A 67,706-nucleotide genomic window follows, 5' to 3' on the forward strand; every position below is an offset into this window, starting at 1 on the left:
ATTTTCACTGTCTTCATCGGCTCGCGTTGTTGATGTCGCCCTCACAAATTTGTTGGTGGCACTGTCATCATTTTGAGTTTGCTCTGACATTTTTCAAACTTCCTCAACATCCTCCCGTTATGCGAGTGCACTCTTTCACTGCTCAAATTGCTTGTTTGCTTGGCTGAAGACCCCCACATCCCACTCACAAACACACACACACACACACACACACACGCACACTTCAGTACACAAATAAACACATGAAGTACACACTCTCTCCCCCACATTCTAGCTTCACAATCTTTCCAAACCTCTCTATCTTCATCCATCTATCTACCTCTCCATCTATCCATTTAGCTATCTGTTTTGTTCTTTCACACACACATACGGTTGACAGACACACACACTCCCACAACCTTTCAAATGGTCTAACCTCTAAAAACACTTTTTTCCTGCTAAGGGAAATATCTCTGAATAATTCATTGCTCCTCTCACCTTGAACAGTTCGCTTCTGAATAAAAGAGTGCTTTTAACAGCCTTGCACACACACACACACACACACACACACACACACACACACACACACAACTCAACACACATATCTAGATGAACGCTCACCCATGCATTCATCTCTGTCTCTCTGTCTCTCTCTCTCTTTCTTGCTCTTCCCCGTGTGCAGTTATACACACATTTTGCCTTGTACACACCTGCTGCCTAACAAACACATACACACATGCACGCAGCCCCTGCCTGACAGCATTGCAGGCAGGCTAACAGGGAGAGGAAGCAGATGAGTTGTTTTGGCAGCCTCAGAATAAGACAGATCTGGGAGGCTGAGGGCTTGTCACTATCAAACTGCCTCTGTTGAGACAAGACAGCCTGTCCACACGGCTCAGTCACAACAGCTTAATGCCCAGGACCTCCGCGCTCAGCCTGCCAGCACAAACGCTATGGAGAAACGGCTTATTTCGCCTGCAATGACAAACAGGATTGGGGGGGGGGGCAGCGTGGGGTGTGGTTGTAATGATGCCCAAAACGCTTTGGTGAAATCATCATCTTTGCGGCTGATTCTTATTCAAGTGTAGTTTTGTATTAACTGAACACTTTTTGGGTAATTGTCTCCCGCCCAGCCTGCCCGGATACAATCTCTTTCAATGATAGCAGAAGTACATATTTTGGTCTGCAAATTTCTTCACGCTGCGGTAATTGGATGGTGTGTAGAGTGTCTAAAACAATCTACCAATGCTTGATATTCGGAACATTTACGTATGTGCACTTCACAAATCATCTTCATATTGCACAATCAGTGGAATGGGTCAATTATTTAAATTAAATGTATTGGTGTGAATAGTGTGTGTGGACACATAGATGGCATAGCATGGATGGGTGGATGTATGGATTGATTGATTGGTGGGTGGATGATAGATAGATAGATAGATGGATAGATGGATGGATTGATTGATTGGTTGGTGGATGATAGATAGATAGATAGATAGATGGATGGATGGATGGTTGCATGAACAAATCTTTGTGTGGATGGACGCGTTATTGGTTGTGTATCAGACGTGTGTTTCTTTCAAGGGTGAGGAATGGATGGACGGACAGATGGGTGGATGGATGACAGGATGTTGGATAGGTGGATGTCTTATTGATGTGGTAGGTTTGAATGGTGTGTGTGAACGCAGGGATGGATCGATGGATAGATGAACAGGTTAGCTGTTTCCACGCATGCTATGATGGGTGGACGGACGGACAAATGGTTAAATGGATGGATGGATGTATGGATGTTGGATGAATGGATAGATTCATGGCTATGAGTGAGTGGATGGATAGACGGATGCATGGATAGATTAACAGGTTTGTTGCTTATTCTCTCTGTTCTCATTGTCCAACTTAAACTCCTTGGGTTTCTTAATCTCCTCCCCAGCATATCCTTCGTCCCAGCCTCTCAGGTGGACGATCACAGAGTCCGACTGGGCCTACCGCCGCTGGCCTCCATCGCAGCAGAAAGCCCCTCGTCCTCGCCTCTTCCCCCAACCCCTTCTCCAGAACCCATCTCCGCACCGGCCAGTTTTCTAGGTCCAGAACAAACTCTACACTCAGTCCAAGCTCCAGCTCCTGCTTCGCTCCTGGCAGACCACCCAGGTCCAGCCCAAGCCACAGTAAACGCATCTGCTTCATTCAAAGCTCCTGTCAAATGTCCAGCCACAACCAAAGTACCCATCATCACCCCGGCATCAGACACAAGGTAAAGAACCCTTAAAGAGTTGTAGTCCAGGACCCATAGTGAGAAATAAAGCAAGCTTATCAAACCATGCAGTTTCAGAAACATATTTATATTACTGTAAGTGGATCAGTGAACTGAACTATCTAATAAACTGTCATACTGGGAGAATTATCGAAATTTGCTCTTTGTTCCACAAAATAGTCAACTAGCGCTCCTGATAAACATTTGGACTGAATGCCAACCATCCAGCCAGCTGAAGTCGCTCTTCCAACATATTCCTGGCTCTCTAATTGACCATATCATGCGCAGCATTCCTTTGGCGACATGCTCAGTTTGAGCCAATACACAGTCTACTTCTCCTCGGCTCCATTCTTCCTGCTGTGGTAACGGAGAAGGCATCTTGGAATGTTGAATCTCTGGGTTATATTTAGCCACTCGCTTATGGATCTCGGTACTGACTGTCAACGAAAATGAATTGTTTCGCATCAGAATGTCCCTACTCGCTCTCTCTCTCCTTTCTCTCTTTTGCTCCCATCTCACTCTGCAGACTTCCCTTCACTCTTATCTTTCAATTTACTGAGGTTCTCTCTCTCTCCACCTGTCTCTTAAATTTCCAGGCCTCTAGTCTCTATTGCCTACATACATGTATCCCTCACTAGCCATGTCTTTCTTCTCTTTTACCTCTTGTTCCTTCTCTCCGGCTCCTCTGCCCCCCGCCGTTGTCCTATCCTCCTCTTCTCGCTGCTCTCTTTCAACCCTGGCAGGGCCATTTGTTGTGCTCTCGTCTGGAAGCCAGCCGGCTATAGGCTCCCGCTGTGTAGATAGCAACGCTATCACTCACCTCAATGGGCTTATTACAGCCCTCCACCGCTTAAACATATTCATGAAAAATGCTGCTCCCACTCCCTCTTCTACCTCTTCTCCTCTCTCCCTTTTTGCACATACAGGAAAACCTGCACACACGTATAGAGAAATTCACATTCAAACACACACTAACGCGCAGACACACAGACTCACACGCGCAGACAATAAAGCACAGTGCTGTGACCTCCCTGGCAGAAAATATGTATTTTCAGGGCAATTTGCCTCCACAGCTCTGTGTCTGCTTTGGAGGTCCACCGCTATAGGGTAAAGCTAAATTGCTCGTGTGTCACACATTGTTGGCTCGTGAGAGAAATTCAAGAGTGTCCAACAGCCATTTATCCACAGTACAGTGGCAATATAGTATGTCATCTCTCACTTCTATTTTGTAGGAGCCAAATAGCATCGTTGTTTATATGTAAAGAATGATAATAATTATCATTTTAAGACTTCCCATTTTTTTGTTATAGTTGTGATTTACTCATTTTGATTGGCAACTTGGCCACACACATGGGAAGTGTGTGTGGTGTGGTACAAATTAACAAGAGGAAGTGGAAAGTTTTGAGGAACAATGGAGTTCTAGCTTTAGTTTAGAGCAAAGCACAGTTTTTTAACCATCTCATAATTTAAAACTCTATTTGCATCATCTACAGCATACATTCTAAGAAGAACATTCTTTATTCTTCACACGGCACACACACCACAGCACATGCACTCATGCCACGACGACAACACACATGCTTTCAAATGGTGGTCATTCTATGAATCTAGTAGTATCTTATGTAGATCTATCATCTATTTTCTATCTTTCACACACACACAAAAACACATTTGAACATACACTTGACATTGTTAGTTTATTGCCCTGGCCAACAAAATTCTGGTAGGATATTTGAGTTCATGGTTCCTGGATCTAAAACAAAGGTGCATTAAATCAACTCTTCTATTGCTGCAGCAGTGGCTATACATTTGAAACAGAATAGCTACTGTTGGAGAATTCTCACTTTGTGATTAGTGAGGTTAATCTTCCCAATACAAGAAAAACAACTGAGAGTATTAAAGATATTTATTCTGCAGAATAAAGAGAAAGATACAGCCATGCTTCAATACAGTGATCCAATCAGTCTGCCCCTGCTTCTGACGAAGAGGGTTTTATACAGATGAAAAGGTTGTGTGCCATTGGTCAGGTGTCATTTACAAGATTATGGCCCCCAATCACATCCAACAGCAGGGTGTGTTACCCTCATACAGTGATTTAACAGTCAAACTCCGGTCAAAGATAAAATCTTACTGTGCCACAAAACAACCCACAAGGCTCTGTAAAGCCCCCCTGGGGTTATCCTTATCTTCAAGCAAGGTTGAGTGAAGATGGAATGTGATCTGGTCTTAAAAATACATTAGGCATTATTGGAAATAACAGTCTCTTCATATGAACTCTGAAAGACTTATTAAAAAAACCCCAAGGCAATATATCATAAAAGCTACGTAACATAAACAAAAGGCTGTGTGAAACATCATTCAAAGAATTTGTCATCTGCATTTTTTTCTCACACTCCGTCATTTTGTTCCTAATGGAACAATACCTCAAGGAAAATGTAATAATGCTAAAATTTCATATAATTGAGGCAAAGGGATCAGAAAAGCACATATACATTGAATACAATACAGTGATATCACAAGAATTGTATCTCATTGAAATCAACTGGGAAAACACACATCTAATAAAAACTCATAACCAAAAATATGAAAGACAACAATAAAAATATCCCAGAGAGAATCCTAGAATATCTCCACCTCAAATTGGCCAAAACTCTCTTCCAACATTTAACTAGAGACGAGTAAAAGACCATTAAGGGTTTATCTACGCTATATTATGACACACACACTTTGGAACAACTCAAGTTGCACTGAGGGAAATCCTGTGTGAAGCCATTCTACAATTCTAACTAGAAAACAAAAATCATGAATCAGATTATGAAATAAACAAACATGGAGAGGTTCCACAAATACATAATGCTACGCAGATTAAGCAATAGTTATCACTTAATAATGACAACAACAAAATGCATCGTGTGAACATCCTATAAGGAAGGATAAACATAATTAGAGAAACATCCTTACATCTCAACGTCTCAACATCTCAGTCATCATTATAAGGTGGTTCCAATCATCTAGTGGAGTCAAGTGAGAGTGGGTTGGGGGAGTTGCTGTTATTTAAGTCCCGCTGTGGAACTGTGGACAATGGGAATGGTAATGAGGAAGATGATTACAGAGATGTGACCAATCTTTTTCTCCTCTTTTTGATCCTCTTGGGATCGTGATCTCAGTTCACGTCCGACGGTTCTCCGTCATTGTCGTTTTTTCCGGTCCTCTGGAAGGTTGGCGACCTTGCAATGAGATGCATGTACCCATGTCTGTCGTTCTGCCACCTTAACTGCTGCTACGGTGGTGAGGAGAATCTGGAATGGTCCCAGGAATCTGGCAGAGTTCCAGCTTTTCCTCTGGGAGTCGCAACTCACCACCCAATCACCTGGTCGTGTGTTGGTCCTTCAAGTGGGAGTGGTAGGGTTGCTTTGACCGAGGCACATAGACTTAAATACTTGGGTGAGAGGCACACATTATGACAACATTGTTTGGTCCAAGTCCACAATTGTAAAAGTGTGGTACTTGGAATAATTCTGTGATTTCCAAACAGTTATGTTGAATAGCCGACTACAGTCTCAGTACCAAAATAAATGCATGCACCCTAGCGTAAACAACAGAATAATATTATCACAATGTCTAATATGTAGGAGATAATGTCCATAGAATATCGATTAGGCCATAAAATTATCTACAGTCCGTGAATCAGGGTATTTCATTGTTCCTCGAATACATTTCCACAATCCATTTATTAAGTAAAATCTAAAAGTGATAAATACTAACTGGACAATCTGATCACTGCTGGTTTACGTGATGTAATTCATATGTGTCTTTTTTTAGACAGAAGACAGTTCTAACCGCATTGGTCTCCTGGTCAGCACTGCATGCAGGGACAGTCCGATCACACCACGTGATTGTCCTAGCATTCCCGTCATCACTAATGGCACGAATGAAACTCAGTTGAGCTTACCTTCACTGAAAGAAAAAGAAAGAAAAACATGTCAATTATCACTGAACAATATTTTAACCATGACAAGGAATCAGTTAGATAAAGTCCATCATGAGGTGTTTGCAAGGACCACTTGGAATAAAATGCAGAAAACTGGCAGTAGAAACGCCTCTTGCTGCATTGTTCTGAGCACAATCATAATGTTTACTTAATTCTCTAACTATCTCTCCTTTTTGACAAATAGTACTTAACATTTGTCAAACAAGCAAAACAATGAAAATCTAGTGGGAGAGATACAACTCAAGACATACAGTACCAAGTGGCTCTGCCACTACAACTTTGGCTTGACACAACAATAGTTCAGTGCGGAACTCCTTTGCAAAGAGGAAAAAAACGTTAAGTGAAGACTCCTGTGTCCTCATCTGTGGAGGAGACAACCATCATTAGACAAGAGCAATATCAGGTACGGCGGTTTTGCTGGCTGAGTTGGCTCCAACATTTCCTAAAGAGATGGGGTCAAGTACATTAATGTAAACAACACAAATAGGAAGATCAGAATGGAGGGGTTTGTCATCATCACATTAAATCGATATTCTGTATGTCTCATTAACCAGCTACACCGCACAGTATCATATTTGCCCGTACATATTCATACAATCAAAATCAAACAAAAGACAGTTTACAACAGAAAGAAACACAAACACAACCAGTTGTACAAAGATAGACAAATACTGTTTTATACAAAAAACATATCACAGCAGACAAACCAAATGAAAACCCTCCTTTTAGCTGTGCTCGTGAGTTTTAATTCATCATAGTTTCACTTTTCAAGAGCTTCAGTAGCTAGATCTGGGCGGGGCAAAGTCATGGCTATTGCTGCCAAGCAGTCATGTGGAGCTCCATAAGAGGGAAGAAGAGAAGATGGAGTAGGACAGTGCACCACCTCAAAGTGACATGAGCGAGGTGAAAGTTGCACACCTTGATGATGGAGAGGTGTTGCTGGAGAGAAATTTGCCAATTTGCTCCATAGCAAGATAAAGGCTTCAGCATGTAATCAACCCAATAACCCCAGCACTAAGTTTCCGAACATTGTATGCAACAAGACGTAATTCGTCTAACATAAAACCCATCTCCCTCATCCACAGTTAAGGTAATCCAGCAAACCCAACATGGAGCAGGTGCAAAAGCTTATTTGAAAGCAGCAAAAATATTCTCCCGTCTAATGGCTGGCAAGCGTTGCCTCATTCCACAATCCGAAAACAACAATAACCACAACAGTCCAGAAAGGCCATGCCAGGTGCAACCCTGAGGAGAAAAAAAATAAATAATAATAAATGTCATGACTCAAATAGTGAACGTTCTTTGTGCCGGCTGAAGTCACAAGGAAAAAGGAAACTATGTGACCATCTTGTTCTAAGTATTCTAGGAAGTTCTGTGTATCCATGACACAAGCAGATCAACAAACCATCAACATTCAAATTAATTTGCTGCCATTAATAAACTCTAAATCAGCCAAAATTCATCTCTGTAGTGGGGCAGAAAAAAAACATTACCGGTCGCTCCACATAACTTCAACAAAAAGTTAAGCAACTAGAGAGGGTAAGGAAAAAGTGTGATTCACATACCAAAACATTTTAAAATTGAGCGTTCAATACTATATTCCTAATGTTGATATATTTTTTTACTTATACCCTTAAAGGTACAACTAATAACTGCAAACAATAAGCCTGAGATCTCAGCCGTCATCAAACTAATAGAAGCCTGACTGGCATTGATCAATAACATTTGATCAACTATCCATTATCTTATGGTCAATTTATGTTACCTAACTCCTAAAAATCACATGAATTATGTGTTAAGCTTTGAACTGCTAGTCTTACCCTTTGGCCAGGGAGTATTCAACTATAAGTCACATCATTCTGCAGTGTGATTAGAGAAAAACTGATAGGTTATTTGGCATTTCCAATCAAGTTAACACCTTTACTTAAAAAATATATATATCTATATATACTGTATATATATATATGACAATAACATAGCCAGCATTCAAATTGAGACCGACTAAAACCTATAAGGGCTATTATTAACGTATTTGAAAATCAATGAACAATCACTTTCTTCTATAATCTGTGCCTAATTCTGTTTCTACTTAATAATTGAATTTACTAACTATTCAAACCATTTCCTTAAGTTTGGAAAATTATTTCATTTTAATTTCGCCAATACTATTATGACAACATGGTTTTTCTGAGAGAACATTTAATGATCTGCGTACTATCAGGATAGACAGATAAATAAAACAACAGCTGTGAATACGCACAGAAGCAACCCCCACAGCTCTCAGTTGGAGCAGAAAAACATTCAGATTGCAGTCATTCAGTTTTATGTTTTTTCTGATGCAGTGACACCGAATGCAGGTCCAAAGGAGCATAGTTGGTTTGGCTCCTCAACTGTGCACAACACCATTTTCAATTGTGCAGGAGTAGAGTGTCTCTTAGCAGAATATCAGGCAAACAGGAATGTCCTTGGGCCTCGGTAAAGACCTTGGGTGCTTAATGTGTTTGTTGCAGACATTGTAAAAAGATGAAAGAAGAGGTCTAACACAGTAACAGGCAGTGCCATAAAGAAAATCACTCCAGGGTTCTCTGATAAGTGTCCCTTAGTGATAACGCAGTAAGCATTAACTCAGCTTCTGAACATTGCTTCAACAACTCGGTACATTTAGGAGAGTGTCACATTTAAATAAGAACTAATCAAAATTATTTTGAAGGTCTTTCCATTTATATGCTTGCATGCATTTCATCTCACAATAATTCCAATGAAGCCAATTAAATAATCACCTTTGCAAATCAGTTAAATATAAATAGCAATAATATGAACAATTTACAAGGCCCTTTGGATGCTGGACATGTTATCAACTGTAGAGCTATTCTCCCTGGTCAACCCTGTTATCAATCCATCAGGTCTTCCCAATCAGACGCAGTCACATCTACACTGATCGAACTACAGCCCAGTGAATTCCTATTAAAATGTTTAAAACTGCGGAAATTAAACACTGAATAGATTTACATTTACATTTAGCAGACGCTTTTATCCAAAGCGACTTACAATTATTCAAACACCAACGGACGCAGCCATCAGGAGCAATTAGGGGTTAAGTGTCTTGCTCAAGGACACTACAGCATGCTAGCAGGAGGAGCCTGGGATGGAACCAGCAACCTTTAGATTACTAGACCACCAGCTCTACCTCCTGAGCTACCATCCCCACGAATAGATGGGTTGGTTAATATCCATCATTCCACAATCGATTCACAGGATATTTTCAAATTGAAATTTTGGAAGCCCAAATTAAAAGCCATTTAAACGGCCAGCATGTTTCACATTTATTTTAGTGTTTCAATTTTTTAGTAAGCGAACATATACATTTCATTACCTCTCTAGTGTACAAAAGAGTTATTCCTCTTTGTTAAAGTACTTGCTAAGTTTTAGACTGTATATCAACAGCTACATCTTTCAGTGTGAAGTCAAAATCCCTTCTAGAGTAAAACAAATAAAAATAATGATATTGCTGTTCGATTATACTTAATTTCCAGCCTTATCAAAAAAAGTAACTGGTAAGGATTTGAACACACAAACACTGCTGTATATCACACCAAAACTGACAATTCACTCATGCAATATTACTATTTAATGTATAGTGTTCAATCTACAGTATACTGTTTACCTATTTATCATATCCTTTAATTTAGAATTACCAATTTACTAATGCTTCATGCCATTGTGCCAATCTGTTACTGCTGTAACACTGCAGACTACTGCACTGTGGTATAGATAAAGGGTTAACTTATCTCCACCAGCAGATCACTTTACCACAAAAACACAAAACAATGAACTCAGAATGAGAAAATAAATAACTCAAACTTTATAAACCAAAAACTAATGTTAAACATTTCTGCTCACATTTCTCGATTTCCGCGATGTCACAAAAATATATTTGAAAAGCTATTTTTTCCCAATTTATATTATATCAATTTACTTTCATCAATTTGGAATGCTTTGCGATAAAATCTATTAACAATGCACAAACTACAGTTCTGAAAATAAAAGCTTAAGGCCTTGCGGTATCCTTTCCAGTCATCTCACCAGATAATTACATTATAACGCTGCTGTTTCACCAAGGACTCATGTGTGAAGCTAGTTTGACATGTTACGCACCGTTGTACATATTGACACACACACACACTACGCTTATCTTGCGTTTATGCATTCGCTCGTTTCATCAAGATTTTTATCAGCCAGGTAGGTAAACATACCCCAAGACACTGATAAAATCGCTCTGAACTCTTCTCATCCATACGTGCTCCAGAGTGATCTATTGGCCAGGTGGTCACATGCCCCAGGCACCAGTCAGATCACCCAGGATTCATGTCAAGTGTATCACTGCAAATTAAGACACACAGTGGGCCTTTGAACTCCGTTCTCTCCCTAACTTTTCAAAACTTACTAAAACTAGTTAGCATAGCTGGACTATCAGTACCAAAAATAATCCAATTTTTTTTTAAATGACACATATATATACAGTATATACTGTGTGTGTATATATATATATATATATATATATATATACTGTATACTGTATACATATATATATATGTATTATTTATTTTATTAGTATTTTTTCTCCTCTTTAATCACATGAGAATGTTGTCTTTATTTCCAAACCTCCCAATACACCACACGACCGACAGGAGTGGATGCCAAACTGTGTGCCAATACACCACACGACCGACAGGTGGCTTTATTTATTATTACTATCAATTTTACTTTAGTTATGAATTTATTTTCTTTTATTCTGACAACACCAGAGTATCGCACATACCCTCAACACTTTACTACATAGGGAACAAGAGTACTATTCTGCTTTCCTGCCCTCAACACTTTGCGACAGAGGGATCAAGAGTAATGTATATACCTTTAGTTTAACAATTAGGTATTCAATAATATCAACTTTTTTATTGATTAACATAAAAAATAAATTAATAAAAATAAACAAACAAAAACCACAATCTCTCTTTCGGAGATTTCAGAGCTTAACAAAAGCTTCTTCAATCACCCGCCAGATCGTTACAATATCTAAGCTTACTCAAAGCTTTTTCCTACGATCATCCCTGATCGGTACAATATCTCAGTAAGTCCTCACCTCAAATTTTTCTGGATCTTGTTATCTACTGTCAGGTCCATACGACTCCTTTACGGAAATCTTACGGCCGGTCTCTGACTGCCGTTGTGCACACAACCTGGGCATATCCAGCAGAGCCAATCAGATAATCTCATCATCGTCACCAGATTGTTGGAGAATTCTCACTGCGTGAGAATAAAGAGAAAGATACTGCCATGCTTCAAATTAGTGATCTGATCAGTCTGCCCCTGCTTCTGACGAAGAGGGTTTAATACCGATGAAAAGGTTGTGTGCCATTGGTCAGGTGTCATTTACAAGATTATGGCCCCCAATCATATCTTACTGTACCTCACTGTGCCACAAGGTTCTGTCAAGCCCCCCTGGGGTCATCCTTATCTTAAAACAAGGTTGAGTGAAGATGGAACGTGATCTGGTCCTTACAATACATTAGGCATTATTGGAAAGAATAGTCTCTTCATATGAACTCTGAGAGACTCATTAAAAAACCCTGAGGCAATGTTTCATAAAAGCCACGTAACATACAAAAAAAGGCTATTGTCCTATATAGAACATGTGAAACATTTTTCAAAGAATTGATCATCTGCATTTTCTCTCACACCACTAAATTAAAAAACTGTTGCGTTGGATTTTCCCGTACTACTCCTGGGACTCAGGACGCAACTGGTCTTCCAGACAAGAGGTTAAATAATCAACATTGGATGTGGAATGAATCATGTGCTGAAGTGATCATTGTATGTTAAAATAAGGAATTGTTTGTTATTGGATGTCTCATGTAGGACTTGCTGTCGCTTGTTTAGTTGTTGGATGCCTTGCGGGGGATTTGCTGTTGTGTATGCCGTGAATCGCCGTGGTTTGAAATCGTGTGTTTGCTTGTTGTCTCTAGCACTATTGCATCAGTGCATCTGATCAGCGCTGCTGAATCAATTGTTGGTTATTGTTAATGGCGTGTTGCGGCTCATGTAGGCCACAGTGATATTTTAACGTTTATTGCCGTTGGGATGTCGGATTTGAAGGAACAGCCGGAGGGTGGCTCCGCACCTGTTGTGGAGCAGGCTGCTGAGACTGGTGAAGAGGAGATGACTCTTGAAATTGATTCACTCTCACAGAGAAAAACTGTGAGTGTTAAACAGAATGAGATTTAAGCTTTTCTGGATGAGGAATATTGAAAAACTGCCAACAACAGCTGAAATGTGAAATGATTGAGAATACACTGGAAGAATTTATGCAGTTTCAAAATTCTGTCTTAGTGTTCATGTCAGAAGAACAAGAGTGTGACAAAGTGGAGGGGGCAAGGGGTCCACTGTCCAAAGTACTACATCCTCAACCACCAGAAGATTAAAGGCAAAGGCTGAGGCAGAGTGAGCAGTTCTGTTGGTTCGTGCAGATATTATTGAAAAGAAGCATCAAATGGAAATAGAAGAAGCAAGCCTCAAAGCAAAAAAGCTAAAGCTTGTAAGTGGAAGCTGGCCAAACTGGATCCACTGCAAAATTAAAGGTTCTGGAAGAATATGATGGTTCATCTCAAACATCTCAAGCTGATGTAAGGAAGACTCCTCCTGTTGTCATAAATGCCTATATGGAGCAAAAGGATCGGCTACAGAAAAGACCACTGAGAACATTGGAAAAGTATAACCCCTCAACACTGTGGTCTCAGAAGAGTGAACACGAGGTCAATAGATGTAGGCCCAATCTACACCAGTAAGTTCGGAGTTGTCTGCACCTGGCTCCAAGTACAGACAACTATGAATGGGATGTGATACAGGGAGGCCAGAAGGCTTCTTTTGGAGAACTTTGGCCATGATATGAAAATCACTGCTGCCTACATCGATAAAGGCCTTGCATTCCTATGGACTTTTTCTGAGAGAATATTATAATGCACCACATAGTGGTCAGTACATTGAAGAGAGAAACACGCCTTCCAACCTGAGAACAATTATTCCTAAGCTCCCTTTCAAGCTCAGGGACAACTTCAGGTCTGTCGCTTGTGACATACAGGAAAGACCAACAGAGAGAAAGTTTCAAAGACCTGGTCCACTTTGTTGAAAATCTTTAGAGACATTCAAGATCCCCGCCCAGCCAACAAAGCTTCTGGATCAAAGACCTTTGATCCTACCACCAAAGGATGTACAGTAGTTTTGTCACTACTTCGTCTGAAAACACAGAGAAGGAGAATAATACTTACTACTCACCTGCCATCGATCAGCCGTCGGAAGATCCTGTGAAAAGCACAAGTACTTTAATGAATGACCTGATAACAGAATTGCTTTTCAAAGACCATGTGCATTCATTCAGGAGACCAAAGACTGAAGTTGTGAAGAACATTTAAACCAAGACCACATAAAGAAAAAGTTGAATTCCTCAAGTGTGCAGGTAGTGCTGTGACGGTACTGTATGAACATTTTCTTACTGTGGTGAAAAGCAACATATATCCGCAGTACTGCGATTATATGTTGCTTAAAAAAATGCACAGGGATAATATTTCAATGAGGAATTATAAATAAGGGGAAGGGGAAAATATATTTTTATATGTGTGAACAACACAGACACAGCTCTCCGTGCGCCCTGATTGCGGAGAGCTGTGCCCGTTCATATTCGCATTGAACAGCCAAATCCGATTTGACTGACGAAATTCTGATTCAGCTATAGAAATATTAATAATAATCAGACACACACAAAGAAAATTCTCAATTTGTCTGGACTGTCCCTCCCCCTCGCCCCTCACACACAGCTAGGAAAGCTGATGTGACGAGCAGAAGCAGACCCAGCGGAGCAACTGACAAGTTTTTACAAAAGCTCTTGAACATTGAATGGAAGACAGTCAATGATGATAACTAACCAATGATTCTTGTGTTTATATTTCAAATCCTCCTCTAACTTTCACTTGCAAAAAAATGTAATGCAAAAAAATATTTTTATATATATACATATACTGTCATATATATACTATATATATATATATATATAATTTTTGGTGATGACGGTAATGAGCTCAATACCGTACTGAGCTCGTACCATGGTATTGCGGTCATGCGGTTATTGTCACAGCCCTATCTAAAGGTGCATGTTTTGGATGTTAACATTGGGACACATTAGCAGATAATGCAAAAAAAGGTTCACAAGTGCCATCTGTCAAAAGAAACACCCCACTCTACCGCACATAAAGACCGAAGAGGATAGCCTCACAAAGAAGTAAAATCTGCTCTTGAGACTCCCAAAGAAAAATTGAATGGTGACAAGTGGTGTCAAGATGACACATTCCTGAAGCTGCCAGAATGTCTATGCTCACTCAAAGATTCCTGTCACGAAAGAAAGCATACCCACATAGAACAACATCAGGGAATGGCCATACTTCATTGAAGTTCAGCTGACTACTCTTGCTAAGGAGGTAGGACTGCTCATTGAACTGAATTGTCCAAAAGCTTTGGAACCATGGAAGGTTGTGAATAGTGAAGCGAACGGCATTTACAACTTGGTTGGGTAGTAAATGGACCACTCAAGAGCAGCCCCTGTGTGGATGAAAATGGATGGCCATATTTGAATGAAAACATAATCTCAATTGCCACATTGAATAACTGCTTGTTGAACAACACAATCAAGATTTTTCTGAACAGCGTCGCAGTGAGAAAAGTGAGTTATCTGTTTGAAGATAAAGTTTCTCGAGAAAGTTTCTGACTCTGCTACATTAAAGAACGGACACTACTACCTCCAACTCCCTTTCCAAAAGGATGATGTAAACAGATATGGTATATACCACACTATGGTGTGTATCACCCACAGAAGAACCTTTTGTGTGGTTTTGACTGTGCTGCCCGATACGGGGGCACAACTTTGAACAAAGAGCTTTGTCAAGGCCCAGACATAACCACTTCATCAAATACACGGTTGGAAGTTCTACTCAGATTTTGGCAGGAACCAATTGCCATGATGGCCGATATAGAGGGAATATTTTATCAGGCCCACCTGAAGATGTCGACATCCTTCATTTCCTTTGGTTGCCTGATGGTGATGTAAGCAAACCACTGGCAGATTACAGAATGACCATTCACCCGTTCGTTTCGGTCTCATCTCCTAGTTGTGCTAGCTTTTCCCTGAAGAAAACAGTGGAGTATAAGCTGGGTAAGTACAATATAAAGGGTCTCAATACCATCAGAGAAAACACCTACGTGGATAATTGTTTAACATCAGTTTCCACCGAGAGTGAAGCCATAGCCCTGGTCAAAGACCTCACAGGTGTCTGCTCAGAAGGAGGATTTAGATTGACCAAGTGTGTAAGCAACAGCCGTGCTTTCCTGTACTCACTGCCTGCAGAGGGATGAACAAAAGAGGTGAAGGCGTTAGATCTGAACAGGGAGAACCTACCTGTGGAAAAGGCCACAGGACTGGTAGTCCATTGGGATGTAGAGACTGACACACTCTCATTCAGAACAGCCAAAGACTCAGCGAATCACCAGAAGAGTTATTCTTTCTGTAGTCTGCTCTGTATACGACCCTCTAGGATTCCTTGCTCCTTTCATCTTGAGGAACATACTTCAAGAGCTGTGTAAATCCAACTGCAGCTGGGATGAAAAGATACCGAACATATTCACTATACAATGGAAACGATGGCTCACAGACCTGAGCCAACTTACTGGTTTCTCTGATAGATATATAAAGCCAAATGGATTTGGTAAGATCAAAATGCACAGATGCATAATTTCAGTGATGCCAGTGAGTTGGGGTATGGCGTAGTCTCCTACCTGTGCCAGATAAATCATGGGTGAAACTCACATCACATTCATCATAGGCAAAGCAAGAGTCTCCCTGCTCAAGTAAATTATCATCCCAAGATTAGTAGCAGCAGTCCTTGTAGTCAAAATGGATGTAATGCAGAGAACAGAACTTAAGATTGTGCTGGAAGAATCAGTCTTCTGGACTGACACACCAGACCAGCCACCATTTACATTTGTTGGTACAGACTAGACAGCACAAACCACGTCAGCTCACAGCGTGAGCTTAGAGAATCTGTTAAGGAGTTGAACCACAGCAAGATTGAGAACACCCTGCTTCTGGATGGGATAAAGTGGATCTTCAATCCTCCTACCAGTTCCCATCATGGAGGAGTGTTGGAACGCTTGATACGTCAGGTAAAGAACATACTTACCTCTGTCATGAAACAGAAAGCATTAAATGACAAAGGGTTACAGATGGCACTTTGTGAAGTGAAAGTGATTCTCAATGACCATTCAATAACAACAGTGTCAGATGATAATAATGACGTAGAACCCCCTTACACCAGACCATTTGCTTCAGCTGATGGAAAGCCAATCATGCCACCCAGACTCTTTCCCAAGGAGGAATTGTACTCCAGGAAAAAATGGAGGCAAATCCAATACCTATATCTTTTCTGTAAAAGTTGGATCAAAGAATACCTTCCCCAATTGCAGGAACGCCAGAAATGAAATATCTCAAGGAGAAATCTTGCTACTGATGATGTGCTCATAGTGGATGACACTGCTCCAGGCCTCTCCTGGTTGATGGCCAGAGTTATCAATCCATTACCAGATGCAAAGGGTCAAGTAAGAAGTGTTCTACTGAAGACAAAGACGAGCAAAATAGAACGCCCCATCAGTAAGCTATTTTTGGTACAAGAAGCCTTCGTATGAAAATTGATTGTTTAAAAAAAAGTTATAAAGAAGCTTTAAGTTTAGGCTCCTTTAAAGTACCTGTAAAGTGCCTAATAGATTGTGTTCTGGGTTTGACACACCACAGAACAATATGTTATTAACCACCCAGCCCAATTTGGGTGATTAAAAAAATCGCCAAGTATATAAAATTAGGTTTTAAAATCATGAAAAAAAAAAAAGGCAGTTCCCTTTGTTCTGAGACACTGGGGGCGTGTCCACTGAAGATGCTGAAACCATGCCCAGTCGCATTTATCATAATAAATGTTTACATTGGAGTAAACACTGTTCTGCTGAACCCAGTCCTGTGTGTCTAGTTGCTCACCTCAAGGTGCTGCGGTCTGGCTGCGGGACGGCCCTCTCGCCAGTGCTCCCTGCTGGCTCTTCCTCAGGCTAGGTCGGAGCTCCGTGGCCTGCTAGCATGCAGCTAATACTAACGTAACCCCGCACGGTCAACGGGACTGTTCGGGACAATATCCACTGTGCAACATTACAGGCACAACACTGCCGGGGGGCGGGGGGACCTAGAGGCACCCACAGCATCGACTTGGCATGAGTCACCGTCTCCCTGAAGACACGTTTTATCCCAAACTTTTAGCTTAGCTTAGTTAATTTCACGTCTGATGCTCCATTTCCGATGGAAATGTAGAAGCCAAATGCCTTTCTTTTTTTATTATTCTTTGAATATAAACATATTAAAATAATAACAATTCTAATTTGAAGACTTCCCATATTTTAGTTATAGTTGTGATTTACTAATTTTGTCTGGCAACTTGGCCACTGATTGGCAACTTCGCCACACCCATGGGAAGTGGGGGTTTGGTGCAAATAAACAAGGGGAAGGCGGAAGGTTTTGAGGAACAATGGAGTCCTAGCTTTAGTTTAGAGAAAAACAATTATCTTATATACATCTATCATCTATTTTCTCTCTTTCACACACACACACACACACACATTTGAACATGCACTTGACACTGTTTGTTTGATGCGCTGACCTACAATGTTATCCGTTATCATTTGAAGCCAATGATTATATTAGCAAAACAAACTCTTCTATCCACTCACAGATTTTCTAGAATCCACTTGATTTCAAGGCTGTGCTAGTTTGAGTGCTTCATGAAGGACAATAGCATAATATGAACACGTCAGTGTTGGACCTTGACCAGGTTCTGCTTTCTTTATTATTATGCTTGACATTGAATGTTCATTGAATGAAGATCTACATTTTACTATGCTATAGCATAAGGCTGGCTTTTAAGCTATTGGTTTGTAACGACTGCAGAAAACAAAATTCCTACCTAATGGGCCAATTCAACAGAAGTCTGAAATAAATGTAATGTGATATAAGGTCAATCATATGCTGCATTCCTCCCCATATCAGTTGGAAGATCCCAGACTCTCCTCCCGCCAAGGAGAGGAGAGGAGGCAGGGAAGATGGAGGGAGAGAGGATGAAAGGAAGAATGGTAGAGATGGGAAGGTACCGGAGGTGGAGGTTGAGCTGACCGTGGATGGAGGCAAAGAGGCGGGCGAGGGAGACGGAGAGGAACTCCACCCCCCAAGCGTCCCTCATTCCTGGGGTCAGCCGAGGAGGTCAGTGCCTGAGTGATGCTGCTTTTGGTAACAATGATGTGTTATTTATCATAGCCCGGGGACACTTCAATCCCTCCCGTACCCAAAATCACTTTGTAACACGTCTAAGATTGGACACAGCGCACACACACACACACACACACACACACACACGCACACACACACACACGCACACACACACACACACACACACACACACGCACACGCACACGCACGCACACGCACGCACACACACACACACAGGAGCGGTCAAAGCTCACGGCGGTGTCTTTTATTGAAGACACGCAGGTTTAAAGGACCTTACCAGTATGAGGCTAAGTAGTCTTGTACCAACAAACGTAGTTATTGCCCATTTACCTATGACCATTTTTCAGATGAAAGCTCACATTTTTACATTTATGTGAAAAGGTGGAAGCACCATCACAAACACAAAATACAGCAAAATTAAGTGATTTCACCAAGAATACATGAGTACGTGGAACCACGAGATAATTTTAAGGGATTTTAAGGGTTTCTCATCATATTGTTGGAAATGTTCAAAATCGGAATTTTCAAAATCCACAAATGTAAGCTGTCTTCAAGGTGTAAAATGTGTGTGCTGACTTGTAAACGGGCTTAAACTCAATTTGACACCAGTACGGTCGATTAAACAATCAAATTAAACAACTTATCAAGAAGTTATATTAACCACTATATTATTTATTGTTTATTATAGGGATCCCCAAGAACACCTTGACGACCAGCTTGCCTGACATTACGCAGAATAACATTGGAAAGAAACAATTACTAACAAAACAATAAGTAAACGAACGACAGTGAAACGGTGAAAAAATACCTAAATCAGCAAAGAGAGACAAAAGACCAGAGTTACCCCAAAATCGAAGGTAAACTTAAGGTACCATTTCGATGTCTTTCTTCCTATGGAGCCTATGGAATATTGACTTGTAAGCAATTCAAAAACATGGCAGCCTGTAGACAGTACATGGTCTCCACCAGAAATTTAATTTTGATCGAGGCACAGTGGTCTGCCCCCTACTGGCCGCTCTATTGAAATGAGAAATACGTTTCTTGCTGATTAGCACTGATTACCAGTTGCAGTTTGGACTTATTACACCTCCAGACAAACCCCCAGAAGCCACATCCGCCCCCCACCCCCTTCCCACCCACACTGCCACACTTTGTAGTCTTGCTCTGCCAAGGAAAAGCTTAGCAAGATCTTGGAGATGTCGAGCTATGTTCGCAGCAGGGGCTGGAACAGCAGGGTGCAGGCTTAATACCATGACACCCCCCCCCATCTCCCAGACTGCTTCTCCCATCTATATTTATCCTGTTAACAGAGGCAGCCAGCCTTAAACACCATCCATACTACCCAGCGCTGTATGGATGGAAGAATAAGAAAAACACTGGCAAGCATATAATATCCTATTGTTTTAAAGAGTAGTTTCACACCCTGGTTTGAGCCTCACTCCACCCACTGCACGATTTGGAAATACGCCAAGTGCACGAGGAGTGGGTCTCGGCGGTGGAAAAAGTACCCAGATGCCACGCTTTAGTAAAAGTAAAGTTACCTTAACCGATGACTTGGGTGAAAATTCCCATCACGCGTGAAAATACTGCTTGAGCAGATTATATATTACGTTCATGTTAAGCAAACCACATAGAACCTCATTTTTAAAACCGTGTAGTTGTCTTTGTGGTTGCCTATTATCCTGGTTATTACACGGCTTCTTGCTAAATAAAATAATACATCGAGGTTGGATATTGATTTGAAATTATTCTATAGCTAGCAGGCCTAGTTTGTTAATGAGTGTGTCTAGTAAGGAATAGGCTTCCACAAAGAAAATCAGCCCACAACAATGTAGCAAACTATTGGCCCAAAAAGAAAGTGCTTTGCCTTGACTAGCTTTTACATTACATTTAGCAGACGCTTTTGTCCAAACCGACTTGCAACTTATTCATACACCACCGGAGGCGGCCATGCAAGGCTCGTCTGGGCCAGTTAAGGGGTTAAGTGTCTTGCTCAAGAACATTTCAGCACGCGTCCGGGATAAAAACAGGCATTCTTCTGATTACAAGACGAGCCGCCCTACCTCCTGAGCCAAAAACTCCATCGGGCGATGTCTCTAGCTAGAAAGAAATAAGGAAGAAAGAACGAAAGAAAGAAGATGTATTCCTTTATTTGTTATTTGTTTGATGTCAAATACACTGTGTGTGTGTGTGTGTGTGTGTGTGTGTGTGTGTGTGTGTGTGTGTGTGTGTGTGTGTGTATGTGTATATATATATATATATATATGTATGTATTTACTGTATTATTCATCCCTCAAGGATGCCATTTATCTATTTCACCCCCGGGTTGGGGTGCGGGGTCAGCAGCCCCCATGGGCAGGTAGGGGTTAAGCGTTTTGCTCATGGATTCTTCATCAAGCCACACGGCCCCACAGGAATAAAAAGCCATCCCTTCATTTGGTCACAGGGGGGGCGGAAGGAGGACAGAAGGAACGAAAGGGGGTAGTTTGACTGACTCCACAGGACATCCCTCCTTGTGGGATTCAATTAGTGAGCCTCAAGCAAAGACGACGGCCTTGGGCTGCGGAGACAAACGGGTTGTGTGGGGTGTGTTTCAGCGTGCGTCTGACCCGGGCGCCAGGCCGCTCCCTGGGCATCAGCATCACGGGGGGGCGGGGCATGGGCAGCCGGCTGAGCAGCGGAGGGATGATGAGGGGGGTCTTCATCAAACACATCAGCCCCAACTGCCCGGCCGCCCACGACACAACCCTGAGGACCGGAGACCGGATCCTGGAGGTGTGTGTGCGCGTGCATGCCTATGTGCGTGTGTGTGTGTGTGTGTGTGTGTGTGTGTGTGTGTGTGTCTGTTTGTGATGAGAAACAGGGACGGAATGAAAAATAGTTGCAAATAAAGGAATTAGTGCGGTTGTTTGAATATATTTATTCAATATTGTATTGAATAGTCATTAAGGTATCGTATCGCCAAACGCATTTTGTAGTCAACATTAAGACAAATGAGAAGACGTCTCATATTGGAGGTCTAAAATATTAGATCTAATAAAAAAAAGAAATGTACCCTTGTTATTAAGATATATCACTCAATTCGATTGCCATATAATTGGAGGCAGAGAGTGAGAGAGAGAGATGATTATTGTGATAATAAATTCTCCCGTGTGTGTGTGTGTGTGTGTGTGTGTGTGTGTGTAGGTGCCTGTGTCCCTCAAAGCGCACAAGGGTACTTCAGTGTGTGTGTGAGGTACAGAAAGAGAGGATTCTGCCCTCGCCCTTTGAGAGTGCATGGCTGCTGTGCATGCGTTGTATGTCTGTATAAGTCCTAGTTCTAGTTGTAATATCTATAACTACCTTCTCTGTCTCATGTATCCTGTGTGTGCGTTGCCGCGGCAACCAGGTGTGCGGGGTGGACCTGCGAGACGCCAGCCACGAGCAGGCAGTGGAGGCCATCCGCACGGCAGGGGACAGCGTGGTCTTCCTGGTCCAGAGCGGACAGCCCCGACCCCAGGTACCAGCCCCTCTATCAGTGCAGCTCACATTTTGTTTAGCTACACTGAAAAGTTTGGAGCAATTCTTATAGTTTATAAAATATTAATACATCGACATAGAATCATATTGTGAGCCACCTCATCAATATTTAATGGGATTTAATGAATATTGAATGGAATAGTGAGATCCTGCCCAATATTCAACCCTGGTAAACACCTTTTTAAAGTATCATTTTATTCTGGTTATTCACATCATTCTGATGAATTTGCACATGTTTTTTGTATTCATTGCTTTTGGGCTTCCATGCAATAATACACAGAATGTGATGTTAAATCTCTTGTATTGATAATATGGGGACTACAACCAAACAACTTGAATTGAATAATATATACACACACGTAGACCGTGTAGAGTATGAAAGGAACCAAGGGGGGAGAGTCCACTGACATCCTACACCGCATTCAGGTCAGTCAGATAACTTCATTACACAGTTTTGATTTAGACTGCACATTGATCCAAGCCTGAAACATGCGGCCGTTAAGACATTAAGGCAGGATGCTCTGCGTATGCTCTCTGCGCCCCGAACAAGTAGATGGTTGATGGGAAACCTGTTCGGTATCACCTAACACGCGAGCCGCTTCTCGGACTCGCCCGCCCGACTCTCAATTATCCTCCTCCTCCCGTTTGTTTACCGACAGACTCCGACACCGCTCAGCTACGAGAGGCCGACTCCCACGTCGCAGGCCAACTCGCAGAGCTCCAAGGTACACACATTTCTGTAAATAAACCCTGTGATTGCTCGACAGTTCTAGCAGGAGACGACTTTCACCTTTTAATCACCGCCATATGTCATCACTGGGCAACATTACACCTCTATTCCTAGAAAGTCCAAGAAACTCTAAATGTTATGTTTTAAAGCTAAAAGGTCATCGACACTTGCTTTGTTGTTTTGAGTACATATTTATTAATAGACAAAGACAGGACACGTTATGATCTGCAATACACATAGGGGATCAACTTTTTTTCCTGAGCACTTTGAAAGGTCTTAAGGATTCATTTTTTGAATGTTGATATAACATTAACCATTCTAGACCTGTACTGTATCAGGTTTTTTTGTGTTTTTTTTGTTATTCCTTATGATCTCAGGAAGCCGAGGGTTTCGGTAATCTGTTCCTTAGCTTATCCCCAACCAATCCCTTCACCCCCACTCCCTTCAAGGTCAGTCCGCCATGCACGTGTATTTGATGCTGCATGGCTGTTCGTGTTTTTGCATGCTTTTGAAACTACTTCTGATTTAGCATTTTCTCGTCACGCCAACTTTTCAAAAGCTTGATTAACGCGTTTGCTTTGTAGATCGCACCCTGGTAGTTCAAAGTATTTTTTTCAACTACCTCGTTTGTTAAAAAGAAAAAAGTTTTCCTCTTTGATGGAAAACCAAAACTCTCCGAAAAGGGGCTGGCTGTCTCTTTTGAAGATATTGCGGCCAACAACTGTACAGTACAAGGGTTACAAAATAATGCATGATACCGGTCATCTTTCATGTTATTTTTAGCCGACATTAAAACTGCACTCTGTAATTAATGTGATTTGTCAGCTTTTCCCACCAACGCATCCAGCGCGGTGAACGAGCCTCAGGCGGTAGTCCGACTCATGCCCGAAGGACCCCTGAGGCGTCTCCAACTCTACCTGCTCAATAATGCAGAGGTGCTTCTCCCCAGGTACCCGAAGCAGCAGCCAATAGGAGGGATCAGAGGAGCCCCGCCGCCACGTCGCCACACGCAGTGGGAACGGAAGCCCAGGACGACGGGGGCAGGAGTAAGACGTCCCTACTCAGCCGCTACACACTCCGGAGGAGAGGAAAACCATTCCACACACACACGCACACACACACACACACACACACACACATACACACATACATAACTGCTCGGACGTAAACATGTCAGTGCCGAGCTGAGGATCGCTCTTAACAAGGTACAGCTAATTCCCTTGCCCCCTAGGTGTGCACACGCTAGGGTAATGCAGGTGCTTAAAAAGTCTTAAAATGTCTTAAATTCTGTTTTCGCCAATGTTAGCCCTTAAAAGTCATGAAATAGTCTTACATTTGAGACATTCTAAAAGGCTTAATGTGGCTTAATGTAGCTTTAGCAGGTTAAAAACACCTTTAACATCGAGCATAATCTTTGACAATAAGCATAATATTTTTTACCCAGTTGTAGGGAACTAGGAGTACTATGTAAGGGACAAATACAAAAGAAAGGATTGTCGCGACGTCGCCCAATATTTCCCACGATTTCTTTCCCTGATTGTCATGGGGAATGTGATGTCCCTGGCGAATAAGATGGAAGAGCTCGGAGCACTGACGAGGACACAGCGGGAATATCGGGAATGCAGTATTATGCGTTTCACCGAGACATGGCTGCAGGAACGTATTCCGGACGCTAACACCACCGTCCCCGGCTATCAGACGGTACGGGCTGACAGAGCAGTAAGAAGAAAGGAGGGGGGGGTCGCTGTGTTTGTGAACAACGGATGGTGTAATCCTGGACATGTTACTGTGAAGGAGCGTTTCCGTAGCCCGGACATCGAACTGTTAGCCCTGAGTTTTCGTGCATATTATCTGCCGAGGGAGTTCACATCCGAATGCATCATTATTGCTGTTTACATCTCACCATCAGCTGTTGGCGACACGGCATGTGACATCATGAACTTAGTCACTGCCAGACTACAAAAAAAAACTCGAATGCATTCATAGCGATTTCTGGAGACTTTAACCACACTTCTCTCTCTGCTACACTTACAACTTTGCAACAATTTGCCAACTGCCCCGCCAGAGAAAATAAAATGCTGGACTTACTTTATGCAAATTTCAAGGATGCATGCAGCTCCACTGCACCCCCAACCCTTATGCAGATCAGATCACAATCTGGTATTTCTGACCCCCACCTACACACCCATTGTTCAGCAGCAACCTGTGATCACAAGGATTGAGGAGTTGGTCACAGGAAGCAAATGAGACTCTTCAGGGGTATTTTGAGACCACAGACTGGGACGTAGTCTGTGAGTCCCATGGTGATGACATCAACTCCATGACTGAGTGTATAACAGAGTACATCAACTTCTGTGTATATAATACCATCCCCGCCAGGACAGTGCGATGTTTCCGCAACAACAAGCCCTGGATCACCAGCGACCTGAAGGAGCTGCTGAATTAGAAGAAGAGAGCCTTCAGGGAAGTGGACAGGGAATTACTGAGGAGTGTTTAAATGGAGCTGAAAGTGAGACTGAGGGAGAGCAAGGAGGCATAAAGGCAAAAGCTGGAGAGCAAGCTCCAGCAAAACAACGTGCAGGATGTGTAGTCAGGAATAAAAAAGATCACAGGCTTCAAGGTGAAGGGGGATCAGGCTGAGGGAAGCCCGGACAGAGTCAATGAGTCGGACCCTCAGCTGCCTTCTCCCCTACCCCCAGCCACACAGACCCCAGGTCGCTTCCCTCTCACACCTCCCCGGTGATCAAGACCACAGCCTCACACTGTACCTCCCCTCACCCCCCAACCCCCACCATGGACTTCAATACCTCCCCATCAGCACCTCCCCACGGGTCAAGATACAAAGAGCCCCCCTCTACCACCCCACCTGTCTGTTTGCTGTAGTCAGGTGAAGAGGCAGCTGGAGAGACTGCACCAGAACAAGGCTGCGGGTCCGGATGGTATCAGCCCCATGGTCCTGAAGGTCTGCGTGGACCAGCTACATGGGATTCTACAGAGCCTCTTTAACCTCAGCCTGAGCCAGGAGAAGGTTCCAGTGCTGTGGAAGACATCATGCCTTGTTCCGGTACCTAAGAAGCCTAATGAAGTCCTCTCCATCTGCCCTCAATGACTACAGACCGGTTGCCTTAACATCACACATCATGAAAGTCCTGGAGAGACTCATATTGGCCCATCTCACACCTCAGGTGAGCACCTCTCTGGAGCCACTGCAGTTTGCCTACCGCCCCAAGGTTGGAGTTGAAGACGCCATCATCGACCTGCTTCAGCGAGCCCACTCTCAACTGAGCAAAGCAGGCAGCACTGTGAGGATCATGTTTTTGGATTTCTCCAGCGCTTTCATCACGATCGAGCCTGCACTGCTACGAGAGAAGCTCCAAGAGATGAGGGTGGACGCCTCCGCAACCTCCTGGATTATTGACGACCTGACAGACAGACCACAGTTTGTTCGGCTGAGGGAATGCGTGTCTAAGCGGGTGGTTAGCAACACAGGAGCACCGCAGAGGACTGTACTCTCACCTTTCCTCTTCACCCTGTGTGCCTCAGACTTCCAATACCACTCGGAGTCCTGTCATCTGCAGAAATCTTCTGATGACTCTGCAGTTGTGGGGTGTATCACTGGTGGACAGGAAACTGAGTAAAGAGAACTGGTGGACCAATTTTCTGGCATGGTGTGGAAACAACCACCTCCTCTTAAATGCGACCAAGACGGAGGAGATGGTTGTGGAGTTCGGGGGGACCCAAGTAGTAAATCTGTTCTGACCCATTTCCCACATTATTATTTCATAAAATATTCAATTTAATATTGATTTTCTTCATCTTCTCACCGCTGATAGTATATGTGCTGCCACACAACTAGTAAAATAAATTAGGTCTTAACAATTTGGTCTTAGGTCTTCAACATAAATATTTTGTCCGATTTTATTTATCCAGGTATTTGTTTTTATATTCTAGATTAACCCAATATCTTTTATAGGTATCTAAATGTTCATACCTATCCTACTTAAATCATTGTAATAACCTGCCCGCCATTCTGAAGTTAGACTTGTTCCAGAACCTAATCAATTAAATTTCTATCTGACCCAAAGGAACTCTTCTAATAACACTTCATAGAATCATCTATTTCACAACCTGCCCTGTTTCTACATCACCTCTGCCCTGTCCCAAATATATAGTACTAACCCACAATACCTTACTGAAGTATTGTGCTGTATTTAAATGTTGTTAACGTTTGTATTAAAAGGTCTTCAAACATCTTCTCCCTCCCAGAGAAGATGCTGCAGCGCTATGGCAGCCTGCCGGGGAAGCTCCACATGATCGAGCTGGAGAAGGACCCGGCGGCACTGGGACTGGGACTCCACCTCTCGGGGAACAAAGATGGCTCCCGTGCCCGCATGAGCGTCTATGTGGCCGACATTGACCCCCGGGGAGCAGCCGGTGTCGACGGGAGGATACAAGTCGGGGACGAGCTCCTGGAGGTGAGGGGGGATCCAAAGCCTTGACATTTAATAGTCACTATCAGTCAGTTCGATTTTTTATTTGAATGCATTAACTAAAAAAAGTCACCATTTGATTTAATAATGCTATAAATAATAAGTAAAAAATAACGAGTACAAATATAGATAATATTTAATAAATATATATTTACTGAATTTTTTTTTTTTAAAGTCCCTATTTGATTCAATAAAAAATGTCAAACTGTGCCTGTTTGATTTGATAAATAAAAACAAAAATAGTTCACGTTTAATTCAATACAATTAAAATTAAAATAAAATATCTCCATTTCAATTAATAAAAGTCCCACATAGAGGAAGATTTGGGCTGGTTACACAATCTAGTCACTGTCTATTAGTGACGCAGGACGGTGATGAGCAGGAAGCAGTGATGAAACAAAAAATATGTTCAAGATGGGAGAACAGGTGATGGAGGAATGGTGGATTTCATATTAAATGGATTAGAATCAGAAAAATACACGATGAAATGTTTTTGTTTTGTCCTCTAGATAAACGGTCAGATCCTGTACGGCCGCAGTCACCAGAATGCCTCCACCATCATCCAAAACACTCCCTCCATCGTCAAGATCATTCTCATCAGGTATAAAGTACAGCCACAAGTGGGGACAGGTGGTATAAGCAGTAGACAGAACACACCACAATCAATTAGCAAAAATGCGGGCATGCTGATGGTCTGTTGCGCTGAAAAAAAATGAATTCGATCGGAGTCATTAGCAATTTTCTAAACCTTAAAGGGGACCTATTGTGCTCCATTTTACACAAGTTAATATTGGTCTCTGAGGTCCCCAAAACATCTCTTTGAGGTTTGTTGCTGAAAATACCACCATTATGCATTTGAGCCACTCCAACATGCCTCTATAACCCTCTTGTTCCAAAACGGCTGTTTAAGTGGGAGGAGCCACCCTACCGAGGCCCTGAGGTCTGTGAGCCAATGGCATTTGAGCGTGGCTTCTGGCTTATGTTGTATTTACTCCGTGACTTTCACTTATTTAACCTAATTAGTCCACCAAAATCAGTTTCTGAACAAATTTAGGTGAGAAATAAGCAGTCCAGTTGCTGAATCTTCACTCATATTAGATCTACAAGACCTTATTTAAAGGTTATTTCCGACTTTGGTTGCCGCGATTCAAGCTTTGGGGGAGACACGGACACTGCACCGTGATGCACCAGGACTCTAGACGCGGAGACTTTTTGTTTCATGTAAACATTGGAAAATAAAACAAGATAAATAAATACGTCTACAATAAAAACAAGCTATTTTTATTGGTTTTGTTTGGAGAAACGCATTGCGGCTCGGCTGGAGATAAATCGTGCTGAGCTGATGTCAGCTCCTGCAAAAACCTTTGCAACCGAGCCTTTCAGAGTGGTCAGAAGCCTGAGATTTTTGTTCACAGCGTTACTTTGTCATTAGTTTACCTCATTGTCTGACACTTTGGCCACATCTAATATGAACATCTGACATTGTAACATTATACAGTATATATGCCAGAAAATAAGGAAAAGCATAATAGGTCCCCTTTAAACCTAAACCTTTCTAAACCTTTTAAACCTATATTTTTTTAAGGTTTTCTCAAATTAAAATATATCATAAATTGTCAATTTGAAATTGACACACTCTACTAAATGATATTTTTTTTTACAAATTTGTTGATCCAATTTTTTCGGTGTATTGGTGCAAGCAGAAATTGTTTATACTGTATTTGACCTACCATTTTACTATGTTAACACAGCGTACTAACACTAATATGAGTTGACTTCTAATAATAATGGATCATACTTTTTGTTTTCTAGGAACAAAGCGTCGTTGGGTCAGATGGCTCCTGGACCCAGGGAAGACATGGAGGACGTGGTAAACTCACAACCCTCTGACTCTACAGACGACTGCAGCTCATTTAGAGATATCCAGCACATCATACTACCTCAGGTAGAGGATCCAAATGTTTTTATTACCAGTGTTGGACAGTTTTAAGACTTAGATATAGATAGATAGGTAAAAAGGTCGGTCGGTAAATAGTTATGTAGGTAGATTGGTAGTTATTTAAGTAGCTATGTAGGTAAACAGGTAGTTATGTAGGTAGTTTTGTCGGTAGGTCGGTATGTAGGTCGGAAGATAGTGATGTAGATACTGTAGGTCGGAAGGCAGTTACTTGAGAAGGTAATTATGTAGGTAGGTAGCTTGGTAGGTAGCTATGTAGGTCGGTAGGTAGTTTTTTAGGAAGTTGTATAGTTAGGTCGGTAGGTAGTAGCAGACCTAGCAACCTGCATGCATTTTGTGTACCATCCACACAATTCTTGGTCAAAATACGTACAAAAATAAGTACAAAATGCCAGAGGAAATACATAAATATATATATATGTATTATATACAGTATATAGATATATATATATATATATAAATATATAAAACATACATAATAATTTTATGGCGGAAATCAATGAATAAAATGAAACAAAAAACACTGTACATTTATTGGTTATTTAAACTTCATCCCTCGGATTGGACGAGATGCTACGACCTGTGGTTCTGTAAGCCCTCCCTCTCCTCTCACTCAACATCCACTGATACGCAGCTCACTGAGCGGTACTTGATTATCCACCGAGGCCTAACGCTGCATTGTGAGGTAAAATGGGAAGTGGGGGAGAAATAATCAAGCACAAAAATGTGACTGTAATGTTAAAATTTAAAACGTGAGATGCACCAATCGATCGGCCGGTGATTGGAATTGGTCGGTTTTCAGCAGCCGATCAGTGTCAGATATCAGATATATCCAATTCTGTGCCGGTCAAATTTGCACGCCCTGTACTATGCTGATGTACTGTACTCGTAAAAATGCTCAGATACTGAAACCCAATACAACATAATGTAACATAGCTGCGTAGTTGATGCTCAAAAAAGAGAGAAAGAAAGAAAATCTCGGCTGTTTGGAGGTTCTTCAAGGTAAATAAAGAAGATTAGATCAATTATTTATCTACCGCTTGACAACATTCCAAAATTGTGCAGACTGCGTTTGTATCTCTGTCACTACAACGGAGCGTCTACTCTAGTTGTTCGTAGCGAACGATGGATAAAAAGGTTTGACTCTTTGTTGAAACTCTCTTCTTTACGAGTCACTCAGCAAAACGAGTCGCATGATTTGATTCAGTTGGTTTAATGCGCGGTGAGCCAAGGAGGACTTCCAGTGAAGGAGAGTGGGAAGAGTTGTCATTTAGTAATGATTGCCATTATTGGGAATGGAAAGTACCATAAACATGTAATACAAAGTTAAATTTGTGAGTTTAATTTGAAGTTTGAACTGGATATTTCCATCTTAGTTATATGTTGTGTCCTCCTAAAAATTAGTAGATAAGTTACAGGTTTCATTATACTGGACCTTGGTGACAATTTTATGTTGTATTTTATTTTATTGGAACGCAGTGACTGTTCCATGTTCTATTATTGTTCCAAAGTGAATAATGAACAATAATAAACACACAAAATCAGCAACCTCACTATTGTGGTAACTGAAAATTGCAGGGGTAGTCCTTATGTGCAGCTGTCCTATGAAGTGAGTGTGATCAGATCACTTCATGTATTTGTCATCGACGTACAGCAGATGTACCCAGTGAGACCAAATGATAAGAAAATCTGATTTCTCAAATCATGGATCTAAGCTGAAAATGATCGGACGACAATGTAAAATAAATTTAATAGTCACTGATTTATTATGAACATACAATTGAACTAATCGGCTGAGAAAGTTGTAATCGGTGCATCCTTAGCTAGTAAACATGTTTGGTAACTTTACGATATGATGCATTTCAAGGCGTATATCCTCATTAGATTAATAAGTATATAGCCATAGTAGCTGGCATAGGGTGTGATTGGCCTCGTTACGAGACGGCTACGGTGTGAATAACTGATGGAGTCATTAAGCTGCAGCCACGGAGACTCCCTGTTCCACTGTTGTGGTACTCAAAATATTCTTCCCGAGGTTGGCAGGTCTGATGTAGGTAGGTATGAAGGTAGTTATTTAGGTAGTTATGTAGGTAGGTAGTTATGTAGGGAGTTATTGAGGTAGTTAGGTCGGTAGTTATGTAGGTAGCTATCTAGGTAAAAAGGTAGTTATTTGGGTAGTTATGTAGGTCGGTAGGTAGTTATATAGGTCGATACAGAAGGTAGTTATGTAGGTCGGTAGGCAATAATTTAGGTCAGTAGGTAATTATTTAGGTATTTATTAGGGTTGCCGCAGTTATCAGTGTTCCCGGTGTTACGCGCTGTTCGGGCATACACCGATGACATTACTTGCCCACCGCCGCCAACGTCGTTTTGCTTTTATTTTTTATTTTTTGATAGAAATAAAACCCATTTAGTTCGCTTTCACGTTGACATGAATCAAAAAAAGAATGAATTTATTGAATACTAAGCGTGTGATCAATACTTAGTCGGACACTACAAAAGTGAAAGTGTGACACTCCGCATGCCCCACCCCGTCGTAAAATGTCAACGTAAAGTGTTGAGTTTGTAAACCGGTGGGAAAAGTTCCTCAGCGCCGCATCCCGAGTAGTTATGGAGCTAGGTCGGTAGGTAGTTGTGCAGGTAGGTAGGTATGGAGGTAGTTATTTAGGGAGTTATGTAGATAGTTATGTAGGTCGTTAGGTAGTTATTTAGGTAGTTGTATAAGTAGGTCGGTAGGTAATTATTTAGGTAGTTATGTAGCTCGGTCAGTAGGTAGTTATGTAGGTAGTTGTATAGGTGGGTTCGTAGGTAGTTATGTAGGTGGGTACAGTAGGTATGTCAGTAGGTAGTTATGTAGGTAGTTGTATAGGTGGGTTCGTAGGTAGTTATGTAGGTGGGTACAGTAGGTATGTCAGTAGGTAGTTATGTAGGTAGTTGTATAGGTGGGTTCGTAGGTAGTTATGTAGGTGGGTACAGTAGGTATGTCAGTAGGTAGTTATGTAGGTTGGTAGGTAATTATGTAGGTCGGTAGGTAGTTATTTAGGTAGTTGTGTATGAAGGTAGGTAGGTATGTAGGTAGTTATTTAGGTAGCTACGTAGGTAGGTACTATACTAAATACTACACTGCTACTCTGCTCATGCCTCAGGACCACGTAGGTCTCGGCGTCTCCCTGTCGGAGGACGACTCCAGGGGGGGAGTGGTGGTCGGCTCGCTGGTCCAGCATGGAACTGCCAGCAAGGTGGGACATCAACACTATCCTCACCACCCTCGGCATCACACCGATCTCACAAACTACACCTTTCTGCCTCTGATCTCATATCTCATTTTTTCATATAACCTTTTCATCTCGGCTGCCTCTGTATTACATTTTTGACAGTTTAATATCGCCAGCTCCCACCTCGTACCCAAAGTAAAACCAGTGGGAGATCTGGATGTCGTAATAACTACCTGAGCATTTCCATTCACGATTTATTTTGCAGATACCGGAAATTCTAATACCTGTAGCCATATTTAATAGACTGTGCATGTCACTGTACTTTGTCAAATAAAAACGACCTGCCACCAATAATTATGACAACTATGAAACATACCTTGGTTATTATTGTCATTGCCTTTGTTAAGATATGTCTTTTCTGACCCTTTTTATCACAACCATAGCCAAAGTTTTCCACTAAGAAACCCAAACGAAAGCCGAAAATAACCAATAACCAACTTCTTATGACTATGATTCAAAGGGGATATTTCGTGTTTCTCTGTTATTATTCGGATAATCCATGCTAACTTGTAAAGTTGTGTTCCATCTGATTTTAGCGTTGACCAAGGGATTTAGGAACAATTTTAATTAGCACACAAATACCTTTTTGCGTTGTTCTCGCTAAACGCCACTCACTCTTCTGACAAAAGGACGGCCGGATCAAGGTCGGAGACAGAATCATTGCAGTGGGGGACGAACCTGCAGCCGGACTTTCAGCAGAGAAGGTTTGTACGGAGAGATAAATAGAGACAGAAAGATAGACAGACAGATAGACAGATAGACATAGATAGATAGATAGATAGATAGATAGATAGATAGATAGATAGATAGACAGATAGATAGATAGATAGATAGATAGATAGATAGATAGATAGATAGATAGATAGATGTTACCATTATCTCTTATTTTCCTCCCTCCCTTTAGGTCTCCAGTTTGATCCTCAAGCAGCGCGTCTCCATCAAACTCTCCGTCAGCCCTTCCAGACCCCCGTCCTCCTCCACTTCTTTATCATTCCCCACCTCCTCCTCCTCCTCTCTCTCCTCCTCCACCGCTTTATCTCTCCCCACGTCCTCCTCCTCTCCTCACTCCGTTTCACCCTCCTCCTCGTCCGTCATCCTGCCCGTCTCCACCTCCTCCTCCCTCAACACCACGAGGACCCCGCCCGCCGGACCCTCCGATTGGTCGGGGTCGGCTTGGATGACCTCTGACCCCCTGAGCTGTCCGGTGGTGGCAGGGAGTGAGACCTCCATAGAGATCTGTAAGGGGAACACCGGCCTGGGCCTTAGCATCGTGGGGGGCTGCGACACCCTGCTGGTGAGAGGAGGAACACACCTTATTTTCATCAAATTGTCATGAAATCAATAGATGTTTGAATTGCAATTGTAATCACTAATTGATTCTCATCATTCTGATGTATTAAACAACTGGGGAACCAATTGTTTTTTAATCTCATTAGTACGTTTTGGGTGACTTTTTCACTTCTCCCAAGTAGAATAGCGCATCTCCTCACTTTCACTGTAAATAATATATAATTATGCAAGTTGCAAGTTATTACGACTACTTGTCATAGTTCAAAAAGGCGTAAAGCATTTTTGGGAGAGTTCTTATCCATCAAGTTATCTGGCGCTTACATGATGAACTCCCAGCCTCAGTCGGTATACCTGCTGGAAAATGCCAATATGGATGGCAGAACAATAAGAGAAATATAACTTTCTTTTATATTTTGGTGGCCATACACAGAGCAGGCGTTTATTAATTAAACGAAGAAAAAATAATAATCAAGATTTTACGTGGACTATTCTTAAATTTGTTTTATCATTATTACCATTCATTATTTTCATTACATGTGCCTGTCTAGTTGTTTTGACTATACAAAATTAATGAAGCAGGTATCGACTCTTCCGTCTAGATAAGGGCCTTAAAGTCACAGTGTGTTCTGTGGTATTGCCACTAGGGTGCGGTAATGGTCCACGAGGTGAATGATGGGGGAGCAGCTCAGAGAGATGGAAGGTTACAGGCTGGAGACCAGATTCTGGAGGTACACACACACACACACACACACACACACACACACACACACACACACACACACACACACACACACACACACTCTGACAGTTTGTGTACACAGAGCATTATTCAGATAGGATTATTCATGGGTAAACTGTGAAGCCTAGTGTATATAACACATAACACGTGTTGAATACCCTGAAGACCCAGCTCTTCAGTGAGTACCTCCTGTCCTAATCTACAATTACTTAGCACCACCTTGCAGAATTTATTGTTACACCAATGTTGTTGTTACACTAATCTCTGTCGCAATGTAGCTGAATGTTATTCTCCCTTGTAAGTCGCTTTGGATAAAAGCGTCTGCTAAATGACTAAATGTAAATGTAAATGTAAATGAATACAAAGACAAATTATTGTCAAGTTTTAGGTTTATTGTATATTACCTTTTTTTTTTACATTGCTATTTTTTTTTATTCATATGTGACCCACCGCGTACTTAAGGGTTATCTGGCTGCTTTTGAGATTTTTTTTTGTCTTTGCATCCTTTGAAAGTGGAGAACCGGAGCTTCCAAACAAGGTGTCACTTGTGCAATTCAAGCAAACATTTTTAAAGCTGACTTGTTAATGACAAGGGTGTGGCAAACTGTGATTCTGAGGTAATCACCTCCAAAGCTTTACCCAGACCAGGTTCATTCAGCCAACAAAGGCTCATGGCTACTTAACATACTGCTGAATGGGCCAATCACGAACAGCGTCAACAACACAACTCCTTTTGTTTTTAAAAAAGCTTTTATTGAACAGTAAGAATATACATGTTTTATAAAAGTCGAATTATTTTGGAGTTTAAAAGTACGGACAACACAACAAAATGTAGAGTCTATCAATATTATGAGTCTCAGAAAATCAGAAATCTGTAACCAACCTCAACGGACTTCACGTCATGAACTTCTTCTGTTGTGACAACAACGGGCGTGTCATCGGTCTCCTCTCGTGTTTCTTGAAAATGTTCCGTTTCATCGTCACATTAGGTTTGAAATCCGCTGTTTGAAATGTTCTCCAAGTCCGGAGTAATATGAGATTCAGCATCGCTGTCGTTCTCCGCGTCGCTGTCGGAGAACTGACTATCATCGCGGAAAATTAAGTCCAGCACGCGCTGCTAACACTGACTTGGATCTATCGCACTGGTCAGATTAAGGTCCCAAATATGATTCAGAGCTTCCGCCGCCCGCTTCTCGTAATCTATAACGATACGGAGAAGAAAGTTTTCACAGACAAGTGAGACCAAAATACCCCCGTGCTGCGCTTTGATCGTCTGTTTACGGAAGTGACGTAGGTGCGTGACGCGAAGGGTTCTTCTTCTTTGCCTTTTCATAACAATGGCTCCGTGTGTGTAAAAGTAGTACGACTTAAAGGTTGAACTCTATCAAAACGGTTTCACATTGTGACTTCACATCACATGGAATATGGAGGAATGATCTTCGCCTGGACGCTCGCGTTAAAGGAAACCATCGGTGTTATTCAGCACTGTTCCCGCGTCCTGGTAAGTGAACTGCGTTTCCCCATGTAATCTAACGGGAATATTTAACTCCACGGTTTAACATTTTTCTACTATTTATAAATCAAATTCAGTTTTGAAAATACGTTGAGAGATAAAAAAAAAAAACCCCACAAAGGAACACGAATCTGGAAAAATCGCATTTTCTTCAAGAAAGGTTCTTTCAACTTATTTGGCTGCTCCTGGTGATTTTAGAAATGCGCGAGATGACGGCTTTTGCTGTGGTGGGTCACATATTACTTTATTATTGTATCATTATTGTCCATTGTTTTCAAGTTTGCTGCTGTAAACACTGAAATTTCACATTTCCACATTCATCTTTCAAGTACTAAATAAAGACAGAAACAAACATATGAATTAAGTCGTTCTCACTACTTCCATTAATATACAGTAGATACTTGTTTTTTAGTTAACTTGTTTTTTTTTGGGGTACTTTCTACTTTTTACGCGCAACAAACCTTGCCCCGTGTGTCGTAGACAAAAGCCTCTCCTCTCTCCCTGCTCCAGGTGAATGGCATCGACCTGCGGCAGGCCACCCACGAGGAAGCCATTGGGGTTCTGCGTCTCACCACGCAGCGGGTGCGTCTGTGCATCTTCAGGCACCAGGAGGCGTACAGGGAGGAGGACCTGTGGGATGTCTTCACGCTGCCACTGAGGCCACGGCCTGGACAGGGCCTGGGACTCACCACTGTGGGGAAGAGGTAACAATGCCGCTCTAAAATAGAAATCCATAAGATCTGTGTTGGTTGGATAACACCACGAGTCCCACTTGAGGCGGTGGGGATGTTTGTTCATCAGAGTTTTTATTTTTTGTGAACGTTCATACATATGGACAGTTTACAGTCCCCGCCACCAACAATGGAAACAGCATATAGAGGAGTGCATGCATATAGAAAACACTTTCAATGGCTGTTTTTTTATAAAGTACCAGCTTAGAAAATGTGTTAAGGGGACAAAAAAATGAGAAAAATCTTTTTCCACCACCACCATTTACTTCAATGAGGAAATGAAGGACGTTTTTATTGGCCGGGTGAGGCACAGGCCCAGCCCCAGTTTTCTTGCATATAACTCAATACATCGCATATAACTCAAAGCAAAACAAAGTGATTCACTTGTTCCATGCGTAGTCTTTTAAAGGAGAAAAATGCTGCTGGATTTCCAGTTATTTCTTGAATTAATATCTGTATGTACACACATATTATTTGTACCTTAATCTTGTTTTGTGTTGCAAAATGTTGTGCGATTCACTGTCGGGGCTTCTCAAAAAATGGGTATTCATCGCCCTGAGCATTAACAAAATACAATTGTAGTACTATTTGAGGGAATTCTTGCATCAGATCTGATGAAGAATCCACCAAGAATTACATATAGAATGGCATGTCTTGAAATTCCATTCGAGAGGTTGTATCAGTGATGTAACCAAACATAATTCACTGTTATACATAGCCGCAAATGGCCAAATCTTTTATCATAGAGACAGAGATTCTTCCCTCAAGGTCACTTTTCCTCCACCCAGGTCAGAGCTGGACAGCAGTGAAGAGGTGGAGACGGACATGAAGACATGAAGTCTATTTCCGTGTAATTCTTCACCTCTCGCTCTCGCTCTCTCTCTTTTTTTTTTCTGTTTTTCTTTAATCACAGCAACGACACCGGGATCTTTGTGTCGGAAATCCTGCCGGGGGGCGTGGCCGAGTCCGACGGCAGGCTGTTGCTAGGCGACCAGATTCTGTCCATCAATGGGGAGGACGTCCGTGCCGCTACGCAGGACCACACGGAGACGCTGCTACAGGTGCGAGAAACTGAGGATTATTTTACTCAACCCCACCTTGCACAAGGGAAAAAGGTGATTTTTATATAAAGTAATAAGAGGGAGTTGTTTTGAAATATTTCTTCTGCTGCCCAGGACTGCGCTGGAGTGGTTTATTTGGAGGTGGCCCGTTTCAAAGCTGGACTGCAATACACACAGGGCAGCCAGGTAAACTCTGGTTTTGACCTCTTTCTTCCTTTCCCTTCTTTTTCTGATCTGCACTTTTTCCAAAAGAAAATGACTGAAAAGCTCATAGAATGAAATATAAGGCTGTCGGTCCTTAAAAAGTCTTAAAATGGCGTTAAATTCCGTTTTAAAAATATAAGGCCTGAAATCTTTCATTTGAATTTACGAAGTCTTAAGTTCAACATGAATACTTTATGTGATTTTATTTATTGATGATATAAAAGGTCGGCTATCCAACTAGCCGGTACGCACATACACCCATATGTAAATTAGACTCACATTTGGACATGATTTTCTTTTACAGTATTCATGTTTAATTCAAATCTCCTAACGTGTCGTGTCAGTCATCATTAGCCCTATTGTTCCTCCTGGAATTCCCCTTTTTTCTTACCAACGTTGCTTTTGAACCTAGGAGTACTTTAAGTTATGTTTTATCCAGAGCGAAGAGTCGGACTGCTCCACCCTGACGCCCTCCGGTGGGCGCGATGCCTCCCTGAGCCACCAGAGGGAGCTAGACGGCAGGGCAGGGAGCTATGGTAAATATGGTCAACAAATACATTTCTGAATGACTTGTGGCATTTTTTGATTTAAGCTTAAAGGTTTTGTGACAATATTATTATTTTTATTATATTAAATATTTCATTATTTATTATTATTCATTATTATTATCATTGATTATTTATGTTATATAATGTAATATAATAATATATGATATTGTGTAATGTAATGTGTAATGTTTAATGTATATGTAACGTAATATATCTATATATTTGTATTTTTTTATTTTGTATTTTTTTTTAATTATGGTATTATTATTATTATTATATATTATTCATCCTATGTGATTCTGATTTTGCCCAGCTACAGTGTTTAAAGACTGCGGTGACATCAGGAAAGTGGTGATCCAGAAGGTGAGACACAAAGTCATAAACTATAAAATAAAATATATATTAACTTATAGCGCATTTGAGCACCTCTCGTGAAAAAAAAAATTAAATATACATTTTAACGCTTTAGCACATGGGATTGTTTTAATGTGTGTGTCCGGTCTGGTGGCAGGGCGCGAGTGACTCCCTGGGAATCTGCTTGGCGGGTGGAATGGGCAGTCCCCATGGCAACGTGCCACTCTTCATCGCTACCATGGATACCAGCGGACTGGCTGCCGGGACACGCCAACTACAGGTGAGACTGGAAATAAGAGATTCAGAAAACCTCAGAGTTAAAAACGTCACCTTAGAAACGGCTCTCTGTATTTCCGCTGTAAATAAATATTCGATTTGTTTTGCGATGGAATGTCAGTGAGCTGATAAAAATAGGTCCTCTTCTCTCTGGTAACAAAGAGGAAAGAGATGTAACTAATGGGTGAGATATCCCCAGGGATGCGATTATGCGATTTTAAAACATGAACGAGTACAGAAATATAAACAATGAAGTGTGTGTGTGTGTGTGTGTGTGTGTGTGTGTGTGCGTGTGTGTGTGTGCGTGTCAGGCTGGAGACAAGATCATCAGTATCAATGGTGTCTCCACCGAGGGGATGACTCACGGCGACGCAGGAGTCCTACTGAAGCGCTGCACTGAAAGTGTCACTCTGCAGGTGAGCGTCTCACAGTTTGACACTGAATTTACTGAGATTTCTGACGCAATAATACATGTGTGGGCCCCCTATGGTCCACTGCTATTATAGTCGGGCGACCTTTATAATATGGCTATCGCAATATGAGATGAGATATCAAGGATTCTGGGATTTCGGTTATTGGTATAATCAAGATATTATTGTGATATGGTCTAGTTGTTCTTATCAATGCCTAATGATTGTTTCTTGAATATTTATTGTGGGTGAATATCTAATAAAAGCACCAAAATATTGTCAAACTATCGATATCGAGGTATTCCTCACAAAATAGTGCAATATTTTATGTTGTCTATATCGCTGAGCCCTAGTTGGTATTCCCTCCTTTGTAAACCATCCGGACAAAAGGTACCTTGTGTCTTAGCTTCTCCTAAATACTTGTAATGCGTAGTATGGAATGAACACTACACACACCCAACACGTCCTGGGATGGATTTCCTCTCCTGGCTAACATTACAGAAATGGATTTCATTTCTGGCTACATTTTCAAAAGCATTGAACACTAAATCCAAACAAATCATAGCTGAAGGATAATTCCCGTGTGAGGCTACCGAACGGAGTATATTGGGATGGTTATAAATACTCTGTTCTAGCTGGACTTCCTAATGAATCATGTCCTGTTGGAGATGCCTCACACCCAGACACCCACTTCACTTAACAGCTCCCAAATGTAGTTGGCAGAAATACTCAAGGTAGGATCTGCAGCGTGCAGTCGTGAGGTTGTATGGGATTCTCTGACTGTGTGTATTCGGCCCTCATAAACACTTTCAGTCCCTGTGATTCTGCTCCTTAACGACATAATTAAATCTTCGTACGTTTTCCAGGCCCAATTACTCCATCGCTGCTTGTTCATTATGCGTTTTTATGGCATATTGTTCACATTTTATGTTTTCCACATTTATTTGGTTTTGTGAGGCACAACATTCCACTCAAATTAAATGTTTACTATGTTGACTATTTTCATTGTTGATTGTTGATATACACTCACAACCCTGTGTAAATACTGTATTATATACTGTGTATTATGCGTACATGCACAATCTTCCTTCCTTCAATGGTTTGTTTGTTGTTTATTTTTTAGGTTCATTGTGTATTGCCTATTGCATATGACCAGATTGTTTTCCATTTTTTAGAACTTTATTTTTGTTGTGATGTGAGTTGCTCTAATACTACAAATTCTCTCCACGGGTGAATTAATGATCTATTCATTGATCCCTCTATCTGTCTGTCTGTCTGTCTGTCTGTCTGTGCAACTTGGCATCATTTTATTGTGATTATGATTTATTGGTGTGTGTGTGTGTGTGTGTGTGTGTGTGTGTGTGTGTGTGTGTGTGTGTGTGTGTGTGTGTGTGTGTGTGTGTGTCTGCAGGTGGCAGCAGGCTCAGTAGGATTTGCTCCTCAGGATCTCGATGAAGTCCTTGCACCTTCTCGGAACCACAACGACCTCTGGTAGGAACCTCAGAGACCCCCGAAAACACACCTGACTCAATATGAGACTCTGTATTTATACAAAATACCTTTTTATTATTATTATTATTATTATTATTATTATTATCATTAGCGGTCTGGGTCTGACTTGGTTCTTTTTTCATGGTAGGGAGAGCAGGATCGTTAGGACCTAAAATACAATATAACATATAGTCATGAGTTTGGTTACAATTTATATATATTGCAATTTATATAAATATAATTTATTTATAATATTTAACTATTCGTAAACATATTCCTCAAGTCGTCACGAGGCCCAGTGACTTCTACAATTCGACTCACTGACTCCATGAATCAATATTTATTGCACTTATTCCAATGTGAGTCTAACGATTTTCCTTTTTATTGTATTTTTAATTACTTGGCCACTTTCGCTGCTTCTCGGTTTCTTTAATGTTTTGGCCCAGAATGAAAAAAGACCAATTGACTCAACTTATGCCGCGCATTATTTGTAGACGTATGCCTCATAATTAGCGCATTCTCCTCGGGAGAGGGTTCACTCGTCCCCCACTGGTTCAGTTTTTAAGAAGTAAACAACAATGCAATGCAATTAATTTTGAATCACTGTACTCAGGGAATTTTAATTTTAGCAGAAAAATAAAAGAAAACGATGCAAAGCTTTATGACCATCATTTCTTCACCTGAGATCAGCCTTAATGTTTTTGTTTTGAATTGAATAAAATAGTCAAGGAAACACAGAGTGTGATACATTTAAAAAACATATTTTCCCCCAGTGCTCGCGTGTACAAGACCATCTCTTTGGAGCGAGGTTTGTCGGGTCTGGGCTTCAGCATCGTGGGGGGATTCGGTAGTCCTCATGGGGACCTTCCCATCTACATCAAAAGCGTCTTCAGCAAGGTGAGAGGGACCACGGAGATGGTGTCAAGATATACTGTCACGAATGAGGGGGATAAGACCCAGACGCAGCATAAGGTTTATTTACAAAGGGGGGGAATAAGATGATGTGGGAATGGAATAAAGGGCAGTTTGGGGGTCCGAGCGGGCAGGCTGAAGGCACAGGGCTTCAAGTGTGGACAGGCTGGTGTTGAGGCATAGGCAGCCAGGAAGGCAGGCAGGCAGGCAGACAGTACCCCACCCCCCCCTTAATGGGAGCCTCCGGGCGACCCACAAAGTTTTCCCGGGTGGGCTGCGTGGAATTCCCGGGCGAGGGAATTGTCCAAGATGGAGCGCCGCGGCACCCAGCCCCGTGGAGGCTCTGGCTGCGGTGGCGGACGTCTAGGAGCTGGCTGACGGTGTAGTCCCCAATGATCGAGGTGGGTGGTGTGGGACTGGTCAGAGGGCGGAGGGTGAGGGTGGAGACGGGTTTGACCTGAGAGACGTGGAAGGTTGGGTGGATGCGCATAGTGCACATGAGAGGGAGCTGGACTGCAGTTGGGTTAATTAGGTGTTTTTTTTTCAAAAGGGCCAAGGAACCCGGGGAGACAATTTTTTGTGCAGTTCTTTTCCAGGTCCGTCCTCACCTGCCCAGACTCAATGATGTAACCCAAGAAGCCCACAGAGTTACCGTGGAACTCGCACTTCTCCACTTTCACAAAAAGTATATTCTCCAGGAGCCTTTGGAGCACCCGGTGGACATGGAACTTGTGTTCTGACAGGTCATGGGAGAAGATCAGAATGTCGTCAGAAGTAGATGAAGACGAAGCGGGTTCAGGAAGTCCTTCAGCACGTCATTGACGAGCTCCCGGAAGATGTTCGGAGGCCTTGGAGAGGCCGAAAGGCATCACTAAACACTCCAAGTGGCCTCGGGGGGTGTTGAATGCCGTCTTCCAGTTGTCCCCCTCCCGGATGCGGACCAGGTGGTGGGCGTTACGCAAGTCCAGCATGCTGAAGACTGTGGCGACATGCAGGCGTTCAAAGGCAGAACTGATGAGAGGCAGCGGATACTTGTTTTTAACTGTGATGTTATTGAGTCCGAGACTCAACACAGCGTCTTTGGGACCCGTCCTTATTAGCCACAAAGAAGAATCCTGCTCCCACGGGGGAAGAAGGAGGTCGGATGATACCTGTCGAGAGTGACTCTGTGATGTACCTCTCCATGGTTCCACGCTCAGGACGGGACAGGTTGTAGAGAGATGGCTGGAGCGCAAGGATGCATCATGCAGTAGATCAGTTGCACAGTCGTACGGGCGATGGGGTGGCGCAGAGAGTGCCCGCTCCTTACCACCTCCCCTCAGCCGTGATATTCGGCAGGTACAACAGACAGGTCCAGAGTGACAGGAGAGACCGAGACAGCGGTGGGCTCAACAGGGGGAAGGGCAGAACACAGACATTTTGAGTGGCACAGGGAACTCCACCCAACGATCTTGTTAGCGATCTACCAGGGGACAGAAAGGCACGGCTGGGGCTGTGACATATACAGCATATCTCTATACGTACCGTAACGCCAAACTTACAGATTGGTGTGTTTATGGTTGGAACTGCAACTTTAAGCACAACGGATGAAACAGTAATAAATGCTGCTTTAAGCAATCTCTCTGCTTATGAATTGAATCAGAAGACCCCCTGGCATGTGAAGGATTGCGAAACACCGTCGATCGCCTGTAGAGTCATCTAAGAGCTGAATGGCTTCCCTCTTGCTGCTATAAAATAATGGCAAGCAGCTGAGAACTCCATGGCACGGCTATCTGTTTCACCCCAAATGACTGAGGGGCGAATTCACAAAGGGATGGCGCGGCTGAGCTGGTGCAACTGAAGCGCATTTATAAGGGGTGTCACGCTCAGACTTTCCAGTTACCTCGAAATTATCTTTTGACATTATTATTAGGATTATTATTACTGTCACGGTGTCCGAAGGTAGCGATGCCACGGACTGCCCTGCACTCCGTGGTGGTTTTAAAAACGCACTCCCAAAACTTGTTGAAACTGTGAATAATTTTTTGTACCAAAAAGGTGTTACAAACGTCGGCAGAAAAGGTTCTATAATTCCTATTCAACTCAAAATATTTTGAAAAAATAACTGAAAATTAAAGGGAATAGCGATAAAGTGGTCAAAATTGGCTCTGAACTACAAATGGAATTAAACCTCATAGCATAGCACCGTGGACAGCTCCATGAGAACTAGAATTTCTTCAGTAAAAATTCAAATATATACACATTTTATTCATGTAATAAATTAACCATGTGGGAAGAGTAAGTTGTATTATAGATTTACTCGTACTATTTTAATGTTTTATAGTCACTGCACATAAACCTAAAAAAATACTAAGGCAATTTTAATCTAAAAGTATAACAGAGTATTTGAATCTGTGCGTCTCTGCGGCTCCGCAATCAGCCGCAAAACCAGGGCGAATCGCACTCAGCGGCGACACTTTATGGGCGTTTTTGCACTGGCAAATCCTTGCAATATCTTTCGTGAGTTGGATGCTGAGCCGGCGCAACTGATGCGCAAGTCATGGTGCTTCTAGCGGTTGCAACCCATTCTTTGTGAATTTGCCCTCGAGAGTCCGAGTCAACAAGTAGCTTGTGAAGGGTCTTATGTACTTAGAACACAGTAAAGACAGCAATGTTTTTGAGCTATTTTGTGTGGTGTCATGCCTCCTCGCCAGATATGACATGGCTGCAGGTAGATATAGAGTGGGTAGAGTGGGCAAAAGTCAGAATTTATTGAGATCAATTGCAATTTCCTCAGATTTAAGATATTGAAATATCTTAAAGGTATTAAAGATATCAAAGACATTACGCCTGTGATGGCGTGCTGCGTCGCACCAACGCAGCAGTTAGTTTCCATTGACCCGCTCCCACGGGAGGTTCTACGGTGCCATGACTCCAACAGCCTGCAGTCCCGTAGATCTACGTCCTCAAGATGGACTTGCGTGTCTCTCCCTCCCCGCAGGGCGCGGCCGTAGAGGACGGCCGCCTGCAGCGCGGCGACCAGATCATCGCCGTGAGCGGCCACTGCCTGGAGGGCGTGACCCACGCCGAGGCCGTGGACATCATCAAGAGGACCAAGGGGACCGTGGTCCTCACCGTGCTGTCCTGAGGAGAGCGCCCCCTCGTGTGTCACCGCGAGGGCCGTCACCCCTGTCCCAAGTAGTCTCCAGCAGGATTTTTTATTTATTTTGTTATTTTATCAAGGGGGCAGAGGTGGAGGCATGAAGGGGTGTGTGAAAAGAAATTGAGAAAAGGTGGACACCATTTTTAGTTTAGGTCATTCTAAAAAAACGAGTTCATTGGGTGAGCTCCCTGTATTTGTAGATGTAGTGAGATACATTGAGGACACTTTTGAAGGAGACCGTATTTTAAGTGACTCTTGTCCCAGTGCAAATGTTAATATATCCAATCTGCTACATCCACACATTGAAAACAAATAATAATAAATGACAAAATAGATAGTGATTTGTCTACTTGCACGAATCTACACTGAAAAGAATCATAGCATTGGAGTCATTGGATCAACTCTAAAAAATTGATTTGATCTGCTAAACCTAGATTTCCTTTTAGGTTTTCCTCAACTTAAAATGTGCAGCTAAATTTCTCGATTCCAAAGTGTGAATGCCAAAGAAATATTGATTCTCACAAATGGGAGGATGGGATCGGAGGATTCCGATGCATTTCTTTCAGCACACACGGTACCTCATCCACAAATGTACTACAGCTACGTCGGTGTGTATTTAAACAGTTATCATCAGCTCATCGTGCCTAAACCTCTCAATGTACAATAGAAAATAGAGAAATCTACAAACCACCAACCAAGACACTCCTGACATCCCAAGAACTGTGGCAAATAAGTACCAAGTGATTCTGCCAATGTTTTGTGTGGCATTGAGATTTGAGGAGATTTACGTCGGAAAAATGATTTGTCTTTTATGTTTTCAGTTCAGAGTTACTCTTTTGTTATGTTTGTTCCACACGGCATGGTCCAGTTTGAGTTCTAGTTTATTGCAATATGAAATGTATTTTCCTTGGGTAGCTGTTGTCTTTTGACAGGATTTCAGGTTTGTAATGATGGTTTTTGATTTGACAAAAAAAGTCGAGTGACTTCCTCATTACTTCAATGTCGTTCAGTCGGTTGGTTTTATATGCTGTCATTTGTAACGTTTATATCTCTTTTCTTGTGCTTTTCTTCAATCTGTGTAATACCAGTAGTCATCAGACTCACAAGACATTTGACCTTGTGTGTATGTCCTTGTGTATTATCGTCCATCACGTTGTGTAACGACCTTATTAAACATCCATTTGTTAGAGATCTGGATCCTGGGCTGTTTTTTCCAGATTTTCATTGTTGGATATGATTTAGTCCAAACTTCCGGACCTGTCCATACTATAGTAAGATACGGGTGAAACTATGATCTGCACCAAATCCATTCCTGGTCAGATTGTCTCACCAAACACACAACACCATTATTGGACCAGACAGCTTTGTTGGAATAAAAGCATAGCATGGGAAATGTGGTACATTTCAAAATACAATACGTACACATTTGTGGAGAACTGGACACATGCACCTGCGGTGCAGTGGAACTGGCAACCCAGTTCTGGGTTCGAGAACCACTATGGATAACAACGGCGAGCAAGTGCAAGCCAGCATTGGGGACAGGCCTGTCATGATGTGGTCGGAGTATTTGAGCTGAATCGGCCGCTTTAATCCATGACGCTCCTGACGAGAGAAGCGGTGGAAGCGCTTACACAGGAGCGACATCAAGATGTTTCTCTTCCTTTGCAAAGCAGTCGGCTATGTTTTGCCATGAACTTCATACAATGGCCAATCATACAATCGCCATCACAAAATAACCTCCAGCAGGGTGATCGGGATGCCCTCACAACCTGTTTACGGTTGGTGAAACCGGGCGTAAAAACCAGGTGGAGAAGTGGTTGCCCCTGTTGACCAATCAAAAATCGAGTATTCCACAGAGCCGCGTATTAACAGTGGTACACGTGGATCCTCTTGGGCATTTCACTGCGGGGTTTCCGTTCCGCCATGGCACACGGCGCATGCGGGCATGACTCTGCCTTTCGCTGGGACGCCTCCTGCTCTTCCCGACTCGCGGTCGGCGGGGGACAGACAGCGAGGCCCCGCATCACGGCGGAGCAGAGATTAGGCCGATGGAGCGGAGGAAGGGATCAGACCAACGGAGAGCGACGGCGGAAGGGGCAGAACACAGCGGCGGAGACGAGCCTCGACAGGCCCGGCACGCCGTCCCCGCGCTCGGAAGGTTTTGCCCGCCGTCTTCTTTTCAACCCCGGCGCGCTCCGCTCGGAAAAACCCGGGCCAAACCTTCCATCGGCTTTTATTCCCCGGGAAGCCGTTTGCGCACGGACAATATGACAAACAGTGCATTTGCACACAAACGTCTCATTACAGGAGAGGAAGGCGTCGAGTAGGGGGGGAGGCGGCGGCGGGGGGGGGGGGTCCGTCTGGTGTCTTCATGTTACACGAAGCCATCTGTTCTCATCGCCAGCGCCGCGGAAACGTGGCCATCACAGCCCGTTTTTATCTCCCTCCAGATGAACAATTGCCTCGCCTCCAGGCGTTGTCGTGATGTTAAGGGAGAATGGTGGAATGCTTTTCTTTCATTGTTTTGGGGGTTTTTTGCTTTTGTTTTTGTAGTATGCGTGAGGTGAGAGAGAGAGAGAGTCTTTTTCTTAGCTCCTCTTTCAGAGGTTTTTTTTTTTTTTTTGTGGCTGGTTCAGTCCATTATGCAAAACAATTTTTTTTTTGCCCTTCGGAAGGTGACAACATTTTTATCTATTTTCAGCAATGACTTACTGGTTGGAAATACTATTTGGCAGGAATCTGGATGTGGCGGGAAGTGTTAGGATCTGACTTCTCCGTTGATTAGGCTAAAGCCTGATAAGCTGACCCTTCAGAAGCTGACTTGAATTTCCTGACTCTCCCTCAAAGGTCTATGAGCAGTTTACACCTGCAGGCCACAAACTAGGAAACCTCTTCTGCCATAATCTCCAATATGGCACCTGCCATTGCTATTAAAAGATTTATTTGCGATTGAGAATTGACGCATTAAAGCATTTAATCACATTTTTAGAGTCCCTCCAATATCTACCGTTGTAGTTGAGAATGGATTATAAACTTTTAGCAATTATCCTAAAGACTGCTTATAGACCGATATGTTATTAACCAATTACAACTCAAAGCACAGCCAGAGTCAAAGTGGAAAAGATTGTCCAATTAAGCCAATTTAATTGTTTGCAATCCATACCTCAGTGTATAAGTCAGTGAAGTGTGGAGAGGAATAACCTGAAAAAATCAAATGAATGAAAGCTGTTGCTTATTATTTATTATTTATATTTTATTATTTATAATATATATTATGATTGTTATTATTATTTATTTATCAATTTATTTATTTATTTGTTTGTTTATTTGTTTGTTTATTTGTTTGTTTATTTGTTTATTTTTTTAATGTTTTTATTTTTATATTTATATTATTGCCTAGTAGAAGTGGTATACCTTCCTGTAAAAAAATAGAACAGGCATCTTAAGTGACAAATCCCTATCAGCCTTGATTAAATGATAATAAAAGAAAATGGTTATTATTATTATAATTATTATTAATTTTATTATTATTATTATTAATGTTATTAATGCTAACCCAAACCCTAACCCAAACCCTACCCCTTCCTACGCGCAACAAACGGTGGTTATCATTCTGCAGTAGGGCTGCATGGTTACGGCTGAAATGATAATCACGATTATTTGACTCAATATTGTGAGCACGATTATTTATCATGATAACTAATCCAGTTTAGGGAACATAACTATTTAGGTTCTTTGTAAATCAACAGAAAACTGTCTTAACAATAATAATGTACTTTAAAAACATGTAAATAAATAAACTGAAATGCACAAATCTTTGAATCAAAACAGGACTTTGTTCACATGCTATCACGTGATCTGTGAACTCCTTTAACACCGTGGCACCATGTCGGTGAGGTGGTGATTGTTGATCACAAACTTCTTCCTCAATACTGAACCGATCTGGATGAAATTCGAACGACGCCATGTTGGAACTGCCCCGAATATCATATTGAGACTGTCTGTGGGTTCCATGACATCGATGAAGTTCCGACTTCAGTTACAACTGCACGTGCCGCCATCTTGGTGAGGTCCCAATCATTGACCAATCACTAGACTGCAATGCTATCATGTGACCTGTGCATGCCGTCATTTGCGCATGGGCGCACATTGCGGCGATGATCTTTTTTTTATTTTTATTTTTTGATCAAACTTGGACGAGGTATGTTGAGACTGCCCCGAATACACATTTTATTCTCTTGTCTGTCGAGATCCATGACATCCACACACCACTTGTTAGTGAGTTATTCACTAACAAAAATAATATGGCTCCCCTGATGATGATACTACTACTACTACTACTACTACTACTACTAAAAATAAAAATAATAATATGTATAACTTATTATTATTATTATTATTATTATTATTATTAATAATAATAATAATAATAATAATAATAATAATAATAATAAACAGAGGCGAGGAGACTGATATGTGACAAATAATCTCTTGAACTTGAACTTGAACTTGAACTTGATAATCAGCCGGCGGATATCGGGAATGAAAGGTTCCGCAATTAGTTCTGGCTGGCGAGTTAAAAGGTCAGATAAAACTTGCAAAAAGTGAGGTCATTTATAACAACAAAATGAAGAGTAAAAAAAAATATAGGAATTGAATTACTATTTTCATATTTACAATATTGTTGAGCGGAGCTGGATGGAGCTACTGAACATAAATAAAGTATGGAGAGTATGGAGACAAGGAAATTCGACTGCGACTGTATGTGTCTGCTTCGCCTCTATAGGCCATCAGATGTATACAAGATAGTTGTTTCGGGGGGGGTGGTTGGATTGGTATCATATTATATGCTCGGCCTTTATTTGAAATGTAATGAAGTGCTGTCGTGAAAACTTAACCTTTATTTGATTGTAGCTTTAATTTATTTGACTGTGTTTTCCACGCCTGAAGTAAGGACGTATCACGGCCACACGGGGGCGCTGCACGCGTTAACATCCGTTCTGAGATAATATGTTTTGGTTTACTGAGCTGGAGATAGTTCTATGGAGAGCTATCAAATACCAGCAGGTTACAGAAACAATGGTATTATCATGTTCTAATCCAAAAATCAACCTTGAGAAATAGGGGCCGCTTTTAAATCTCGGCATTAAAGCCTTTCGTCAAGGAAATATGTCTCTCCTGAAGCCAGAAATGAGATGCTTGCAACACATGAAGGCTGCAGTAACAAAACCATTTTAATCAAAAAGAAATGTCTCACTCGTAAAAATATCACACATAGAAAAATCTGACAACCATTCCTGCAGTGCTTACATCTGCTACTAGTACCCCAAGAGCCTAATTCATCGTGAACACATGACGTTGCTTCAAAACCTGCAAAACTTTATTTAGAAGAATGGGAAGGCAAGTAAGAATGGGAAGGAAAGTTTTCCGGGAGGCCTTCCCGGCTGGTTCAGACGACGGACTGTGATTTGTCCATCCTCCTGTCGTCCTCCGAGTAGCGTCTGAAGGTCTCGCCCAGCAGCGGCTCGAGGGCCTCGGCCGTGCGGTAGGACCGGGCGCGCACGGCGCACGCGATGACGCCGCCGACCACGGCCACCACCAGCACCGCGCCGACGATCGCTATGGTGATGATCTCAGACAGCGTGTAGGCGCGTGCTGCCGGGGGGGGGGGCGAGACCATCAGGTCATCTGGAGTTAATATTGGTGTGTGTGTGTGTGTGTGTGTCTGTGTGTGTGTGTGTGTGTGTGTGTGTTTATACTCACTAGGCCACTCGACCTCGTAGGTGTATCCCAGGTTTTCCGGGGCGGAGACAAACATCTCGGCGTTGGTGACGGGGGGCCAGAAAGGAACCATGTTGAACCTGCGGTTGTGACCGATGGGAGCGTTTTCCTCGGGGTACACCACCTCGCCTGGACGTGGAGACGGGAGTGAAAAATCGGTTTGAGCTGAATTGTTAGCCTCGGAAAACGTATCTGAACTAAACATCTGCTCCCGCGTACCTGGACTGTGCCTGCGGAGCCATTCGTCGAAGATGGCGTCGGTGAAGGTGTGCAGCAGGACGAAGATGGGGTCGTTGGGGGAGAGGTGGGTTTGTCCGCCCGTCCCGTTGAGGAACAGGTGAGCCAGGTTGTGGAGGCTGCGGACCACGGGGTCGTACATCCCCTGGGGGGCGCTGTAGCCTGGAGGATGAAGACGACAAACCTGCTGAAAAAGCAGCACCTTGTGCAAGGAAACAGTGAGATAAGCAGTCCCTCCAAAAGGTGTAAGCCCCCTACGACCCGTCAGGTTTGTTGGTGTTCCTGGTAACACTGATGTCTGATATCTCTGCGCTCCCCTCCCTGCGCTGGTTGCTCAGATCCAAAACTTCGCACAATGCGGCTTTCACTCGCCGAGCTCTTGTTTGGTCACATGCTTGAATGCAGCCCTGTTGCCCTCTAGCCAAAGCAGTCCCCTACGCCGGCTCCAACGTCATCCCCCGATTACGTGTTTTGAGCGCCCACCTTCGATGGTGTTCCTGAAGCTCTCGGAGGAGGTGGAGTAGTACGGCGGTGTGTCGAAGGTGTTGAGCTCCAGGCATTCCACGACGTCCTGGGGCTGCGGAAGCCGCTGGACCATGGGGCGTGCCACGTTGCCGGCCGGGTTCCTCCTGATAGGACTGGTCTCCGTGTCTGGATGGAAGCACGGCAAATCGAACGTCACTTCCCGCACTTTGCCAAGACCCAAAGTGAGCGGACTTTAAGGCCAGGTCACGTCCAGAAATCAACAGGGAGATTTGTACATTAGATGTGCAATAATGACTGTTTTGATCACAGTTTCACTCTCGTGTCTCGTGTAGACAGCGTTGGAAGTTTGGACTAAATCATAGGGAACAATAAGAGTCTTCGAACATGAATCCACTGGTGCCTGTTCTCTCTCTCTCTCTCTCTCTCTCTCTCTCGCTCTCTCTCTCTCTCTCTCTCCCTCTGCCTCTCACCAGCTGCATAACTGAGCTGCCTGTCGGTTCAAGGCTTATTCCCTTTGATCACAGGAACCAGGAGGTGACGGTTTGTTCTTTCAACCGACACATGCACAAATTAGGCAACCTTTATGTCCTTTTAAGGAGATGTTACTTGCGGAATCAAGACAATGTCATTCCTGTCTGACTCCGTTAAGACTCTTAATAAGATAAATCACAACCGCCTTTGGCCACTCACATGCTCTTACTATTAGCCTGCAGCTCGCCCTACATTTTTCTCCCGGTGTTCATTAGGAGCCGAGCAGTTCATGGGCTCATTGTGAAAGACGGCTGAGGAGGATTTAAATTCTTGATTAAAAGGCCTTTAATACCTGATGAAACAACCCTGATACATAAAATGGGTCACTTAGCCTGACTCCGAACAAAAGCGATCGCTGAGCACTGCAATCCGGTGCCAGTGAGGTAGGGGATCCAATCCCTCTCAGCGTAATCGCCTACAACAAAAAACTCGGCCCACTGTTACACTAACGCTACATACTCGTACTGTATGCACAAAGATAACCTCTGTGCCCTTGTAAAGCCCTTGGAACTCTGGGGTAAGTTCAGAGCTCTGCCACATTTGAAGATCTAAACCCGGCTTTACCTCGATGGACTCCTTCAAGGGGGGGCTCGGTGATGCAGAGGAGACTGTGGAGCCATTGGAGGAGCCCCTGGCATTGTAATGGAAAGCAATATCCAATGCCCCTCAGCAGCTGGCGAGCATTTAACTGCATTGATTATGTTCTGCGTGTTCTCTCTACGAGCCGTTTGCCCTTTTTTCCCCGACGCACTTCAGACCGCAGCCGCCATCAGCATCATTCTCAACTGCAGAGTTAGACGCTTGCCGCTGGTGCATTTATAAGTGTGTATGTGTGTGTGTGTGTGTGTGTCAGCGTTCTCGGGATCAGTTGTTGGAAAAACGTCTGAAAATAACCCAATTAGATGCAGATGGCCGGCCCAATAACGGGCAAAAGCCGTCAACCCAAGGGGAAGAAGTTCTTTCGAAGAAGAGTGAGAGCGGATGTCAAAGAGGATACGGTTTGGGGAAGTCCTCTATCTAGATCTTACCTCTGCAAATATCTGTGTGTGTGTGTTTGTGTGTGTGTGTGTGTGTGTGTGTGTGTGTGTGTGTGTGTGTGCGTGTGTGTGTGTGCGTGACGACGAGAGTCTCCCAACATTGTGTCGGTGTTGTCCTGGAGGTGTGTGCAATGCCCTCACTGTTGCAGATGGTCCCCAAGGTGTCGTAGTCGTCGACGCTCTCGCAGATGACCCTCCACTGGGAGAAGACAGAGTTGGGGCTGAGGGAGTTCACGTCGAAACTGCTCCGGGATCCCAGGAGGTCGTCGGTGCAGATGTCGCACTCGCTGCCGCCGATGGCGAAGTTCCAGTAGGGGAGGGCGAAGGTCTGATCCCCCAGCATGTTCTGGATGGGCGGAGAGAGGAGAGGAGGGTGGGGCGGGGTGAGTCCTTTTTTGGACCTTAGTGATAAAAGAATGATAAACACGTTGGATGGACGTGATCTGAATGACGGACGAAAAGGAACGTGCGTTGCAGTGGTCACTGGGCCCTCGAGAAATGCCAAACTTTGCCATTGCGGAATTATTTTTCACGGGAAAAAACGAAATTCTCCCCCCGAAAAACCGCCTGATTCAGACGCTGCCAAGTCGAGGTATCAAGTCGGAAAGTGACAAGTAATCTATAGTGAAAGATTCCCAACAGAAAGCTGGAGGCAGCTCAGGGGTTCTCTCTGCCTAGATCAATCAATTAGTCAGTATTAGGCAAAATCACAACTGCGCAGAGAGCCCATATCTTTGAGGAGCCGTACGAAGATTACATTGAAAGGCACTTCATTCTGTCCATCTGTTCATAAAATCGGTTTAAATAAATGTTGTTGTTTTCAGGAGCTGTGGACTATTTTTTTTTTTCCATTTTAAGATGTGACTTAACCATCTTAATCATGCCTTAATGATAATGGATTACTGGTTGAAGAACATTGAGGAAAATTATAGTTCATAAGACTGGATAACAAAATGACATAAATTTGCTTAACTTCTGTCCTCCTTCCTTCCTTCCTTCCTCCCTTGTACCCCTTGACTTGCCCTGACCTGCATGTCTCTCTCCAGCTGCAGAAGGTGGAAGCGGTGCCATGTGACGAAGCCCGGACCCTCGTGGGAGAAGTCCACCCCTCCGAAGCTGGCCTGGCCGGGCCCCAGGTAGGTCTTGCTGACAGAGTAGTAGTGGCTCCAGACAAAGTAGTTGTAGATGGTGATGTTCTCAAACTGGGGGGTGTTGCCGTCGGGTCCGTACACCTCCTGGTACCTGGGGATGTGGAGGGGAACGGGTTGAATATGTAGTGATGCCACGTCTTGTGAGGACTGTTTGTACTGTGACTGTCTGGCTCTGATTCTGTCTGGATTCTAACTTAAAGTATCCAATTTGCCCCTTTTTATTAAATGACAAATGGCATGAAAACCCACTTGATACTGTGCAAACAAAGACAAAGCAGGGTGTCAGCCCTCCCCTGATTGTAGATGCACTCAGTAAACATGTTGACAGAAACAGATCGATATTGAAGCTCCTTTCAAGATTCTGGGCCTCCCCTTTCTGACTGCTGCCTGATTTTTTGGGGGGAACGCCATGGCACCTGCTCTGTGCTGGATGCTACCCTCGGTATTTGACGGACAGGGGAGGTGGAGCAGCAGCGGAGGGGGGTAGGGGAAGCCGTTCTGGAAGAGCTCAACCTGGAACTCTTCCAGGTTTCTCTTCCAACTTTTGTTCTGCTGTAAATGAGTAATTAAGGTATCGAAAGGTCATATGAATTGATATGAATATCATCGACTGGGTGTATGTTTGAAGTACCGTCGCGTACAGATGACCAGGTCAGGGTGGACGGCCTTCTTGGCTTGGTCCAAGGCGTTAACAAAGGCCTGCTTTTCAGCTGTAGTCATCTGCATCACATTCCTTCTTACTATAAGGGGGGCGGAGAGAAAGGTTCATAGGCATCTCATAGCACCAAATAATGGTTTGTATTGTCCGGACTTGACATTAACGTGAAGTAAGAGGATCGGCCTCTTACCAACAGAGATCCTCTGGTCGCAGTTGGGTCCGGTCAGTCCGTGTCGGCAACGCCCGCAGTTGTACCCGCTGAAGTTGCCGTTGCACTGGCACGTCCTGTTGAAGAACCTGAGCGGCCACCGCTCCCGGTCGTCCCGCCCGTCGTGGGGGTACTGGGGCCCGTGGCGGCGGTTGTCGGCCGCGATGAGCACGCACTGCCCCCTCCCCGTGCCGGCGCCGCACTCGTCACCCGCCGCCCCCGTGGGTGAGGGGCAGCACTGGCCGCTCCGCAGCCCCTCGGCGGTCACGCACTCCCGGGGAAACTGGGCCAAAGTTAAGGTGGCACAGAGGGTGACCACCAGGCAGCCAACCCGCCACATGCTACCACAGAAAGAGAAGGGAGGAAGGAGGGCAGAGGGGTGGAGAGCGTGCAGTCAGATGAGGGTGAAATGATGGCTGCGCCGGAGTGTGGGCTTTAGCAAGAGGAACGCCAAAGGAGCGGAGAGTATTTTCAAGCCTGGGTGTATTATGAAAGATTCAGGGGGAAAAAGATTGAATGCACCAAAGGCATCCTGGTTCACTCCCGGTTAGAGCGAGAGGAGAACTCACTCTGTTAGCGTGTTCTCTTGTTGAAGCCAATTATTTTAACATTTTGCTTCGGAACTTACAGTTCCTAAATTTCCCTGCTGGCAACACAAGTCACTATCTATAATTTACAACTCCATTAGCTTTCAACTACTACACGTTCTAAAATGCTTTCAACAAAAGACGTCGAGGAGAACAATGCTCTGAGAGAAAGACTTGTTTGATTTTTTTTCTTTCTTTAGTTAGATTTGGCTCTCGCTTTTGAACCCTGTTGATGAAGAATGAATGAAGGAGTTTCTAATAATAATATGGCAAGAGCAATTATTTTCCATCAAAATCGGAACAACAACCACAAGAGGAACGTTACAGATGGAATTGTGTCTCATTGGCTCCCGAGAAAACGATTGCGTTCCGTATTACATGAATGATTGACTACACACACCCTCCAGGCGGCAACGCGGTACATGAAAAGATAATTGATTAACTTCCTCTCACACTTTAACTACAGTTTCACTTTCATTCCTGCGCAACTTTGATATTGCATATTATTCAATTGCACGGCTGTGCACCTGCAGCTGTATTAATCAGGAGACCTCACTGGACTGATAAGGTACAAAATCTAAAATTTTTACAGTCATTTTCAGTTTCTTTCTGGTTAAAAAACAGTGATTTGTGTGTGTGATTTTTTTTTTTCCCCCTACCTCTGACTGTGCATGTTGGTCCTCTCTGTCTGCAATGTAGCCCCCCTCTAGGGGCAGCTTATTCACCACTCCTGGCTTAAATAGCTTCCTAGCGCATGACCAGGGCCCTTCTACTTGTATGGACACACACGCACGCACGCACGCACACACACACACACACACACACACACACACACACACACACACACACACACACACACACACACACACACACACACACACACACAAATACCACAGATAGCTCACCCGCACACACATACAAACACAGAGAGAAAACTTAATAGTTCAAACCCCTCTAGTGAATACTCACACACATGCCTCGTGATCATAACTCAGGAGAGGCTGATATGCAAGTGCACTCATGCAAAAAATAAATGGGGCTCGTTGGGTGAGAAATGGCATCCGTGCCTCGAACATATCTGCGTCGCTGAAAGGACCTTTTCCTCCAAAGCGCTTATGAAGGCAAAGGGTAAAAAAAAAAAAAAAAAAAAGGGGGGGAGGATAGGCACTCGAGACGATCATCTTTATTCTGTACAGCATGAATCACAAAGGATGACGAAACAGGTCAAAATTTATGTGAAATCGAAATTACAAGTCAAACTTCAAATTAGGTCGACAATAGAAAATAGAAATGCAATGTGATTGCAATGTGAATGACTATGACAGTCACAGTGAGCTCATTCCATGTGGCCCATTACACAGTGACCAACGTGGGTCAGTACTCATTTTAAAAACATTCCTAAACAGTTTAATTCTACACTTAAGACTTTACCAAGGTATTAACCAAGTTCACAATTTATATCACATTTACACACACAATTCTCAATATAGTCACTGTTCACTGAAGGACAACACACAATACCTGTTAACCAAAACCTTGTGAAATGCAAAATTGCAGCACACACTCCTGCAAGTTTTTTTTTTGTACCACACTCATATGAAAACTCACACACACACACGCACACACACACACACACACACACACACACACACACACACACACACACACACACACACACACACACTGTATAAAGGGGCTACACTTTCAGATGATATTACAAGTCAGTAATGGAAGATAGACCCTCTGAGTGGGGTGGATTTTGTTTTTTGTTTTTTTATTCATAACCTATATAGTTTTCGTTGTGAGGCATCGGGTGTACGGCCGGGTTCATGCCGGAGCGTGGGAACTGGGCAGCGGCTCCATTTCTGGGCTCTGTTTAGACAGGAGCGGGCTGTGGGTCTGGCAGATAGACCAGCAGATGGACTGCCTACAGGACGGACGTCCTGAGGTCTGGCGAGGAGTTTGCTTCTGGTTCTGGTCCAGAGCTGGCTGGCTCCTCCGCTGAGCCTGGCGGGAGATCCGACATGGCCACTTCCTGCTCCTCGTGCTGCTGGCCTTTGTGTTGAGCCAGGACGTTAGCCACGTCAGACGGGTTAAGGGCCGCTATCCTGCTAGACACAACAGTTGGACAGCACACGGGCGTTAAGGAACAGTAATGGGTACATATGTGGAAATGGGAAAGTGAGAAATAACTGATTGCAGAGATTTGTCAATGACAAGGGCCTTAGGAGTGCAGCCATTTGATATGAATAATGGACCAATGGCACATTTGAAGACAAGGGGTTAAAGTTTCTGCAGGATTCACTTCCTGATCGACTGTTCTTCTGCAGGAGAGCAGTTTGTTTTGTGCATATTTAGCTTCCTCCCATGGAGAAGACACTCGGCCACCTTTGGTATTGAGATTACACCGCTACTAGGGTTGTGACTTTTCATATTGTGCTTTTGAAAGTTCCTTTGTTAATCTGTTTGCCATGTTTACACTTGCTCTGAAATGACATTACCACTGTGCGGTTTCTGAACAAGGACACCCTTCGAGCAGATACAGTAGCGTTGCGTTAAATAATTCAGTTTCTCTTTGTGAATCTTTGGCACAAGACACACATCGAAATGCAGCTTTGTGCCTCGCGTTCTGTCGTTTGCACAGGAGACAGGTGTGCACGCTGGCACAGCGCTGCTTACATACATAGACAGCAGGCTCTACCTGCACTTGCACGCATGTTACTCCTTTGCACACAAGAGGAACATCTCTTCCTTTTGGGGATCTTTCCACTTTACAGACAAACAGACAAAATGCACATATGCATATATATTTATATGTAAGCATATTTGGCACACACGCACTCACTCACACATAAACCTCGGTTTATTGTAGCAGGCAGTGGTATGAAACCATGCTTCGAGTTCGTCAGACCCACCGCCTCATGTGACCAATTCACAATCTTCCTGCGCACAGAGTGACTTGTACAACCAGCCGGCAGGCAATCAGCTGAGAGGCACCCCCTCCTACTTTGAGAATGCACTGACCATTATCAGGTCAGCGCATCACATTCGGTCTGCTGACATTGGGCAACTTTGACGCCCCGCAGAGCCAAGCGCAAAGCAGAAGGGCAGAAAAGTAGGTTTCTGGAAGTGGGAGGACACGCCCAAGAAAAGAGGCTGAGAAAGAGAGACTTGAAGGAGGGAGTTTGTGTTTTAGTTACTGAATGTACCGCAGCTGCCTTTGGACAGAAGCCTTCATTCTGGTGTTTTTTTAAATTGGCCCCATTTTAGGAATCCGCTGCTCTATGTTCGCATGTTGGTGTGGATTGGTGAACATACAGCTGCACGTCTCCGTTGCCCGCGGGAAGGGTGTCGTCGTTGCAGTCTCCTCCTGTCGCTGCCTCTGGTTCCACACATCCCTCTTCACAGGCTCTCTGTGGGGCCGAGGCTCTACACACACACACACACACACACACACGCACGCACGCACACATACACACACACACACACACACACACACACACACACACACTTACACGATTCATTTTCCTCTTCCCAGTAATAAAAGTGCTGGCAGTGGAGAAAGAAAATCCTCATCTGGTCACTTTAGTTGTATATGTAAAATATCCTTTCGATGTTCCAGAAAAAAAGAGCGGGTAGTGCTGCATTCATACCTTTAAATCCAAACTTGCTTGGGGTGGCTTAAAAAGTTTTTTTTATACCACACACATTGGCTGGAAGCAAACTAAATAACCCCTTTGGGGGATTGTTTACACAGTAGCCCAATGGAAAGACATTTTTACTGTGGTAGTGGCTTCATAACATACCTGTTCGTTCCATTACGGCATTTAACCATGTAGATGATGATGACAATCGTCTCCAGAACCAGGAAGACTGCAGCAGAGATGGCTCCGATCTTCCATGCCTCCAGACCAAGCTCTGCCAGGTCTGAAACGATGTATGAATGCAAGGGTGAGAGATTTTTTGGTTTCCTCTGATTTAGTCTTCTCACGCAAAGATTCTGAATATGACTAATCTGTTATAGAGAGGCAGCAACTTAGTTACTTTAATTATGCTATTGATCGCTACCGAGCTCCTTATTTGTTTGGTATTCCTTCCAAGCTGGAAGCATCCTTCCATGTCCATATTCAATTGTGAAGAGTTAGCTCCACCCATCCTGTGCGGTTGCATGTTGCGATGGAACAGATTGAAATGGGCAACATGTATATTTTCTGTGCAGAACCAGTTTGGCATGTTCTCTGACACCAGGGCTGGACTGGGACAGACTATTTGCCCTTGCATTTCCAGCGGGGGGTAAAAATCACCCACTACCATCTCCCACTTTCTGTGTTCTTTTTTACCTGAGTTGTCAGCTGCATCCTCCACCAACTCATTGGTTTCACCTTGCTCCGCCCCTTCCGTCTGAGGCGCCGTGGCCAGAACCTGGTCCACAAAATCATCCGCAGCAGGTTGGGCCACTGTAGGGTCATGGGACAAAAGGTCATCAAGTGAGAGGATCTGGTTGGCCTCCTCCTGTAGAAGCTCCTCCCCACCCGTGTCGATGCTACTGGTCTCCCCAACAAGGGTGGGGGCGGCCTGGTCCTCGTGTCTGTGCTCCACGGAGGTCTCAGCACCACCAGTGGCATCGTGCTCAGGCTCTGGGGAAGAGATCAAAAGCGCTGCTAGAGGAGGGGTTTGGTATGTGACACGCAGATGAAAATGAAGACCAGAGGCCAAGGTTTAGGACTCGTTGAGTAGATCTTAGGAATGTGGCATTGTGGAGAAGCGTGTGGGAGTTGAAGTGGAGATGCATGTCTGCATAGGGGTGCGCCCACGTGATGTGTACCTTGTTGCTAAGAGTTACTTTGCTGCGCAAAATGTGTGTTTAGCGTGTCAATCTTTGCTTGTACATGTCACTGAAGTCAGAGGGTTCTCAAAAGTGGAGGCTTTTAGAGTAGACGTTCTTGCTCTTCATTCAAAGTCTGTGTTGGGATATTGGAAACTTTTCGAATCCTTCCTTTTGTTCTAGCCTGTAACTCGAGCAGACAAGGTGTCAAGAGTCGTTGGTTGCAAAAGCTTCGATTTTCCCAATCCAGCCCGTTTGACAATATTATTCTAAACAGCATTATGTACGAGATTTATTTTTAAACACAAATCAGGAGCATATCTTTACACGTCGAAAGATTCAATTACTTATGACACTGCTACATATGTAGGTAAAGATAATGTCAGTGAGGCCAGGTTGTTCAGGCTCTACAGGTTGGTTGAAGACATACTATGCTGAAGATAAAGTGTTCAGGTAGGTGTGAGTGGGTGATCATATCTTATATCTTTACACAATCCTGTCCGTTGTCTTGTGCTCCACCATGATATTTTGAATGGAGTTTGCTGTGACTGTTGCTCTGGGGTCTGTGAGTGGCCCACCTTGATCTTCTTCTTGACTGGTTTGTGAGGGCTCCAAGGCGTTTTGTTCTCGTCCTGCTGCTTTAGGTCCTTGTTCGACTAGTCCTTCGCCAATGTCCTTCTCTAGCAGACCCTCACCCCCAGCCCCCTCTAGCGCTCCCCTGTCTCTTGCTTCCACCACATCCTCCACACTGTTGACAATTAAAGTGGCTTGTTCCTCTGCTCTCTTCTCTCCATCTTTCTCATTCTCTGATATGACTTCTGGTTCAGCTTCTTCTATCTGTTGTCCTATTGCAGATTCTGTGCTATCTGCCTCCTCGTTATTATCAGGTGGTAGGTGGGGTACCGCTATTACACCGCCTTCGACTTCGCTACCCTCCTCCTTCATCCCAGCTTCCTCTGTCACCCCCACATCTCCATTCCGCTCCACATCTTCCTCCATGAGCCTCAGGCTTGCGTCCCCTTCACTGTTCCACCCTGTTGCTCGGTCTTCCGTTACCTCCACAGCAGCCGGAGCCTCATCCGTTTCCTCTCTCTTTGGTTCACCTACTTCTTCCTCTACGGTCTGGACCGACGCTACCTCTTTTAACATCCCCTTTTCTCCTGCCTCCTCCAGAGCACCTGCTGTTGCCACTACACCCCTCTGAGACACTATAGACTCGACAGGTGATGTGCCTTCTTCTGCTCCTCCAACATCTCCCCCTGCCTTCTCCTCGACAGGTTCAGCCACAGTTTCCTCCTCTCCTAATCCAAGCCCCATCTCCTCCCCCTCACCTTCCTCCTCCTCCTCCTCCTCCTCCTCCCCTCTAGTGGCCTCAGGTTCAGACTCGGACTCTCCTATCTCCTCCTGCTCCTTCTTTTGGCCAACAACACCTTCCATCGCGACTCCTCTACTCTCAACCACCACTGCCTCCTCAACTCCCACCTTTGCTTCGGCCCCATGTTCAGGTTCACTTTCGCCTATCTCTGCTCCCATCGCCTGCTCTCTGCTATCCTCCCATGCCTCTCCTCCTCTCTTCTCTACTCCACCTCCTCCAACCGCCTCCCCCAGGGCGGCCTCCACCACTCTCTCCAGCAGCTCCTTCAGCACCTCCTCTGCCCCTCGGCCCTCCGCCTGCTCCGAAGCCTCTTGAACAGCCTGCTCCACCTCCATTAGACTAGGAGGTGCCACTGCTTGGGCAACCTCCCCGGGGGAGAGTTCTGGTTCCTGGGGTAAGGTCACTTCACCATCATGGGGGTAGATTGCCGTGGAGGGCAGGCTGGAGACCGACAGTTCTACAGGAAAATAAGGCGGCAGCCATTTTTAGTAGCTCCCCAAAATAAAATAGAAGAAGACAATAGACAGGTCATGATTATCTAAACTGATCAATAGCAAACTGTGATTACTGTGAGAATGTTTTTTTGTTTTTTCACTTATTTTTGGTGATTGTGAAAGGATGAGAAAGATAAAGAAAGCAGTACTGTAGCTTCACCTCTCAAATAAATGTTGATTATTTATCCTAACTAGAGGGTTGTTTTTCGGTGTCATTATTATTGTTACATACATTTTTCTATGTTCACATTGTCAAACCTCCACAGAGGCTTGACACAGACAAACCTTATATAAAATCCAAAAAGGGTGTCCTACCTTCCAATTTGCAGTGCCTTATCAAAAACCCCAAAATCAATCCATTCAGAAAGAAGGAATCCATGTTCTGATCTCTGTGTTGCTGTTTGATTTTCAAATCGAAAACACACTCCAAAGCACTTCCAGGTTCCAAAAATCAACACTCCTTGCTTTGGTCTCGCTCAATCGCGTGTGCACCACTGCGACATGTAAAACACTGAGTGTGTACACCACTGGATCGCTTGACAGTAAATTGGTTTTTGGGGCAGGGACGTTTGACAGCCGGTGACGCTGACGTGACGGAAAGAATAGGGATGGTCGCCGCCATGTTAAATATCGCCACCCCTGAGGTGTCCCGCGCCGCCAGGTGTCTGTGGTTTTGGGGGGGTGGGGGGTGTGTGTAACACTTCCCCGTTAAATGTTTGTCAGATTCTTACGAGGGCCGTGATGAAGCTCGGGCGGTATGTCACACACACACAGTGAACCCTGGTGCAGCAATTAAAGGTGGGCTGTTAGTTTAGGGTGTTAGGGAGGCTGCGTTGAGGCCTTGACGTAGAGCTGGAGAGGCTAGATGAGAGGGTGTACCGTACACCACTGCCAGTGTCTTTTCAGAATAATCCCACCACCACAGATTGGTGGGATTGACAAAAATGGATGGACTATGTTTATCCAACGCTCCACACAACATCCAACATGTCCACCTCTCTGTATGTTGAAGCAACTGTTATAATCAATATGGAAGAGCCGCTCTCCCTTACAGATCTCTATGTGGACGGAGTTTGGCGCGTGTTGTGGCTACAGCCGTCGGAAGGGCGGTGCTTCGTGGCTCACATTGGCCCGGTTATCGAATGAAGTTGTTCTGAGTCTATCATATTATGTAACGCAAAGAACGGGCGCGTGACCTAGTTGCCTTACATGTGCAGTCTGTTTAGTCGCACGATCACATGATTAGTCTAGCAATACACGGAAATCAAAGAAAGGCGTTAAGATAATTGGAATCTGTTTGATGGCGTGAACCCCTCGTGTACAAGTAAAGGCCTCAAGATGTCCTCTGTTTGATGCAGTGATGAAGTGTTCATGTGTGCTCATATCCTGCAGTTAAATGTCAGGGGGACAATGATGGAGCAATTGCACTGGGGGAGCATATACTGTATGTTGACTGTTGACCAAATTTTTTAAGGCACCTTAAGGCAAGAGGGGAGTTTCCTCCTTGATTTGTGCGCAAGGGTGGCAACGCTGAATGACTGCAGTTGTCAAACAAACTAAGCCCTGTAACCCACATACAACCGAGAGACGGGGGGTAAGGGGATGGATATGGAGGACAGCGACACAAGGCGTTTGCAGTATTTCAAGACACACTGAGAGCTGTTACTTTTTGTACCGCTTGGCACAGCAGCTACACATCATGAACACTATCGTCGCAACCTTAGGTGTTGGTCGTTTTTGTGGATTTGGACGCTACGATCGCACTATGTCCCTTTTGTAATATTTCGAAATGTAAGTGGGTCATTTCAGCTCATTATTATGTGAACATGACCAGCCCATGCCCTATTGGCGAGCTTTCGCTAACCTTTCAGCTAATCAGCTGATCTTGACTTAAGACTCCATTGATTCTCGAGCCAAACTAGAAGACAAATAAAGCCGTACCCCCTCAAGTACCAAATAATGCAGCTCAACTTGGCTGCCTCGCTGTCTACTGCCTCCCCTTATGGGAGCAAATGCGACTTTCTTGAAGTTCTCTGAAAAAGCAGCACAAAATAGACTGTTTTTGCCATTGTCAATGTCGGTGTAGAAATCTCTATGTTATTGTCTTTGGTCTTTGTGGTGACGTTTTCGCCACAGGGGTTTCTGTACCCTGATCTTTGTGGTATGCAGAACTAGGTTTTCGGCACAGTTCACCTCTGAATTTCTCTTTTTCTGCATATCAATACAATTTTTTTTCCCCTTAAAAAAAATATCATGAACTGCCATAGACTTGACATCGTCAAAAGCGATTTAACTGAATTCCATTCTTGCTGGTGATTCACTGCTCACTCTGTTGAATCCTCTCTCTCTCTCTCTCCTTCGTGACTGTTGGAGATTACGTCTGAAAGGGGCACTATGTTAATGCAGTCACATGAGCTGGGGCTTGTGCTTGTGCTTGGTGCTGCTAGGCAGGTTGTTAACGCACACTTGGCTTGTGACCGGACTGGCCAGAAGGATTAATTGAATTATAGTTATCTCCTCCAAAATCAGCTGGTTCTAGCCCCAACATTGTGAAGACAAAAGAACGTTCCAAAATCACCCACTTCTTCAAAAGTACCTATTTTGCTCACTTTCATTGCACACTAGTATGGGTACTGCAATCTAGCAGTGATGGTTACGAGGCCGCAACTCTGGATTCACTTTGACTGATAATGAGCGGTGCACAATAACACTGATTAATAAGCACAGGAACAAATATGTTCATATCTTCTATATGTTTTAAGATGATGGTCTAGTAACATTAAAATTTATCCAAGCAATTAAGAAGCTGTCGAATAAATATTCAGAAAATCAATCCATAACCCATCAAAAACCTATGCACCACTATTTTCTAATGAACAAAGCTACAGTGCTGAAAATAAAGATAAGATGAGTCGGCCGAGCTCCACTCCCGGGGCTGTCTGGTTGCACAGTACAACCTCACCAGCCAATCACAATTTATGGAGAAAAAGCATCAGCATTTTTTTTTATTGGCCCAGGGTGAACGGCTAATATGAAACGGAGAGCGTGGGCGACGATGTCAAGAGAAAATAGGCTTTTGTGGCTTCAGACAGTGAACCAAAGATACTGTTTGTCTCTTGGAACGGACGTGGAATATTGGAGCATCGTATCAGACACCATTGATTCCGATGGGCGATGGGCATTCCTGCCAAAATGGAACTAAAACCAACAACGAGCCCAACCGAGCCGGTTGTTGTGCCGCGGTGCTTACAGTGTTAAAAGTGGGTCGTGGAGTGTGTATACTAGTCTGGAGCGGGTCTATGTTTAGGTCTGGGAGGAACAGCTCCCTGCTGTAGCGCTATGAGGCCATAGGAGCTCCTGTCTGTATTTCACATGCTGGCGTTGGAATTTCAGACGTGCTTTCTAGTGTGTGTGTGTGTGTGTGTGTGTGTGTGTGTGTGAGAGAGAGAGAGAGATGGGGAGAAATTGTGTGTGTGGAAGAGAAAGGACATTGAGAGAAGATGGAAAGAAGTAACTGGCCCGAACTATCCTTGCCTGCGAATACACGCTCAGCCATTGCCTCAGATAGGTACCCCTGAGTACCATAGGTATCACTGGCCACTCATTATCTTAAGCTATCTCAAGCTATCTCAAGCTGTCAAGCTGTCCGTCATTTATTTTCGGAAATGCTTATCCACATCCATATTGGGTGTAGAGCACAAGGGGAGTACATGCGTGGGTTGAGGCTGGTCCTTGAGCTTGATGTGGTCTTTGGGCCAGCAGATGGGGCTATCACCCTGAATTGGGTGATGCGTACTCCAGACACTGTACTTCCACACTAGTTGGCCACTAAGACATAGTTTTGCCAATTACCTTCATCTTGTTACAGGGTGCACACGGGCTAATGATAACGTCATCTCATGCCACGGTGCCTTTGGTTCGTCATCAAAATCTGATCAAAGGATGCGGATTGAGATCGCCTCAGGATTTCCTCACTGTGATTGGAGAGAAATATTAGGAGATGATATCACTCATCCACAATACCAAATGGGGGTTCTCTCTCCTCGCTTCTCACTTTCTTCCCCCCTCTCTCTCTCTCTCTCTCTCTCTGCTTCCTTCTCTCATGTAGTTTCAGGAATTTATCAAAAGAATGTTCCCCCCAAATATCTAGGACATCTTTTTGGGTCACCATTAAAATGATCCTCCAAACTTATAAAACATGTAAAGAAGTTACCTTTTTTTTTTTTTTTTTTTGCATATATGGAGATCTGAAGCCTTCTTGTCAACACAAACAACAACAACAACAACAACAACAACAACAACAACAGCACCACCGTCAGCGAGTACCAACAACAGAAATAATGTATGCCTTCATTATTATTCCTATTTACAGTCCTAATTTATTCATTCTTAGCGAGGAAGAGCGGTTTCAAAGGAAAAACCATGAGGAGGGCTTGTTGATAAGACTCAAAAGTTAAGTCAAATTATTCAGTCTTCCCCTCTGTTTCCCAACCCCCCACCCCTCCCCACCCTTCATTTTATCTCACATGTTAAAACACAGACGCACACAAACACACATTCTTCCCGCGCACACGGCTCAACACTCCACACTTCAAGCGACGACAATTTACAATTAATTAGAGAGAATCCATATTCGCCTTCGTGTTTATGTCTTTGCCATGGCTCTATGATCAGCAGCTCAAAGTGGGGACGTGAAGACACAAGACACAATCCCCCCCCCCCCCCCCGCTGCCCCACCGCCCCCCAGCACCCCTGTCAGCTCCATATGCTGCTAGAATCGCTGCCTTTATCATCCAGCGATTGACAAGCGCATGCAAACTGCCTCGTAAAAACATCGCAGTCATTCCCCCCTTCACTGTTAAACGAACGACGGAACGCATCAAAACAAGCAGTTAAGCAGACACGAGAAGACACTCGCTTTCTTTTGCTCTTTCCTTTTGGTTGGAAATTATCAGAAGGTGAAAAGGTGATTGTCACACAGCAGCCATTGCTGTTTTTTCGTCTGGAGCTATTTCATTAGGTGTGTGTGTGTGTGTGTGTGTGTGTGTGTGTGTG

General features: G+C 43.5%; 1 protein-coding gene across 1 annotated transcript; it reads right to left on the minus strand.

Moving 5' to 3' along the window:
• Positions 1 to 50,583: 50,583 nt before the first annotated feature.
• tyrp1b (tyrosinase-related protein 1b) lies at positions 50,584 to 56,652 on the minus strand. The gene is made up of 9 exons (XM_079998671.1): positions 56,617 to 56,652; positions 55,353 to 55,711; positions 55,136 to 55,244; positions 54,382 to 54,595; positions 53,495 to 53,699; positions 51,783 to 51,950; positions 51,282 to 51,461; positions 51,045 to 51,191; positions 50,584 to 50,936 (listed from the first exon to the last, which is right to left on the minus strand). The coding sequence occupies exons 1-9, from the start codon at positions 56,628 to 56,630 to the stop codon at positions 50,731 to 50,733; spliced, it is 1,602 nt and encodes a 533-aa protein (XP_079854797.1). The 5' UTR covers positions 56,631 to 56,652; the 3' UTR covers positions 50,584 to 50,730.
• Positions 56,653 to 67,706: the final 11,054 nt, after the last annotated feature.

This window comes from Zeus faber, assembly GCF_960531495.2.
Source record: "Zeus faber genome assembly, chromosome: 4".
NCBI lineage: Eukaryota > Metazoa > Chordata > Actinopteri > Zeiformes > Zeidae > Zeus > Zeus faber.

What these genes read in the sequence shown, in the direction of transcription:
- tyrp1b (XM_079998671.1), bottom strand. An exon ending in AGCTGGAGAGAGACATGCAG is followed by an intron (nt 53,700 to 54,381) that starts GTCAGGGCAAGT and finishes CCGCCCATCCAG; the next exon opens with AACATGCTGGGGGATCAGAC. An exon ending in CTTGGGGACCATCTGCAACA is followed by an intron (nt 51,951 to 53,494) that starts GTGAGGGCATTG and finishes GCTTCCATCCAG; the next exon opens with ACACGGAGACCAGTCCTATC.